Source organism: Carassius carassius, chromosome 29, assembly GCF_963082965.1.
Source record: "Carassius carassius chromosome 29, fCarCar2.1, whole genome shotgun sequence".
In the NCBI taxonomy this organism is placed as follows: Eukaryota; Metazoa; Chordata; class Actinopteri; order Cypriniformes; family Cyprinidae; genus Carassius; species Carassius carassius.
The window spans coordinates 1,803,576-1,875,664 of record NC_081783.1 but is presented as its reverse complement, the minus strand read 5'-3'; the positions used below and the strand labels follow the sequence as shown (position 1 = coordinate 1,875,664).

Sequence of the window (72,089 nt, the reverse complement as noted above, 5' to 3'; positions counted from 1 at the left end):
TTTAATTTTGGGGGGCAAATAAAGTGTTGCACAACAGAGGTTTACAGTTATTAAACAAGAAATAAAATTTGTGTGATTATTCCTTAAAACTAAAGTTTGAATAATTTTATAGTAGTAGTAAGATGTACCTTATATTACCGTACATTATTAATATATTTCTGTCACAATTTTTTCAAATTTAACCAAACTTTTACTTTGAATGTTTGCCGTGAAGAGTTTTGTATGTGTGTATATATGATATAATAATGATAGTTTTTCTAAAAAGAAATGTTTGTGGATTGACTCTCAGACTCGTGAAATGCTCAATTGATAATTAATTTGCTCTCAGAGCAGTTCTGGTCATGTTCAGTTCAGAACACGCAGTATCCATTTCTAAATAGTCTTTATGCACTTTAATATTCACAGACACTCCAAATCAGCATTTAATTTATGCGTACTGGCTTACTTTTGATTGATTAATTTAAAATTTGCCAAATTCCGTTACATTCCTCATTATACAGTAAATTCGATTATGACTGGATTCCACGATTCCGTCCCGTTTTCCACGTTGCCTGAAGGGACGCCCAAGGAGGATTCATTGCAAACATTAAGAAAAGACAGATCAAAACAACCACAACCAAGACCAAAGATCCCACCACTGTGTCAAAAAAAAACAAAAAAACACATACTACGCAGAAGCAGTTGGAATGACGCAGAATCCCATAAATCCCGCTGAGGCTCTTGAGAAAATACATAAGCCCCCTGGTGTTCACCGTACTATCAGACTTCAGCACAGACTCCGGCTACGGTTGTTTGTCCGTCTTAAACTGGCACTTACACTGTCAAACAGCTGAAGTACTCTATTTGAAGTTGTGTTACAGAGAAGCCGGGTAGGTTTACATGCAGAGCAATATTCAGACTGCTGGCCTGTTCTAACTGAACTGTTTGTCTATTACTGTTCCAGCCATTTCATTCCATTCACATTTGCATTTACATGGAAAGGACAAGATCCTGCACCATTACTGATGCTCTGTCAAAAACTTTGACTGCCGTATGACTATATCATATAGTCATGAATGAGACTGATATGTTAAAGGTGATGCATTGCAAAGGATTTGTCTAAATAATCTGTGGATTTATTGGTAAATCATTTACAATAAGATCAATGAAATGCATTTCAAAAATGGGATGAATTTACATTTCATGCAGACTATAAAGAATGTTTGCATGTTGATAGTATGCTGTACTAATAGTCAACAAGCCAAAACAGTCACTGATTAATTTCATTTAAAGCACCATGCCCTGCCATGACCATCAAAACACTGCTTGTGTACAAAATCACCTCCTTTAAATTGAAAGACACTGACACACATCAAATCTCCCGCTGTGATCAATGTTCCCTTTATTATGCACAATCCACAGGTTTATTTGTGAGGTGTTGCTGAAAGATTTTTGTTTATGACTTGCTGTTTATTACTAGCTCCCGGGCGTGTGTCGAAACACAGCAGTCAGATGAATGCTTCAATAAATAGTTGCAGCACAAAAGGTCTCAACCAACAGTATGATATTGTGAACTAGATGTTTCTTACAATATTTCTGATCTAATTATGAATTTTGAACAAGGGAGTGAAGAGCACTTTGTGAGTCCAAGAGCTCAAGTTACACTGCAGCGTATCATTCATTGGCTCATTTTGTTTGCACTTGAAGGTGAGATGTTAATTATGATGGTCAGAAGACAGAAATGTTTGTCATCACTCCCCCAGCTGTCGAATCAAAAACACCCACAAATGTGCATTAACTGTAAAAATGGAAATATTAAAAAGCTTTGCTAGATTTATGATGTTAATGACGGTGGAAATGCATCATCAGAGTCAGTGAAATAGTTACGAATTGCCACGAGAGGGTCTTGGTGAGGCTCTGAAAACATCAAATACAGATGCCAAAGATATCAACTACTAATAGAGAGACAATTGTGGTTGTGCTAACTGTTCTTTCGTGTCAAAGTCGTTTACACGTCAATTTTGTCTTCTGAAAATTGTTTAAATGGGCCGAGTTATCACAGTGCATGCAAACATGGCCGTCATATATGTCCGCCAGGAGAGCGCTCTATCTGTCAATCTCTCTATGCCAGAGTACCTGTCAACAATCACTCAAATAATGAGCCTCTGTTTGTCCCTCAGAGGACACCGTAGTCATCTAACCCTGGAGCCATCTCCTGAATTTCTTAACAGGACTGGTGGGGAAAGTGATCTAACCTTTTCTTCCAAGCAAATATCCCTCTACACACAGTGTTTCAGGCTGCAGGCCAATTTCCATTCCACTGCTCATCGACCATTTTAAATGACCTGCCACTAAGATTAATCCTAACCAGGGAACCTTACAGTTCTCAACTGTGCCGCCATCTGACTCCTTATATTATGTACTGTTTGGAGCTATTAAGGTTTAATATTGTAGGCAGATGATAATGTGAAGAATTGAACAATGTCAGCATGAAAGGTCAAAACCATCAAACTGACTGACGTTAGATGAATGGCAGAGAGGCCGCTTAACTGCGGGGTCTAGAGCATCTATAATTAAACATAAGAGCCGTTTGAATATGAGAGCAGAATCGAGGTGGCAGCATAGGTAGCCCACGTTTCAACCCATTCTGACTTTTAACACCCCTGTCTGCCAGAGCGAATGATATGCTAGCACTCTTAAATCTGAAAGCCGCCCCTGCTGCTTAAACACAAAAAATGTGTTCGGCCTGAAAGAGAAGAGGAATTATGAAAGCAAATGACTCACTTGGATCAAAGTCTGATAACTGTGCAATCAATTGGCTATCAGGCCATCACAGAGAAAGAAGAGCGTCTGACAACCAATGCGCTCCATTGATTATTGTGCGATGAGATACATGATGCCGTATTGATGCTAAATGTTCAAAGTTCATTGTAAATGCTCAATTATTAGTAGAGCTGCATAATATTTTCTTTGAGCAGTGAGTGATATGTCTGCAATGGCTAATTATCCTGTGCAAACAGTAAAAATTGTTATCCGCTCCATGAAAAATATGACAAGGGACATCAGTATTGATTCTGGTGATACTGGCTTTTTATCATAGATCTATATTATATGGATATGGAAAAATCACTAAGCCATCAATAGATTTTTACAGATTCTGCAGGCAGTGTCAGTAAGTCAAAGTTGCAGCCACAATGCTAGAGTTTGTTTGGTATGTTGGATTTTTTTAATTTATATTTTAATCTTTTTGGTCCATTTTAACTTCCATCGGGTATAACTTGCATTACTTGGAAAATAAACAAGATTTGAGGTATCGTTCATATTTGCAGCACACATGCCAGTTTGATAAGGGTTAAGGGTTTGCTCAAAGTCTACTTTTAACTAATTACTCATTTTCAGAGATATCACACTTCAGTGCCATGCATGGATTCAGCAGAGAAAATCTACCATTAATATTCAGTGTAATTTCCTGAAGTTTCAATATGGAACAACTTCTTCACCACCAATGACAGATAACTTCATATGCAATATTGTAACCAAATAAAAATAAATAAATAAATAAATAAATAACAACTCTAGAGAAGCCTATACTGTGCAAGTTCTATGCCGTTTGCAGCATTATTCTGTCACAATAAACGGTCTACACATTTGTCATGTAGATAAAATCAATAATAAAATGATAAAAGCGATTCATACCATGCTCTACCATCACTATCAATGCAATTTTGCTATCATACAACAGCTGTATCACCGTTTCCCTTTAGACTTCCCACATTAATGCTGCAACCAGCCAGAGATTCAATTCAGATTTCTCAAGTTCAGCCGCTCTGAATTCTAATCAGTAATGACACTTTAAGGCATATAGTTTGATAGTTTAGTGATGGCAAATAACTAATATCAGAACAACTATGGCATGCAAGGTTGTTAAGTGATGGTATACTGTTTTGTAAGCCATGTTTTCAACTTAAGTGAAGTGCAGTACTACAACACTTCTGATAAGAAAATGCATATGACTTGTGTTGCTTTTATGGTGGAAAACTACATTACCCATGTTGCTCTATAGAAAAGAAATGAACCAATCAGAGAGTCACAGCTAGCAAATTTGCCAAAAGATAAACAGGGGAACTTAATGGGAGTGGATGTTGCAGGAAATATTCACTCCCATGTCTCCCTACACTGTTCAAATAATAATAAAATAAATAAATAAATAAACAAATACTTTTTAAAATGTTATTTTGGGTTGTAAGCAGTAAGCACACTTGTCACCACATAAACACAGACATAAATGAGATTAAATGTACTCTGTGGTTCAGTTGTAGAGCATTGCGTTAGCAGTGCAAAAGGTTGTGGCTTCGATTCCCAGGGAACAAATGTTAGCCTGAATACATTTGATTCGGATCGGAACTTCGGATCGCGGAGCGCGAAACATTTGATTCGGATCGGAACTTTGGATCGCGGAGCGCGAATCATCTGATTCGGATCGGAACTTCGGATCCATGAATCATTTGATTCGGATCTGAACTTCGGATCGCGGAGCGCGAATAATTTGATTCGGATCGGAACTTCGGATCGCGGAGCGCGAATCATTTGATTCGGATTGGAACTTCGGATCGCGGAGCGCGAATCATTTGATTCGGATTGGAACTTCGGATCGCGGAGCGCGAATCATTTGATTCGGATCGGAACTTCGGATCGCGGAGCGAGAATCATTTGATTCGGATCGGAACTTCGGATCGCGGAGCGAGAATCATTTGATTCGGATCGGAACTTCGGATCGCGGAGCGCGAATAATTTGATTCGGATCGGAACTTCGGATCGCGGAGTGAGAATCATTTGATTCGGATCGGAACTTCGGATCGCGGAGCGAGAATCATTTGATTCGGATTGGAACTTCGGATCGCGGAGCGCGAATCATTTGATTCGGATCGGAACTTCGGATCCGTGAATCATTTGATTCGGATCTGAACTTCGGATCGAGGAGCGCGAATCATTTGATTCGGATCTGAACTTCGGATCGCGGAGCGCGAATCATTTGATTCGGATCTGAACTTCGGATCGCGGAGCGCGAATCATTTGATTCAGATCAGAACTTCGGATCGCGGAGCGCGAATCATTTGATTCGGATCGAAGCTTCGGATCGTGGAGCGCGTAGCTATCTCTAAAACACACACAACAAACACACTTTTTGTAATATCAAATACTATTATTAATTAAATACCACTATTATATAAAATATCTGTTCATATTTACTTAATAATAATAATATGTAATCAATAACAGTAGACATTATAAAAGTTGCTAATCAATTCAGTCAAGAGTACAAAGGCAGCGTTCTGATTAAATTAATAAATAAAATGTAAAGTTTTACCTTCAACCACAGCTATTTGCTCTGAAACAAACAATCAGAGCCAGCAGCAAATCTTTATTAACAAATCTTCTTTAAAGGCCAAACAACTATTTTCTTGTCAAACTATTTTTTTCTTTTTTTTTTAACTCCTACAACTACAACCAAAATTACATGACACTGGTCACAGTCATGGACTGGTTGTTTTATTTCATGGCTTATAATGCGTTAACAAAGACTTATAAAATATGTTTCCTTTAGGAAAATCTGGGGAAGAAATACTTTCAGAGCCAAGACAGCTTAAATAAAAATGGCAAGGCACTAATGCATGCTATAGCATATCGATTGGATATTTCTCTATAGGATATAGAAGCTTCTATAAATACTTTAGCTACAGAAAAAAATTAAAATTTGATCATGACCAATACTCAGTTTCTATAATCATAATGTGAAAAATCTTAACTAAGTATGATTTATGTATGTCTAAATTACACTTTTTCATTAATTATGTCTTTCATAAAAGTTTATGCAATTCACTTTATTAAGAATCATATTTCTCTGAGTGCAGATTATGCGTGTCATCAGTGAGAGAGAGACAGACTGTCGAGCATAACGGCTGCTGGAGAGAGGCTGATCTTTAGCTGTTGGCTACAATTCTACAGTTTGATTACGGCTTTGAACTGCATATTTCAGCTGAAGCCTATGAAGCTATGAAGTATAATGCTCTGAAAACCCGAACCATAAATGACCAATTGAGGTGTAAGTCAATGTCAATACTGATAATGGTATTATTCTTGTAACAACAAGGTCAGAATTAGCATATGTCAGTCATGGCTTTTGCTAATGGACATTGAGTTCCTAATTTACAAGCTCTCAGAGCAAGAATCGATCTTTACCTTGGCTAATCGCTGACAAATGGCCTGCTTTTCACTCACCTTGAGTGACAGTGGAATTACCTGCAGAACTGGAGCTGAGCCCTATATTCACAGGTTCACAGAATGAATATGTGGGGCTCGAAAAAGGGCTTGATTGATGGTCATAATGAAGGGAATCAGATATGGACTTAGGCTCACATAACTTTGGAAAATAACTATGGAGTTTGGAGAAAGGTTGGAAGAACAGAGCATAATAGTTGCATGGTCAAACTTCATAGTGATGAGCAATTCAATCACGTTACTAAACACCATTATACCTTTGTGTTTTTTGTTTTGATTCAAAGTTATGATGTGATTCAGAGCTGGCTGGTTCGGTTCAAGGTTTCAAATTTCGTACTGAAGAATTATCTATAAATTGAAAAAATAAATAGGAAAACTGCATTCAAAGCTAAGGCATAAAAAGCAGGTGAGTCACTTTAGGTAGGGGAGCTATATTGTTGAAATAAGTAAGGTGAGGATGATTTTAACACATATTTTCTTAATGTTTCTTAGAGATCAATCTTTTTTACTTGTTCTAGAGATTTACTTTGTTCTGTTTGCAGATGAATATTGAATGATTGATTGCCTAAACAGACAAATGGTGAAAGTAAAATGAAATGAAATAAAACACATACACATTACTCTTAAATCAGCAAATGATCAGCAATCAGGCTTACAGCTTTGGGTCCAGTCAGAAAAAGCCCTGATTTTTAAGATTACTGAAGTTTTCACACTGCCATATGAATGCATAATAATATGCTTCAAAATTAAAAATGTTAAGTATGTTGCAAAGCTATGGTTATGTGTCTTTGTTTCTCGGTTTAGTTTGTGAATTCATTTTCAAAGCTTTCATCTGTGAATCAATTTTCAAAACATGCAAATGCACTTGTTATGATGCATGCATGCATGCATCCTCTGATCCATACACAACATACACACAATTATATTATAGTACAATTATATTAGCAGCAACACAGAGACATCCTCCAAAAATTCAATCTGCTAAAATGCACAGGCTTTTCAATCAACTAAGGCTACAAATTTCAGGTTATTGAATACACATCATATCCTTTCTAAAGGAACAGAGTTAACATGCATACCGTATAGTATATGTTCCCACTTCACACAAGTAATTGCATTCAAAAAGTGCAATGAGGTTGTAAGTTTGGCACCCCTTTATATTTAAGGAAGAAATTAAAAGTTTAGTGGGTTAAAATGTATATAGCTCTTTTATCAATGACTGTTACAACAAATGTCAATAAAAGCAGTAACCTTTCACACCCGAGCAAACACCTCATTAGCTGACTAATAACGCAAAATATATGGATTTATAAATCCAAATGAGAAGAAAGCAGGTTATCGTGCTCACATTTCATTAGTTCGATCTGTTCTTATTAATCTAGACAAAAGTCTATAGAAAGCCGGTTCTTAACGCACAGCCAATAATGACAGAAACTAGCATTGTATCAGCTTTGTGTTTTGCGGAACTTTGATGTCAGTAAACAGAGAAGATGAAACAAACGCGCGTGCCGCACATCACCTACCGGCCAAGCTGAGATGAAGCAGGTAGAGTCCCATAAGATCCATTTCTGCGCGCTTCTCAAGAGAACTGGCTCGAAATGACTCGAAACTGTCTCTGTTATATTCTGAGGTTACCGACAGAGAAATGCCGTCCTGCACATATCAATTCAGCGTGTTATAAACTGGTCAAAAATGAGATGAACGTCCGCTGAACACACAGAGCAGTGTCAAACTGTCAATCAGGACGTCAGGGAGAGCTCAAAGCTGCTCCATTATCTCGTATTGACATTTGTTCCCTCCGAGGACAAGAACACGAGTGAATGAAGAGTCGGATTTCATTGAGTGAAGATCAAACTCTGAGCACAGACTGAAAGAGAGAGAGAGAGAGAGAGAGAGAGAGAGAGAGAGAGAGAGAGAGACTGGTTTGTACTCAGCTGTGTCTCAAAACCTAGTAAGCTGCCTACATAGTGTCCATACTGTGACCCTCAAAATGCTGTCTAGATAGGCAGTTCAGTATGATTTGAAAACACAGCCATAGGGTCAGAGAAGCTATCAGACTGTCTGCTACAAATCCTGCACTTTGATTCTGGCTTTGAACTGTGGATCTCAGAAGCCTGTGCTAAAATAGCTAAAAAAAAACTTCAAAGTTAATCTCCTTGCCTTTTATTTAGTAATACTGAATGAATCCCACGGCCGGACTGAAAGGACGATCACTATTGTGATGGAAGAAAAAGTTCCATTAACTGTACTTTTAAAGGAAACGGTTCACTTAAAATTAATATGTTTTGAAATTTAACCCAATCTGTAGATGAGCTTGTTTCTTCATCCAGTTTGGAGAAAGCATTGCATCAGTGTCTCATCAATGGATGCTCTGCAGCGAATGGGTGCCATCAGAATGAGTCCAAACAGCTGATAAAAACATCCCAGTAATCCACAGCACTCCAGTCCATCATGTAACATCTTGTGAAGCCAAAAGCTGTATTTCAGTAAGAAACAAATCAATCATTAAGACATTTTTTTTTACTTCAAACCATTGCTTTCAGCTAACATACAAATCTATAATATAACCATTTGCAATGGTTAGAATTTTAAAACACATTAGTGATGGATTTGCTTCTTACAAACACGAAGTTTTCGGTTTCTTAAGATGTTAACTGATGGACTGGAGTGGTGAGTATTATTTATTGTATTTTTTTATTGTATTATTTACATTTTCAGGGATCACGATCAGTCCATCAAAAACCTGTATCCATTGATCACAAATATAAATGCCTTGTGTGAGGGGAATGTCTTGTGGTTATAGCGCTGGTTTATATTAGCAATCAAAGAGTGTCTTGGAGAACTGCTAACCTTCTGACCAAGGCTGGGGTGCTACATCATAAGCCACGGCCTTCATTCTTAATGAATGCATATTAGTGCAAGCGTAAGCACTGTAGAGCTCATTAAAACTGGACGTTATGACTCATAATCACAATCATGTATTGCTTTTTTATCAGCCATGTCATTATGACATTCATTGTAGTTGTTATGTTAACAAACACGGAAATAGAATAACTATCAGGAGGAAACATGATTCGCTGTCACTGTTAAGAAACTCGAAATGGTTCTTCTGTTGCATCACTGCTGTGTGGAAGCTTTATTTTTAAGAGTGTGGTCAAAAGGCGTTGGCATAATCAATCCATCTCATTGACTGCAGTCTGTTCATTCATTTAAACTAGAGCTCTTTCAGGATCAGGCTGTTTGTATGCGTCAGGACATGGCTGATCGTAGACTTCAGGGTGTTTCTGACATGAGGGGAAGAGATGTGGTAAGAAAGCACTGACAGCATGGATAAATTATAAGAGGATTTCAAGGGAATAAACGTAAAAAGAAGTAAAACTGCCTGTGTGTTGCCGCTGGAGGGAAGAAAAGCAATAAAGTATCTGCAACTGACTTTGAAAATCAGAGTCATGATCAACAGGCAATCAAATTTTTATACTGAGAGTGTGATAGAAAAGCATGTACAGTTTCTAGACCACTGGGCTGAAGCTGTAAAATGAATGCAAAAAAATAAAAAATAAATTGGAATCACATATTTTAAACATTTGAAATGCCGTTTTTAAATATACTGTACTTGCCTCTTCATTTTTGCTGGTTTAAAGGAAAATGTAAACACACAAAAAGAGAAAATATTTTTAGCTTTATGCATTTTGTAACTATGTAGCTGAGAGTGGGGTAAACTGAGTCACAAACTGTGCATCACTTTTGTCATGTGACCTCATGTTTAAGTTGAAGAGTATGCGCATTTATTTTCAATAGAAATCTTTTGTAACATTTTAAACTAGCAATTTAATACATCATTGTTGAATAAAGGTGTTAATGGTATTATTTAGGCAACCAAATAATGCTGACCTTAAACCTAACTGCAAAAATTAATTGGCATGCAAATTCAGAAAAACTTGAAATGGGTACCAAGTTTCTTTGAGGAGAAAAATCCAAACTGAAACCCACAATTCAGAGAAAATGATCAAGGGTTTTTTCCCTTACGTTATGTATTGATGAAGCTAACTCAGCTTCACAAAATCTCAAAGAAGCAGCATCTCTCTGCAGCCTTGATGGTTTGAACATGAAATAATGTGCCTTAGTTCACACTCTCTAATCAAGGATCTTTTCAATAATAATAAAAAAGATATATTAAAAAAGAAAGAAAGCAAAAAAGAAGAAAAAACTTGTTTCACAACCTTAAAATATACTGAATATAAAACATTTTCTTTGCTTATGAGAATCTATAATAAGATGTAAGCAACCAGTCTGAGGTGGCACAGAAATCTTCATTATTTCAATATAAAAATGTGTTAGACTATAATGTACTGGACTGTTTTAGTGTCTAAAACACCACTGAGTACAATTCATGTCTACTTAACTCTAACTGAGATATTTGTGAATTAGATCAAGTAATACTGAGTGAATTTGTCCACTTTTGTATTATTCCTCACCTCCAGGTATTTTAATAAAGGGGCTCACTATAGCTTTATTGCTCATTCAGCTTTTCAAAACTCCCAAATGCTTGCTCTCCAACTTTGCATACTCCTGGATGAGGCATGAAGATAGTGATAAAAATGTGAAAAAGACCGAAAGTCAACAGTAGACATAAATGCCAGAATATAAAATGATTTATTTTATGCATTTAAATGGTTGCATTTTCACATATTTTCTAGTTTAAGTGCAAGGTGCTCACATTTATTTGTGCATTAAATTACAAATAAAAAATACATCCGCTAGTGCCTTATATTGTGATTTCGAATTGCAGAATATACAGTAGGCCTACAAGACATTCTTGTGTGCTGCGTATATGTGCACAGTTTGCAACTTTAATCGCCTTTTTGGTAATTTAGGTATGTATGCTCATAGTTTCATGTGTGGGTTATTTATGATGAAGTGATATAGAGCGTGATCCACATATTTGCGTAATTGTAATTCAAATTGATTATCATAGATGACTAAAAGATTGTTTTGCTTTTTTTAATGTTTTCTTATGAAGTTTGAAATGCTGAATATGAAAATTGCTTTACGTTTTGTGTATTATTAAAATTGCTCAAAAAAATGTTGACAACGAGCTAATCTGTTATTACTCATGCATAAAATTGACATGATACATGCATAATGCCTTTTAAAATAAACGTCTACAAAAAGGGAGTCATCAAAACTTCAGAAGTGAACGGTGAATGATTTTTATCTTTTATGACACACAATGTCCAGAAAGCACTAGAACATTTCAGAATATTACAGAAACTTCTAGAATGTTCCCATCTTTGCAAAAGCAAAATATCCTTTAAAAAATGCATAATTAGTACAAAACTTATCTGTATTAAACATATATTTTTAATAATTAATTATAAGTTTTAAAATGTACCTAACCTCAATAGTTACCAAATTATTGATGTTACATTAAAAACAATAGTACAATAATAATTAGCACCACATAATTACAGAAGAAGAATAAAAAAAAAAGTAAAACCAATTTTGGTTGCATTGTGTTATACATATATTATCTCTTGTGTCATATTTTCCCACTTGTCCGTGATGCACTTGGAAGTTGTAATTGTGATATTTCTGACTCGTCTTGATCTCTAAGCTATTCTTGCATCCCTTGACACTGATGTCATTTCACTGGATCATTTACACCCACACTGGGCCTCTCCCTCACAATATAATGCACAGTTTTGTCGAAAAACTTGCTGATAGTTTGAGACATATAGTGAGCATGATCAGCATGCACTTCTTGCCGTCAATTTTTTTTTCATACAAACGTGTTTCCACCCAAATTTATTTGTTACTCTTGTCATGCGCCAAAAACGAATTACATTTCATTTTAACATTCAGCACCATCGAGTTTGTAAAACCATCTTTGATCGTAAAAAAACTGAACAATTGTTTATCTTCAGCCTCCACTTTAGCTATAAAGCCTTGAGATTTATTTCTGAATTTTAAGAGTTTGAGCGGACTGAGATGTGCGAGAGGAAGGCATTAGACACCTGCCACATTCAGGATTGTTTCAATTCCAAGAGATTCCAAGCTGGGATTGCCATAGACTTAATCAAGCTCTCACTTCCCATCGCAGCAGATGGTGTGTGTCACACCGCAGCGTTAAGATGCATTGGTCTTGTGCGTCTTTAAATATAGTCTCCCTCACACACACATACAGGTCAACGGCACATTTTCATATGACATTTCATATCATTTATGCTTTAATATAGTGGATGAGATATTAAACTCAAACATAGTATGAGTATTAATTTATTTAGAGATCACAGAGGTGAGTTTTCAAATATTTTCACAACTTTGGTTTGAAAACCAAATTTGAAAAATTGAAACCCAGTTTAAAAAAACTGGCAATTTATGAAGAAATATTCCAAGTGTTTTTTTTTTGTTTTTTTTTAGTTAAACACAACATACAAAATAATCTTAAAAGACCGTTCCCGTATACACTGCCCTATTACAAGCCCAGATCTCCAACCCATAGTGCCACAAATAAGCCCTAAATAGAATGAAACAAGAAAGCATAGTAAGTTTGATTACATCTAATATTTCTGTCCTGTTATGCTTAAATAAGAAAGGAAGCTGCCCCAATATTTGCAATTCTTCATGTTTTTTCAAACAAAATGCTATTTTTTTCCAAAGGTATTAAAGATGACACTTCTTTAATCCACATAGAAGTAGAAGATGATTTAGAATCCTTTCATCTCAGAGTTATATATTTTATGGCCGCTAGCCTAACAAATCTCAAATTAACCCTTTGTTGACGAAGAAGTGTGGAGTGCCTTAAAACTGCAAGCCTAGGCTCTCTAGGCACATTAGTACCAGCAACTATTGCAATGATCTCAAAAACCTTTTTCCAATATACTTCCAAGTCAGGGCAGGACCATAGCATATATAAGAGATTCTCTCTATCTGCTTTACATCTAGGGTGCACCCTATGTACCACATTTATGACGGCTATTGATAGAGAAAGTCTGAGCTTCCTCACTTCCCAGTTTTGGTCTGAAGGTCACTGTGTAACATACTTTGTAAACAGGGACACAAATTTCACACATACCGTATGCCTGTTGATCATGACTTGAACTTTCGCAAACCTTTCTGGCCATTCAGAAAAATAAAAATACAAGTTTATCAGCGCTTTACTCAAAGTAGTACAATAAATGATTTTGGGTGAAAGCGATGTTTCTCGGCCGTAACTGGAAGCCCTCCATCTATCACTTAACTGATTAATTTATTTGAAACAAGACTTGTTCGAAATGTTTGCTTTAGGAATATTCGTTTTAATTGGTAATAACTGTATATTTCCTTTAATTAACCAACAAAAGGCAAATATTGAATGGTTTTGTCCGACGTGACATCATTTTGGTGGGAAAACAGCAGCAAAAACATCAATGAATTTGAAATTGTAAAACATTTTGTGGTCTTTCTCAAATGTTACGTCCTGTACGCTAATGATTATTGGAATACATTTTACTAGAAAATGCCATTTTAGTCTAATTATCTTAATTTTAATGTGTTACTTGTCATCATTTGACACATTTACTTCTTACTTTATTGCTGTTTTATTATGCTTATTTCTGCTTATTCTTATCAATTTATGAGTGACCATTTTTGTTGTTGTTGTTTTCAGTGTTTTATTAATTACAATGTGTTGTAATGTATGCGTTACTATGAAATTGACTTCTTAGCTTTTCTTGTTTTTGTTTATTTATTTATTTTTGACTATTTTTAACAATTAATGAGAAACTGATTTCATAAAAATCCCACACAAATTTTATTTCAGTTTAATTTATAAGTTACAACATGTTGTCCATATGTGCAACAATAGTGTATTAGTATGATTATATTCTATACGGTTTACAATCCTATAATAGATTACTGTATATTGTGACAACATCCCCAGTTCAAAATGTGTTCAATAACTTGTTTTAGTTTTAGTTTAGTTTTCTCCCAGTGCAGTAACAGTGGAAATGTTCAACTCTGTTTCACAGCGAAGAATGGAAGACGTGTGTCTATAAAGAAACTGACTATCAAAAACATGGATGTTTACCAAGAAAATACTACTTCAGTTATGTTTTACTTCAAATATCACATTTAATGGATTGCGTTACTTACTACAAGCAGTTTCTGAGTGAAAATGGTTTCTACATTTTTTTCAGTGCACCCTAAGAAATATTCACTGGAGTAAAAAGTGTGACAATTAGGTCTATGCCTGGAGGAGCCTCACATGTTGTTCCTCTTTCCTCTGACGACCGCTAAAGTTTCACCCATTATCACTCCTTTAATGAAAGATTAGTCATGTCTCAGGGAAATACCAGCTGTATCGGATTCCCTTCCCAGTGTCGGGTGCTAGATTCATAAAATCACTTGGTTTTATAACTGGGCCCTCGCTGTCTCTTTGGCTCTTTACATGGGGTGAAAAGGTTGCTTTCTCCCATTTATCACCAATCTCACCAACACCCCTGGTGGCCAAAAATAATCAGACGGCACCTGAGTCAACAGCCGCAGATTTTAGAGTCATAAGTTATCAGATGTGTTGGGAAAACAGCAGGGAAGGAGCGGCTCTGGCCCGTCTCATGTGGTCAAAATGCTGGGATGTTTCCTGAAACAGGACTGACCGCAGGACATCTCTTTGGGTTGTGTGGTGGTCGCTGTGGAGCCACTGACCTGACACGGTTCACAGCTGCGAGGGCCGAGGGGCGGCTGGGGGTTTCTACCAGTGCACTTAATTACTCAAATTAGGGGAAACCAGTTTGCAGGGCAAAAGGTCTGGAAGGTTGGGGGTTGAAAATAAAGCCTGGGGTGCAAAATAAACACTGAAACGATAACACAGAAACAGTCTGGTTTCTTGGCAAGTTAATTGAAATAGAAAAATCTGTTAGTATTCAAATACTGGCATGACTGCTGTGTGCTCGGTTGGGCTTCGTAGCCTTATTTTGATGCTTGTGCAGGGGATGAAATTAAAGAGAAAGTTCACCTAAAATGAAATCAAACGGTTCACAGTAGCCATTGGCTTCCAGTGTTTAAAAAAATACAATTCTACAGAAGTAAATGGCTTCTGTCAACTGTTTATTTAACCACATTCCTTAAAATATCAACAGAAGAACATGAGGGTGAGTAAATGATGACAAACTATTCATTTCATTTTGGGGCGATCTATTTTTTTAAGCCTTCTTGCACTTGTCCGAAAAAAAAAAAATCTTTAGCAATATTCCTATTTTTTTGTCTATTATAAAAATTATAAAGGAACATTTCGGCAAAATTCTGTTCGAATAATAAGGCACAGTACTGTTTGAAGATACTTTAAATATGAAACCAAACACCAGTAATTGGCGTCAAGTCTTAATGAGTGCATTATTGAGTCATTAATTCAAACGATTCATTCAAACAGCTGATTCATTCAAGAATGAACCAGGTGCCTGTCTTTATGAATTACTCACTGAATCATTGACTCACTCGATTCATTCAAAAATGCTGAATCCTTCAGTAACGAACCACCATTGTGCTTGTTTCTCAGAGACGCTTTGCGTGGAATAATTTTGGTGGGCCAAAAAGAGCAAAAACAGTTAAAACTGTGTCTTAAATGTAAGTCACTTAAAATTAACTACTTGTTTATTGAACTGCTGTTGTACAAAAATCAATGTCACATTTGCATTGTGCTGAGATTCGGGAAAACAGCACTTGTTTGGTGTAGCTTACCTGTATAGTTTTTTTTTTCTACTGAAATTTCAATAACCTTCAAGTCCAAAGATTTAATGCTAATTATCAATTTTTATGGTGTGTGCATATCAAAAGCTAATCGAATATTGACGTGTCAATTAGCTTATCATGCGAATTTCCCACTCAAGCTGAAAAAATTCTAAAGATTGAGGCGAATATTGCTTCACCCCATTCTTATCATTCGCGTCCCCCGGCACGAATTTGCATCCATTTGCATTTTTGCATTGACTTTGTATGTAATCTGCTTGCACAAATAATTACATTTGCACACTGTTGCTGCAGGCTGTTTTTAATCTAAGGGTTAAAGCAATCTCTCCACCAAAAATTGTGCTATAGTTTTGGGGTAGTTTTAAATAGCCATAGGGCTGGTTTTGTTTCATAGACTTGGCAACCTTGTTGCGCTCATTTGTTTTTATTTTTCCGTGAATCTCCCTCACACACAGTCTGTCAAGGGCACGACCTTAGTTAATGTCCAGTCACCTTTTTTACACTAAATGTAATAAAATCAGATTGGTTATGCACAAAAATTACCGTTGGCCCATAGGTTTTTAGAAGTCTTGGGTTATTTTTTTATTATTGACATTTGCTAAAAAAATTAAGTAAATTTTCAATGGCCAATAAGTTCCATAATTTTCTAGAAGTTTTGGGTTATTTTTTATTATTGAAAATTTGATAAGACAACTTGTCAGACAAGTAAAATTCTCTCTCCCTCTTGTTTTGTTACATTTTTGCTCACCATTTTTATATTATTATTATAGAATTGACAAAATATGTTACAATGATGTTGGTTTAAGAATAAAATTGGCATTTTATAATGAGTCTTCCATCATGAAGTTTGACCAAACGATCAGTTTGCCAGTTCCTTGAACCTTCTGTGTGCGAAATATCCTCATGAACATCTTTTAAAGGTTTACTACCATGCAATGTATCATCAAAAATTCAGCAGAACCTGCGTGGACATCTTCATGGATACGCACCATAGGGGTTTTACTTTACCTTGAAGCCAGCGAGTGCATCATAGCTGAATAATGCATTATTCTCAGCATTTCACAGGCTCCAATATGTGTTTTATCATTCCAAATGCGTATATTTAGTCTTCCGTGACCGGCGCCATTAAATATCAAGGTGGCCATTAAAATGTCTGTGTGGCTACAGAGATAGATGGGCAGCCATGAACGGATGTGAGTTTAAGTGAAACCTCTTAAGCGCAGGAGGAATAAGCACCATCCTCAAAATGTGTTAATGGTGTTTTCGTTCTCAAGAACAAATAGATGTTAAAAAAGCAAGAATGACAGCATGCACAGGTGAGTCAATATCAGAGAAACGACAGAGGCTGGACGGAGGGCGTACGGTGCGTGTCAAGTTTGTGTTACCTTGTCCTCCAGAAAGCTCATTGTTAAGCTATTCACACTTCTGGCTTTGAGGCATTATAAATAATGAGCAACATTTGCTTGTGGTGTCTTTGCTGCACCCCATCAATAAGTATCTGTTAAAAGTATCAGAAGTGCACAACTGTATTTAAGAACAAATGTGAATCTTGTATCATCCTGCGAAGCGAATGGATACCGTTTGCAATGAATGAAGAGTCTTTCAAGTCTCATGTGACTAAAGTAAACATCAAAGTGATGAAAGCTAACACAGCGTTATTAAATGGAACCAATCTAGGTGCGAGTTCATCCGTCAAACCTTAATTAACCAACAGCGGCTGCGTTTGCTTTTTGGGGGTTGGTTCAGAGTGTAAAGCACTGCACTTGGGTCACGGCCAAACCACAAAACCAACAAAACTGATGGGAGCAGCTCCAGCGGAAGAGACGGGATCTGAAACCTTCAGACAACCTCTGAGACAGAAACCACCTTTCACCTTTAATATCTCTCATAATCTAATTATTCACTCTCAATGGAATAATGATAGTAAATTACCCTGAAAAGGAAGCATATTGTGTCCTAATGAAACAATATATGAATTTTCAGCATCATTCCTCCAGTCTTCAGTGTCACATGATCTTCAGAAATCATTCTTATATGCTTATTTGCTGCTCAAGAAACTAAATCTTTATCAATGTTGAAAACAGTTAATATTTTAATGGAAACCATAATTGTTTCAGAATTCTTTGAGGAACAGAAAGTTTTGTAGTCTTCTGCGGTCTTGGATTTGAAGCTTACCTCTCTAGGAACTAATTGATTAGCTCACGTTTCATCAATACAAATCTGAAACATAATGAGTGTAACACCATCCCTCAAGCCATATCTTATTCTCTTTGTATGCGATGAACTTCTAAGTGTCATTGACATGTGGTCAAGTGTCTGATGTACCAAGAGCAGCTTTGATCTATTATGCCAAAGTATTCATAGTAAAGATAAAGGACTCTGACAAAACCTAGCAAAGAGATGGAAAACCAGTTCCTCTGTGCTAGTGTTAAACGTTTCAGGGCTGGATTCCTGTAAACCACAGAGCGCTCTTTGATTCAGCTGAGTCATTGAAGAACTGTTTGTCCAGCTTTGTCCAAAGCAACACAGCAGTATGAGGCTTACAAATGTCTTATTATTTCCCTGTAAAACATGACCGCCAGAGCTCCCACAGATGGGAATGGATTGAAGAGATTCACATCTGGTCCCTGAACCCGGTGGGCTTTGACCCCATTGACTTACCCATATAGAGAACGAGAGATGTTATATTGAAGGGATGATTCTTTTATGTAAGGGATAGTTCATCCAATTTGTTGTTTTCTAAACCTGTCTATAATTGTATTTCTTTTCAAGCTTTTAAAGGAATCACTCTTTTTTACAGGTATTGACAAAATAATTAACAATATTGACCAAAAATTAAATCTCAATGTATTTTGGAAGTTTTTATTTTTATGAACCGTAATTAGCAATATTTTGAGCTGAGTGTGTTTTTTTCACCTGTGATGGATAAATAAATATGACACTGTCTTAATGAGTGATTTAATGAATCATTCGTTCAAACGATTCATTCAAAATAGATTAATTGTGGGACAAAAACAACCAGTGTTGATCTGAGATGCATGAATTTGATCTGGATTTTTTTCTTTAGCAACCCAACTTTGGGTCAAATATGGACTAGCCCAACCAGGTTAGTTAAATTATTATTTGGGTTAAATTATTTTATTACATTTTTAACCCCAAAAGTTGGGTTAAACCATATTTGACCCAAAGTTGGGTTGAAAAAACCCTAAATTTTTACAGTGTATACTACCAGACAAACGTTTTTGAACAGTAATATTTTTAATGTTTCTTTTTAAGAAAGTCTCTTCTGTTCACCAAGCCTGCATTTATTTGATCCAAAATACAGTAAAAGCAGTAATATTGTGAAATATTTTTACTATTTAAAATAACTGCTTTCTATTTGAATATATTGTAAAATGTAATTTATTCCTGTGATCAGAGCTGAATTTTCAGCATCATTACTCCAGCCTTCAGTGTCACATGATCAATGCTGATATTAATAATAAACTTTTTTGAGCAGCAATTCAGAATATTAGAATGGTTTCTGAAGGATGTTGAAAAATTTGCTCTGAAATCACATGCATGCAAATGCATTTTAACATATTCAAATAGAAATCAGTTATTTTAAATAGTAAAAATATATATATATATTTTTTTTTTTTTTTTTTTTTGCTGTACTTTGGAACAAATAAATGCAGGCTTGGTGAGCAGAAGAGACTTCTTTAAAAAACATTAAAAGCCTAACCGTTCAAAAACTTTTGACTGGTAGTGTATGACATGGCTATGTTTATGATGCTTTTTATGGAGTTTTGCATCCTTTTTTCTTTTCTTTTTTAAATTGCATCAATGCATGGAACATCAACTAGTACAATTCTTCAAAATTTCCCATTTTGTGTTGTGCAGAAGACAGAAAGACACTCATGGATTGGGGGAAAAAAAACATGAGGAAATGATAAGAGATTTTAATTTAGCTGGACTGTAGAACAACAGGTTTCTCTTTTTAGCGGCACAAAAACAAATCAGATGGTAAATTCAGAGCTTATTGATTCTTCCAGCCCTCCTATTAAATGCCTTTTCAAGAAATCCTATGCATCTGCATTTGTAAATGCACTCTGGAGGTCTCGGGTATTACATTAATTGGTAATTCATTAAAATAGCTGTGCTCATGAAATGCTCAATTAAACACGCAATCATGCACTGTTTAACATCCGTGTTTCAGATCTAGTCCATCCATTTGGGGCTGAAGCCATTTAAATTAGCTTGCATTTTGTTTTTCACTTTACTAGCCAGTCGTTTCTCCAAAGAGAGCCCTGCTTGTAGCCCTTCTAATTGATTAGGTCAGAGGTCTGAGGGACAGTGGCTATGGGAGGAATGAATTTCCTGTTTCCTGCATCTATAATTCAGAGCTTTCCTGAGTGTGTGCATCGCTGGAGCTGGAGAAGGGGCACAAGCTGTGCAAAGCACAACTCTGCCAACACTTACCACAGAGCCGTGGCTTTGAAGGTCTGCTGGATCTTCAGTACCTCGTCTCACAGTACCCCGAGACCCAGACGTACACTCAGACAGACGCCCCACAACTTCAGGCTTTGTGTGTTTGCTCCGGGACAGGTCGGCGGTCAGCTTGAAAGGAAAACAAAACCCTCTGGAACATTTCCTGAGACTCGGCTGGTGAGGATGGAAATATTAACCAATGGCGCCATTGCAGATTGTTTCTGATACACAGCGTGTGATGCATGGACCCACAATCACAAAATAATGAAAACACAGTCATCGTTTACTCCCTCATGCTGTTGAAACGCATATTTTGCAAAATGTTTCTGCAAATTTTTTCCATTTAGTGGAAGTGAATGACTGTCACATGCCAAAAAATGCCCGTAAACAGTCGTATTGTATTGGATTGCATTATATGTTATGCCCTCACAATAAAACAGAGCTTCTATTACATGTTATTGGGAGAAGTAGACAGACGACTGATATTTATATACATTTTATGCAAGTAGTCTGTTATACTGTTATAAAAGATCTCATTTATTCCGTGAGATCTTTAAAAGTAATGATTTTTGGTCATATTAATATCAACAACTGCACCAAATTACACATTTATGCTCAGTTTCCGCCTGAAAAAAAGATGTGTCTTTACTATATTTTAGCTTTATGAGCCATGAAAAAGATGATGTATCAAATATCCAAAAAATAACACATATGAAATGTTATTTCTTTATTTATTTGTTTGTCTAAAGGTTCAATACATTTAAATAGTTTTTTTTTTTCAGACTATTATTTCATGCCAGGCTTTAAAACATTTTTAATACTGAAATATTTCCCCTAAATCTCATTTGCAATCATACAACTTCTAATTTTGGCATCTAAATATGTGCAACATCAATTTTGAAAAAAAAAAAAGCCGAATGGCATTGGTTTCTGATTTTTTTAACTGAAAAAGACGTGCATTTTTAAAAAGCATACATGTAAATAAGAACTGAGAGCTACAAAGTAAGGATTTTCAGCATATAATGACTCAAATTTTACAAATTTAGTTTTATCCTTGTGGAAAACTGTTGTATGCTTCAGAAGACTTCTAGGGCATGGGTCATTGGACCACTTGTATTTATTTATTTATTTTTGCAACCTGACAATCCTCAGTCAACTTTTACCTTCAACGTATATAAAAGAGCAGCATGAACATTCTGCTAAACGTCTCTTTTTGAGTTCCACAGAAGAAAGTCAGTCATGCGGGCTTGGTAATGAGCATCAAAAGTGACTTGAGATGTATCTAAAGCAGCGTGGACCCTCAGTGTCAGCCGTACACGCAGGCCACACATGTGCAATTTAAGTTTCTCAATCTCAAACGTCCATATGGCCCTCAAGTTGACCGTTTGGTTGGGGGAAAGTGACCCATTTGTCCCTGAGGGGTCATTCACTCAGCAGAACACAACCAGTCAATACATCCTCAGTCCGGCCAACCTGCAGCTGCTCGTGAAGCAAGGGGAGGGTATTTTATATCTTCTCTCTGAGGAGAGAGGAAGTCACTCACAAAGTGAAGGAAATGTCAGTGTCGCTGGGGTCGCAGTAAAAAGCAGCATTTCCAACAGCCCTGAGCGACGAAAACCCACAAAGTGTCCAAGAACTTATTCCGAATTAAACAGAATCATCTGTCACTTAAGCTGCATTATCCAGTGTCACACTAAACAGGTTTATGTGAAATAAACGCTGGATGTTTCCTGAGGTATTTGCCTGTTCACGCAGAGCTGTGTGGGATTGCATGTGTGACTCTCTGTGACCACAGACAGCAGCTTTAATCATGACTCCTGCTCGCGTCCTGAGAGATCTGAGCATCCCGAAAGATCGTGCAATTCATTTTCTGAGACGTTTTGAATGATAAGTGTACATCTAAACTAAATCTAAACTGTGAAGTCTGAACACAGATGCCCTGCTGTGCAAGACTGAGTCAGATCTAACGTGTCTAGGAAAGATTTTGTTTTAGTGTTTTGTTTAAACCCTAATCAAGGGTTATTATTATTACTAACTTATTATTAGGTGTAATATATATATTTATTTCGTAAATACACAAAACTTTTTTTTCTGTTTCAGTAAGTTTAATTTAACTTTAACTAAAATCCTCATATGGCTTAGTGCGATTATAAAATTGCAAAGGCTGCTATATTTAATTTAATTAAGTAAATATATGCACTCTTACACGTGAGCAGCTCATGATTTGTCAGTGTTTGCAGCAGCTCGGTTCATAGTAAATGCTGCTCCTCACAAACTTATCTCTATCTTATTGCTTCTTAAAGGCATTTTTTTTTTTTTTTTTTTTTTTTACAGTGAAATATTGCAATTTATTATTTTGTCATTTTTTATTTAATTTTTAATAAGAAGAATATTTATTTATTTGTATATTTATTTATTTATATATATATATATATTTATTTATTTATTTCCAAACTGCATAATTTATGCAGCATATTTTATCATAAATATCAAACTTTTTACCCCCCCCCTCCTTACTTTACATTTAAGTGCAACGACACAAGTATGTAGACATAAAGATGATTTTAATCAAATGCTTATTTTTAATATAAAGTGGGTCCCATAAATACATTAGAATACAAAAATCTAATTTAAACCTGAAACAAAAAAGTTTCATCAACAAAACTCTTTCTTGACATTTGTTTACACTGTAATTTATAGCTCATCATAGGAAATGATGCAAAGTTTAAGATAAATAGCATTGGGGGGGGGGGGGGGGGGTACTATTACTGATATTAAATTACAAGGTTACAAGCATCCCCGGTCTAATAAATAATGCAAAGAAATTTAATTTGAGCATCAGTCTTGCTCACACTGTTTATATATTTATGAACGTAAACTCAAACCAATGTTGATAGCTTATTTTAATTGCTGCGTAGAATTGAGAGACTCCTGATAAACACTGGACGTCTTTTCATAATCTAGAGTACGCTGGACATTACATGCACACCAGAATGCAACTTTCCATTTAATTCGATCCACACGACCCCTAGAGATATGATCTTGATTATTAGAATGCAATTTCAAACAGTGATTCCCTTTTCCCAAAGGTCTCGCCGCATAATTGTTGGCTTGATTGCATGTGATTGTTTTTAAGTAAGAAATGAAGACAATGGAAATGTCACTCACCACATGCGTGTGTGTATATGAGCCTGAAAGGCTTTGACGTGTGAGCTGACAGCTCTCTCTTGTGTGTTTAATACAGAAATCATGTCTGACAGGCCTTTATTGTGGACCAGAGCCTCGAGTGAGTCGGTAACCGAATGCATACATCTATAGGTTTGTGGCGTGACAGTCCAAATATCAATCGTCTCATTTGTTTAACAATCCTGAAGAACTCACTGTGCAATCTGTAGCAAAAGAAAACTTCCATGCAGATTTTTCAGCGTTTTCTCAACATTGCAAGATTATTTAACAGATTAATTGTTATTTGACTTATTGATTTGCATTATTTAACCATGTATCTCTGTGTCTTTGGAAGGCGTTTGTCTTATGAATGCATTAAAATTCATATGATTTCTCATTCACACATTCCCAAACTTTTTATTATATTTTTTACATCACCACATTTTTATGTCATTGTTGAACCCCTCATGTTCTGACTTTGTATTAAACCTCAAATTTATGATCTATTTATGCAAATGAATTAATCCGCATTAATGAATAATAATTTACAATTAGCATTAGCCTCTATAGAAATACAAGTGAACAATGCCTTTACAGCATTTACTCATTTGGGCTAATGTTAATTTCTACATAAATATATACAGTAGTACTTTCCCCCAATTGTTTAATCACAGTCAATTAAGAATGAATTGTTTTATATTGCAAGCCTTCCAAAAGAATTTCAATATGCACTAATTTGCAAACATTTCCTGAACAGAAATCTAAAAATGTATCTTATTAATTTTTTTGACATATTAAAGGTGTTTACAAATGGGATTTTTGGTCATATATGAACGATGTCTATATGTCTTCTGATGCACAACCTGAGGCTGACGTGAACACAGTTTACTAACCACTCAAGTTCTTTACTCTGCAATCAATATCAGGTCCAAACAGTACTCACAGATATTGACTGCAGCAACTACTCCTAAAACACAGCTCTGGCTTTGTCCATAAACGGCTCCCACATCAATCAATATCCAGCGTTAACCAGAGCAACACGTTTTACAGAGGAAGGCTGCTAATGAATGTGCCTTTAGGAAGATGAAGCTTCTAAAAATCTCTAAAACCTTTTCATTTATTAAAAAAAATTATAGTCTTTTATCGGCTGTGCTTTTCATTAAGCTCTATCCACAGGATGTCACTGAGCACAATGCATCCTTAATTAAGGTGACTTTACAAGAAAGTGTCAGCACATTTGGTTGAAGTGAGCTCAGATCATATAGCGGAAACTAAGCACAGCATACAAAGATATCCATTTAAAAGAGAAACACTGCTTTTGTGTTATTGTGTGGCTGGCCTTTAATCTCCTGCCTGTTTCAAAAGAGCTCTTTTCAACCTTAATGAGATCAAACAGGCTCAGATATACATACTATATATATATACTGCACTCAAAACATGACTTTCCATAGACTGCAGGCCAGATTTACTCAAACAGGGCACAATCCTTAAAGGGCTGATGGGAGTGGAAATTTATTCTGATTATCAAATATTGCAAGAACACAACTTCAGCTGGATCATTTCCATAATGACCAGCATTATCTACTGCAATATGCTTTTTCAATGCACTTTTTTTAAAACCTCAGTAAATTCTGGAATTAGTTTTTAATTTCCAAAATAGGTTTGTGCTGGTGCAAGCCATTAGTAAAAGTGGCCCCAAAAGTCAAGTAATATTTATATTAATTAGTGAAATATACTTAAAATTGTAACCAAAAATGGCATGTAACATACTTGGACCAGTAAAGAACAATCTAACAATACTAAAGCTAACACGCATTCAAAACAGCTTGGCATCACGGGAAACCTCAAATTTTCTTTATTCTAGTTTACAAATATGACTTTCAGGATTATTTTGGAATAGTTCACCCAAAACATTAAAATTGCATTCCATCACTTTCTCCTCTGAATGGGTGCCGTCAGAATGAGAGTCCAAACAGCTGATACAAACATCACAAAGTAATCCACTCCAGTATATTAATGAATGTCTTTTGAAGCCAAAAGGATGCTGTGTGTTTGTTTAACCCTTCCTCCAGTAAAAAAGACCATTCTCTGTTGTCTCTTACATCAAAATACAGCCACATATTTCTTTAGAGCTGTGCAGATTTCTCTCCTGATTCAGACCAGACCCCTTTTTCTCAGGAGGAAGCGTTATTATGGACTCATATTTTTTTATGAATGATTCAATGTTCCATTTTTACAAATCTGACGAAGGAACAAACTTTTTTTCAAAAATTTTTTGACGAACTACTCCTTCAAGCTAAACATCAGCTTATTTGTCGTCAGTCAAGAGTGACAGCCGCTCATGCCATTTCCATCGGTTTCCATTCATGTCCTCTGAACAGGAAGTCAAAATCACCGAAATGACTGCTTCATGAATGACCTTTTGTGTGACATAAATCCCAGTAAATGCCTCGCCCGAGGACAAGAAGGGAGTTATACAGTATCTTATCTCTGTGGAATATCTCACCAACCTACTAAACAGACTCCCAGAATCAGTTAAACATAATTGTTCAGTGTTCCTCCTTTTACATCGGCCGACTTCAAAATGCCAAGCAAGAAAAAAAAAGACTAGCTTCATTTAACAAGGAACCTGTTGTGATGAATTAGAAACTCAGATAAGACGATGGACCACTGAATGACCAGTGCCTTTTCACACTTCACGAGTCTCGCTGGGACAGCTATGTGTGGATGAAATCATCTGTGCATGCACACTCCAGTTCTTCTGGAAAACACGGCTTTGTTTTGATTGTCTGAGATTCAAAATTGGATAGGGTTGGACAACTTCTGCAAATGTCAACATATTCCAAAGGTCTCAAGCCACTGTTGAGAGAACAGAATAATGAATGAGAGGGAAAGCAACAATCCATTTACTGTGCTAAAATAAATCCTCGCTGTGCACCAAAATGCTGCAATCGGAACACAATTGCGTCCTAACCTCCAAGGATCTCTATTCAGACGTAGAGAAAAAGAGAACAGTGTGATGCCTTTATTCATTAGAGTCTGAATTTGCTTGAATTAATAAAACATTTTGCATTAAAAAAGCACTTGGAGAAAGGGCTTGCGATCTCCCAGCTGGGACTTTTTTGACAAGCGTCCACCATTGTAAGAACATTTCAAGAATGGTTTGTTGAACCTTCAAGAAAATTAAGCCATTCAGAACAAACCTGAAACAGCTTCTCAATCGTGAGACATTCATGGCCCAATTCTGCGGTGCTAGTCTCTGTGTTTATGTCAGAGGAGTCTGGGTAGTTGTGCAAATGAGCTTTCCATCAGCTCCACGGGACAGGAGCAGTCAGTCACTCTGCTTTACAGTCTCCCTCCTGGGCTCATGGCTTTCACAGAGCTAACAGATTTGGACAGCTCGCTGCTGATGGTTTCCATGTGCTTCATACTTCATCTTGAGAAACGGTTCTGAGCAAAGCAGCTTGCCGATTAGTTTTTTCATTGTGCAGCGTCTGCATAAACATGTACATATGTAAAAATGCAACTACAGTAATGCTAAGTAAGCTCATCTAACCAAGTGGCGAGACACAGAGGTTAAAGACAAATGTCTGATCTTAAAGCAAATAAATATTAGTGTTTAAAGGCTTTTTGAGCTGGCAAGGCAGACTCTAACTATCTACACACACACACACTGTGCATACATACACATATCTCTTCCATAAATTAAAGCATCATGCAGGTCTTAAATCAGAGCAGAATTAAATCGTAAAGTCACTGCATTTAATGATGAATGCACTGCTACAAAAAATTTTCCTCCGTTTTTTGGGTTGTTTTCTATTACAAATATCTATTCTATTACAAACTTCATTAAATCAAGACACATTTATGTGAGATGCAAAGTGAAGATATGCAGTTTGACAAAACCGATCAAATTTAAGTGAGTGTACGCATAAAAAACAAAAACAAACATCTAAATGCGTGTTATCCCTTTGGATAGAAGTAGATTGTTCAATATACACTTACCATTCAAAGGTTTTATTTAAAAAAAAAAAAAAATTGAAATAAAATAAAAAGTTGTAGTAGAGAGCTATGCGTCTATTTTGAATAAATGCTGCTCTTTTAACTTTAAAATGTTTCCAACATTTTCCACATAATCAGTTTATTAGAATGATTTCTGAAGATCACTGAAGCCTGGAGTAATGATGCTGAAAATTCAGCTTTGGTCACAAAAATAAATTACAACTTAATGTATATCAAAATGAAAAACTGATATTTTAAATTGTTATAATATTTCACAATATTACTGTGATTTATGTATTTTTAATTAAATAAATGCAGCCTTGATGATCTTAAAACACTTTTACTACTTTAACTAGTATACTAATGAAAATTACAAGAAAAAATTAAAAGCACAAAAATTGAGAGATTGAGAACACAACATAATTCTAAATCTACTGAATCCATAATCTGGGGATATGTGCAGAACAGACATAAATTTCATATTTCACAAAAGTTGCACCTCCAGATTAAAAAAAACTGCGCATTGGCAAAATTTTACCAAAGGTTTTATAGGATATATAATAAAAATGAAAAAACACAAACATAAATAGTAATCTTCCTTGAAATAAATAAATAAATATATCATCCTATAGCTGCCTTCACAATCTACACTGACTGTGTTGGATCTTTCAGCTGAAAAAAGTCCATTCTTAAAACCAAAACACTATTATAACAAGATTTTCTAATTCAAAGGACTGCTTTCAAAAAACAGTACTTTCCGTTACTTTTTTATAAATGCTAAAACTCATGGCATCCACACAACTCTTACTCCTTTACAAGAATCTCTTGAGGACCGGACTCTATGAAACTGCTGATAAAGGCCAAAGCTCTGCATATTTTTCCCCCGTTGTTATTATTCAAGGAAATGTGAGCACACGGATTTGTGTTAATGCACTGAAGTGTAACAAATGTGTGCAAATAAGAGCATGCAGCACTCAAGTTAATTACGCACTAAAAAGGGAGCACTCATTAACATTATCCTGAAGTGTAAATAAAGTATATTCATTAGTTACGGACTTTGCAAATATAGCTTGGGTCTGTTGGAAATGCAGAAGATTTGACTCATGTGACGTAAAATGTTATTTCAGTCATGAATTGGAAATCCTTTTCACAATGTAAATTCAGTCCTTCTGCTCCAGGATGATTCCGAATAAAAACTTCTTTCTTTCTGTAGTCAGAATTGTGTTTTATTTGAGTGCAGCCCTCCTCCTCGACATCTATATCAGCCGGTGTCCTCCAGGGATCTGTCCTCTGACCCTTCTCGTTCTGGAGCTCCACTTGTTCTGTGGCATTTCTCACAGTGGGCCATTCTGCAAGAGTATTTCAAAGCAGACTTGGACATGCTCCTGCGGGGCCGCTGGCCTGAGCTTTCGGGCCCCAGCTGGCTCTGTGCTGCCAGCTGCATCCAGTAGTTATTCCTCAAAGACACAACCCCAGGTGTCCTTCCCTTCTGCCCTATAATTCCCGTCTCTTTCATCCTCGCAGGATGTCCAACTTGTATTATGGGCTCATTCGATAAAACAACATCCAGAGGAGCAGAGGCAGATACAGGTTCAACACAGACACACAAACAGATTGTTTGCAGATGCAGCCGGCTTTCACAATCTGCGAAAAGAAACTTTTTTAGAGCTATCTGGCTCGAAGCACATGAAATTAAGAAATGAAGCACATGCAAACCATCTCAAATCTTCCCAAATAGGGATAAATTGCTAATTAAAAGGAAAAATAAAACAAACCTATTCATGTGCTAAGGGAAATGTGCAGCAAAAAAAAAAATCACAGTTTGCTAATGTGGTCGGAGTGTTTTAGCACATTACTAACTGATTGCTATGCCGTTCTGATTGTTAGCATGTTGCTGTGTGTTTACTAATCTGACATGAGTGTTTTTAAGATGTTATTAGGCCGATATGATTGCTAAGATGTTCTGAGGGTTTTTAGGACATTATGAAATGCCTTCTATTATGACCTGATTGTTAAGCATGTTGTTATGTGTATGCTAATGTGTTATAAGTGATTTAGGCTAAAATATTCTGAATGTTAGCATTTAGCTACACGATTACAAAAATGTTCAAATAGTTTTCATCAGATTACTGCATGATTGCTAAGTCATTGTGAATATTTTAGCATCTTTCTACATGGTGTTCAAATAGTTTTCATCAGATTACTGCATGGTTACCTAGTCGTTTTGAGTCTTTTAGCATCTTTCTACACCATTTTAAGGTGTTTTTATCAGGTTACTGCAGGATTGCTTAGTTGTTCTGCATGTTTTATCATCTTACAACATGGTTTCTAAGTTTTTCAAAGTATTTTCTTCAGATAAATGCATGTTTGCAAAGGTGACAGATATTCTGTATTTAAATCTGATGTTTTTTCAGTCATTTGTTATTTTACGTTTTTTTTATTTTCTCAGCCACTCTACTGTCCATCAGGTGTAAATCATAAGTCAGAATGCATAATTCATAAATGTAATATGAATGTATAATTCATGTGCAAAACACAAATGCGTGGAGTTACACGCCAAAGTTCACTAAAGTTAGGGGCTTGTTCAAACCCAAGTATGAGCAGCAGTAATAGAGATGCTCTCCTCACAGCAAGTGCCATTAAAACACAGCAGCAGTTTAGTTGCGATCTTCAAATCCAGAAGACTCCCTATCTGTCATTATGTTTAGTTTTGCTCGGAGAACATTCCCGTTTCTGCTTTATTTAGAGACTGCTCCACTAAATGTTTAATTATTTTGGCAGATGTGTCTGATGAGGAAGACACATAGAAATTGTCAATAACATCATCCGTGAAGAGAAGAGAGCGAGAAGTGTGAGAGCTGCGAGATGAATTTCATAAACAGAGGATGAGAGTATTAAAAACTGGAGGATTATGACAAGAGGTATAAAATGGGATTGCCTGGATTTCCATACTTTCTGCAACACGGCAGATCGTCCTCACTCTACATCAAACAGAGAATTGTGGGGTAAAATTCATCAGCTTGGCAACTAGGACTGCAGTGCTTACTCACGACAGATCTGCCATCGGTGAGATTAGCAAAGCACTCGAGTCTGCTGCACAATTGATACAACAGCGATGACAAACAGCAGGTGAAATGGTCGCGGGATTCAGATATGATTGGATAATAGCAATGCTAATGCTACCTGATTACACCTACAGTAATAACACACAAGTCTTTACCAACAGGTGACGCCAATTGGCTACTTCAACTCTTTTGCTGACATTGATGCATTTTTTCAGTTTTAGTCCTCATGCATCAAAGAAACGAGTGTGCAGACATCTTAAGAAGTTTGTCTTTGAGTTTCTCTTTAGAATGTTGATGAGTTATTTACTTACTGAAATTTATGTGCATTATAATGTCATAAATGTCAGTAGACCTGTACGTTTTAAAAAGAGCATAGAGATGATTTTGGCAATGGTGGGGACTACAACTTAAAAAACAATTGATCAAAAACATTGCTAGGAATAATTTAGTAGTTGCTGGATGTGACATGCCATAGCATCTCTACTAAATGATATGCCCTTGCTATAACAAACGATGTCCTACTTTGGTAACCATAGTGCTCTACTTAAATACGAAGAGGTCAAGCAACAGATTTATAGTGTTAGTTTACCAAAAGTGTAAATGACTTTGTTCTTTCAGACGAATATAATTGGAGTTACATTAAAATCTGTCCTGGCTAATTCTCTTTAACAGTCCAAAACACGTTAAATAAAGCACGCACATCCGTAATAAACGTGCCTCACACGGCTCCAGGCATGGAATAAAAGCCTCCTGTAGCGATTCCATGTGTGTTTTATAAGACAAATATCCATATTTCGAAAGTAATAAACACCTTTCTCTCACTTCTGCTGATGGTAGCATGCTATGTGGAAGCTCTTCCGGCGGATGTCTCTTAGATGAAGAAAGCTCTTCAGGTTTGGAACGACATGATGCTGAGTAATTAATGACAGATTGTGTGTGTGTGTGTGTGTGTGTGTGTGTGTGTGTGTGTGTGTGTGTGTGTGTGTGTGTGTGTGTGTGTGTGTGTGTGTGTGAACTTAGCCTTTAAATATCCGGAGTAAAACAAGCCATTGCATATACATTTTCTCTGAATCCGCTCCTTTTATAAAAATGCGATTTTCTCTACTCTTTTATTAACTTACCCACATTGAAGGGTTGGTAAACAAAAAAAAACAAAAACAAAACAAAACAATGCATTACACAAGAATAACATATTTTTGTGTTACATATATATTGCATGTACACATATTCACACAACAAAATATTCTGGGAGCCATGAAGTGGGGAAAGAGTTCAAGTCAACATGAAGCGGCGTTTCAAAACGTGCTGTATTTCCAAGCGAAACAGAATATTCAACAAGAGGCTTGATTGATTGAATTGGTCAAGAATTGATTGGCTCGTGAGCAGTGGGCGTTAGATGTTAGAAGATGTGAGTTTGATTCAGTCCAGCTCTGTGTCCCACTCTCCTCATCTGTTGCTGTAGTAAACTCTCCAGCCTACACACTGACCGCTGCCTGCATCATCTCAGCCATTTAGGACGGATTTCAGACTGCAAGCGACAGCCAGCTAGAGCCTGTATCAGCCAGACCACGACACTGACTACTGCCTTCACTCTTCCAGTCGTTTAAGATGGATTTCAAAAGGCTATACATCAATGCAGGACTGCCAGCTGCAGCTTATAACACTGCCTGCATCACTTTAATAACACCGAGTCATTGAATACATGGCTAGTATTTTATGATATGCATGATTTTGCATATGCCTTAAGTCAAAAGTTTGAAATAATTTTGTGTTTTAATGTTTTTGGAATAAATCTCTCATGCTTACAAAGGTTGCATTTATTAGAGTAAAAACAGGAATAGTGTGAAAATCTTTTGCAGTTTATTTGTTTCCAATATTTTAAAATGTAAATTATTTCTGTGATGCTCCGCTGTATTTTCAGCATCATTCCTCCAGTCTTCAGTGTCACATGATCTTCAGAAATCAGAATAATATGCTGAATTTGTGCTCTGTCATTAATAATATTTATTGAAAACAGTGATATATTATTAGAATTTAAAAGAACTTCAGTCTTTGAATAGTTAACAAAACAAGAAACATTTCTGATTATTATCAACATTGAAAACAGTTGTGCTGCTTAATATCTTTGTGTAAATCATAATAAATGATTATGTCATGATTAAAAAGTTCAAAATAGCATTTATTTGAAACAAAAAAAATCTTTACTATCACTTTTGATCACTTGAATGCATCCTTACATAAAATTATAACAAGTATTATTATTATTTTTTAATATTATTTACCCCAAACATTTAAATACTATAGTATTGCGGTTTCCACAAAAATATGAAGCAGCACAACTGTTATCAAAAATGATTACAATCAGAAATGTTTCATTTTGACATTTTATTTAAAGCTGTTTTGAGACATTATGAATTGTGAAAAAAGTGCAACAAATAAAAACCACAGATGCACACTTTTTGAAATCTCGTTATTCTCGCTAATGCATATAACTACTGTTATTATTGCTGTAACCTTTATTAAACTTACGTTAACTATTGCCAAGATTTCAGAAAGGCTACAGCAATAACCTAAAACAATGTCAAACTAGTTATTTAGTATAAATTGATTTATTATTTCTCTGCCCATCTGATCTAAGTGAAGTCAACTGAAAAGAAAAACTGTTTGCATGCATAAGATTATAAAGAGAAGTTCTGTGTATAGAATAAGTAAACGGTTGGTTTTGATTAATGGTTGATTTACAGTCACTTCGAAGTAACATGAACATTTCTCTTGATCTGATGAGTGTACAGTTTCTTCAAGATGTGATAAAACAAAGAATTCATAAGGTTATTGTTTACTGTAATCCATTAGTGCACACACAGATCGTGTTTCATGCTTGGTTTGGAGCTTCTTGCTTTATGAAGCACATCATGGGGTCAAGATGGAAACCAGTGTCCTATTGAACATAATTCTTGCATCCTCTGGGACATGCACTTCTGACAGGAACACACAAATAAGTAATTCTCCCTGAAAATGATGGGGTTTGTCATTTAAAAAGCATCAACTCAGACTATCACATCACTACTCACTCAAGCTCATTTCTTTAGCTTATATGTGACCCTGGAGCACAAAACAGTCATCAGTAGCACAGGTATATTTGAAGCAATAGCCAAAAATACATTGTATGGGTCAAAATTAATGATTTTTCTTTTATACCAAAAATCCTTAGGATATTAAGTAAGGATTGTGTTCCATGAAGATATTTTGTAAAGTTCCTACTGTAAATATATCAAAATTTAATTTTTGATTAGTAATATGCATTGCTAAGAATTCATTTGAACAACTTTAAAGATGATTTTCTCAATATTTAGATTTTTTTAGTCCCTCAGATTCCAGATTTTCAAATAGTTGCATCTCAGACAAATATTGTCCTCCGAACAAACCAGAGACATCAGTAGACATACAACAGTTTTGTGAAAGGAAAACTAGCCAAGTAATAAGCAGTTACTGTTCCTCTCTGTCTAAATGCTTTAAAGGTTGTTCTTTTGCTCTTTCGGGAACAAGAACTGTAAAGATTCTTCAAAAAATAAAATAAACACATGAACAGTGCTGGGTAGATCACTTATAAACTGTAATCGGTTACTGATTCCAAATTACAAAAAAAAAAAAAAGTTAGCTATCAACGTAATCAATCTTAGGTAATATAATTAGACTACTTTTGATTACTTCTTACCTACCTCACTAATAATTAATACCATATTGATTAAAAAAACTATACCCAGTGAAAGAAAATGCTCCTTTCTTTGTTATTAACAACATAATGCAATGTTTAAAGGTCCCTTTTTTCTAGGGCTGTGAATCTTTGGCAAGGCAGCGATTCGATTACAATTGATAGGTTTTCGATTCGATTCAATAACGATTTTTGCAAATTTAGAACGATTAAATTCGATTCGATTCACAATTAAATTCGATTTGATTCGAGTGCATTCACAGGATTATTTAAATGCTTCTACTAAATTATTTAAATGCTTAGTCAGGGGGCAAATTACAGTAGCATTTATGGTTAGAGAACCATAGGTTAAAAAAAAAAAAAACTTTTGTTCATTGTTAAATGCTAGTTTAATGATGCGACATGGCATACGTAAAAATGTATGTAAACCAAGTTTTTAAAAAAGAGCTTAAAGAGTATTATGTATAAGCTAACATTTTGTCACACCAGGGGCGTAGCCATAATTTCAGGAGTGACAGAAATGTCAAATACAATCATTTTATGTATGTAGCCTATATAATCTAATATAATATAATATTATCTGTACTGTAATAAATGTCAATTAGCACTGCATCATTCATAAACTGTTTGTGTTTTTTTTTAGTTTCATCAGTTCATTCTGCTTTTATTCAGTTTATCTGCAGATAAAGCCTTGCACGTCTATGAGAGCGAGATCGCTTCTCTTTCAGTGTGAAAACGTCTTCATCTCTATTTAACTTTTCCTCTCCATCAGCGAATGATTCTGAGAGAAAACGTGCCAGATGTCTGTTTGCTAATGAAACAAACGCTACTTTCATGCATCTGATTATCAGATAAATCTCGCGCTCTTATTTCAAGGTCGTTGTTAATGCTGTGGTTAATTTTAAAAGTTTCCTTCGTATATTCGGTTCATCCGCATTGTTTAAAAACATTTATCATTCAGTGGAACTGTGCGTATGATTTAGACACTTACATTTCTGCTCCGTCCATGCAATAAATACAGCTGTCGACGGCTCCGGTAACTCCGTCGGTAAGATGCAGAGAGCCATTGACAAACTACAGAAAAGTAAAACTACTTCACGTTAGCATTACTGGCCACGAGTCCTATAGATCACACGTCAGCTGCGTCAGAGACGAACGGAGCGCGAGCGCAATCCTGTGACAGTCTCAGGCGGTAAACAGTGGAGCGCGTGAAGGACAGATAAGAGGCACGATTCACGAACACTGCGTGTAGTAATTTAATGTGTATACATTTTGAAAGCATTGAATCGCTATAGAAATCGCGATTCATTCGATTCTTAGCATTTTGAATCGATTACTGTCCGAGATCTGCGATTCACGATTCAAAAATCATGTTTCAAGATCGATGCATATGAATCGACAGGGTTTGTAATCGATGCATCGAGAAAACGAGTGAATCGTTACACCCCTACGTTTTTCGTGCTTTTTTGAAGCTTTGATTGTGTTTACAGTGTGCACGTGTTCATGTTTCGCGTGTAATTAAACAGTATTTTTCACACAATTCACCTATCTGTATACCGCTGTTTTCACTGTCATAAAAACGAGCTGATGTCTTCCTTGTTCTATAAAGTCCCTCCTTCAGAAATACGTAACGAGTTCTGATTGGGCCAGCGGTTCCTGTGTTGTGATTCGACACCAGCTGAGCGCATGTTACCCTCCTAGAAACGCGATTGGACGAGTTTTGAGAAGCAAGTGGGCAGGAGCACGTGCTGGAGATGTACTTATAATCACAGGAGCGTATTTACTGACGAGATGCACATTAAAATCGTATTCGATTTATTTGCACAGCCCTAACATCTAGTTAACAAAGCTAAACAGCCTTGCCCTTTGTGTAATAAGTTACAGAAACTGTTAAACGCACCAACTTAAATAATAAAATACACTTACCGGTTGTGGTCCATAAACAACACCTTCTCCAGACAAAGAAGGAACTGCTCCATCTTTCAAGAATAATCTTTGTGCGAATCCGGCATTAAACTGATTGAGATTAAGGAAGCTGTCCTCAGCTAAAAAGCTGCACATAGTTTTACATGTGGATTATAATTTTCGTGTAGTCCACACGGGTCGTTTGTTGTAGGCGAATTCTGTTAAATAAAATATTTAGCTTGGCATTGAACTTTGAGCTTTAGAATTTTACAGATATTATTTATACTCTAACAACAATATTACACACTAGTTTAAAACATGGGATCACGAAGAACGGGACCTTTAATGCACTTCACGTCAAAGTTTTCCAAACTGGGGTTCATGAAGAAACAAGTTTAAGGAAAAGCTAATGGTTAATTAAATAAAAGTGATTTTAAAACAACAACATCAAACTAAAACACTAACTAACATGTACTAACTTGCCTTCAAATCTCAGGGGGACTTGTTTAATTAGAGTATTTTAACCCCTTAACAGTCTTCCCCCTTTTTGAAAATTCACCAGAAAGTGATCTATTCAACTTTGTGTTCCACAAATTGTGTTCCAAATATGAAGTTGACATAAAAAAAGACATTTTGTAATATGACACCTCCGCTAAGGTGGAAGAGACCACTAAAAGATTTTGAAATACCATATGTATAGTAACACAATGTCTGATTCCAAAATAGGTTCCACATGATACATTTTGAGATTTTAAGCTTTCAAATGGTATATAGCTTATGATGATTACTAAAACGTGAGATATTGGAAAAGGCAATGAAATAAAGGCTTTTTGTGATAACTCCTGTTCTGATGTAGATTTGTCATAGACTCTTGTTGCACTCTTGTCATAAATTAATTAAAATTAATAATAAATTAATTTTAATGCACTTACATAATTTGTAACAAAATAAAATGGTTAAACATATATTCAAGAGTCTACTTAGACCTTTCCAATGATATATAGTGTGTCATTACTATATTAGGATTTAATTGTACTATAGTGAAGTAAAGTGTATATATAGTTCATAATCGAATTAAAAGTCCTTAATTTTTTGGAATCTGATCATGTTATCCAGATTACATGTAATCATTTACTACCCAGCACTGAAAGAAAATATATGAAACAAATATGAGGGTTTGGATGCTGTATATGAAATAAATATGAATCTTTCAGACTCGAGTGTTCGGTCCATTAGGGCTTCCAATCTACTCTTATTCCCTAACAAGCGAAGATAAATAATATCCATCAGATCCCACCGAGAGGTGTCCGACTCTGATCTCGACTTCACATCCAAGCAGCACATTGGTTCTTTTCAAGGTGAAGTCAGGGTTTTCACAGGAATAAGGTGAATATAGATTAAGTGGGGTTTCCGAGCAGACCCTCATCGCTCGTCATCACAGCTGCTGTGATTGACAGGTCAGTGATCAATAGTAGAGCAGAGGCCCCTGTGGTTCTCCAGACCCAGAGCTGCTGCCAGCGAACAAGGCCATTGATCCTCTCCGGAGCGAGACTCTCACTGAATGCTTAACCAAGGGATTGCACTCGTTTACCTCAAGATCTTGTGCCGGCTGTGACAACTCCGGTCTGGCTGGCAGACGTCCAGGTAGCTGATAAAGATCTCCTGCAGAGAGGACAATCAGCAATTCTGCGGTTACATGATGAACTGGGGGAATTAAGTTATAATCAAAGAAATAATCAGAAAAATTGCTTTCTGTTTTATAAACTGGCTAGAATCATGACCGCAATCTGTGGGTGTTACAGCCTTCTTAATGTCTGTCAGTGGTATTCCAACGCAAACTATAACATTTTTCTCAAAGTAAACAATTCATTTTTCCACTAGCACACCATTACCTTTCTGGAGCCTTTCATTCAGACACGATCACTGTATAGAAACACACTTGTGTACTAAAGTTCATGGTTTGCAAGATTTCTTTCTAAAAAGAAGTCCCTTACGCATTTAAAAACATTTGTGTAATTTTACTACAATTCAAAATTTCTGTGTTTAAGTGTAATTTATTTCTGTGATGCATTGCTGTATTTTCAGCATCATTCCTCCAGTCTTCAGTGTCACATGATCTTCAGAAATCATTCTGATATGAGGAATTATTGGAAACATTTTCCGATTGTTATCAATGTTGGAAACAGTAGCACAGCTTCATGTCTTTGTGAAAAAAGTGATACATTTGAATTTTTCGGAATTCCGGAAGTTCAAAAGAACAGCATTTATTTGAACATTGAAATAGAATTCTTATGTAGCGTTGTAACAAATGTCTTTCCTGACACTTTAATGCATTCTCACTAAATAAAAGCATCACCTTATTGAACTTTTAAACTGTGTTTTTGCATTTGTGTTCCCTAGAAAAAAACGCACCGCTTTTATTCTATGGCATTACAACTTTAGCTCAAGTGGTAGAGCATTGCACTTGGGGGTTCGAATCCCTGGGAACACATGTTAGGATAAAAATATTAGCCTGAATGCAATGTGAGTCGCTTTGGATAAAAGCGTCTGCTAAGTGCATAAATTTAATTTAATTTTCATTTAATTCTACTTCCTTGCAATTCCACATCCTGTTTGCTACCTCACCTCCAAACTAATTTCAGGAAGCTTTCTCAATTCACTTCTCATTAACACACGACACAAAACATAATAGTACATGGTCACCATGTAACAAATCTAGCATTAGCCAACCTTACAAAAATGCATAACGCTCTCTTTGTCTGAGCTGAAATCTATTATTACCAATTCCTGATAAGTTGTCATCCACTGGCTAATATGATTCAGATAAACAAACCTCTGTAATAAGTCTGTGTGATGTGAACAGTAGCAAAGGCCTTTTCAATCTATCTGACAAGCTGCCAGAACAGCTCCCATCTCCAGCCTCTCGACCGTGATTCCTACTGACAATCAAACACTCAAGGCTTTCGAACGCATTACGAGGCTCAGCTTAGCATCTATTATCGAACATGCTCATCTGACCTCTCTGGGGCTGATGTCGCTGAGAGCGCTGAGGTGGAGGAGGAAGTTATTGTCAGGAAAAGACGCCTCTGCATTGGGAACGCAGCTGTGGTTACCTGTGAACACAGGAAACACTCATAATCTTCACCTCTCTATTTGTGGAGCACGAAGACAGGCCTCATTTGTAAAGCTGACCTGATTTCCACGACTCGGAGTCAACTTGCATGTAAAAATTAAAACAATACGAATGAAGACTGTTCTCACAAGAGCGAGAGTCATATTTTACACGGATCGATGGCCGTCTGAGTGGTAAAATGTGTGTTTCTGTCTCGAGGAAGCAGATGTCAAATGCAGAGATGGATTCAATTGGCGCAGGTATACAGATCAATGTGTGAGGGGACGAGATCTACAAGAAAAATGACCTTTGTCGATGTCCTTGTAAAGCTGGTCGATGAAAGCGTCCAGTTGCTCCCTCTGCTGGCTGGGAAGCTCAAGTGCGTCACATGCATGAACCCACTGACTCTGAGAACTAAGAAGAGAGAGTAACAATATACAAGTGCTGTGACAAGTCTGTTAGTCTAGCACAGTACACACAGTGAATAGAATAGAACAGAAAGGGTAAGTGCTAGTATTAATTGGTCCACCCGCTGGTTTTATTAATGAGTTTTCATTTACACTCTTATTACACTCTCTTCAGGTGCCACATGGGTGAAAAGTAATGATGTATTACAAATATTTCAACCAGTATCTAATCAGTTTTAACAGGTGTTGTTAACTCCCCCTGGTGTCAGTTACAGGCATCAAACCTTGTCAATAGATTTCATAACTTAATAAAATAGCCTTTAAATATTTGGGTTCAGTAAGATTTTTTTGGGTAACATTTTACAATAAGTTCCCATTAGTTCATGCATTAACTAACAATGACCAATACATGCATCACTGAATTGATTAGTCTTACATTAGTTAATAAAAAATACCACTGTATATGTTAGTCCATGTCAGCTCGGGTCCATTAAATAATATAAAATATGCAAAAAAAGATACAAATTTTGACTTTAATAATGTATTAGTAAATGCAAAAGTTAAGTAAAATGAATACATGCTTTATAAGTTTTTTTTTTATTGTTAGTTCATTTTAACTCAATGTCAACAGATGGAATTTTATTGTACCATGATACCATTATTCTTAAAGAAATTATACTTTTAATTATAAAAGCATGCATTAAACTGATTAAAAGCGAGAGCAAAGACACTTATTTAGGAGAAATAAAATAAAAAATTAAATAAAAAAAAAGTTTTCACTTTTTTATATATATATATATATATATACACAAAATAGGAAACGGTTCGTGAGCAGCAAATCATAATTTATGCAATATTAGTATTTTTCAATATTAATATTAGAATTTGCTTTAACAGTAATGCATGTTCATTCAACTTTCATATGACCTTTTTTGTTTAATAATGAAATCATTGAAGACAAACTGTCAGTGATACAGAGAGCCAGACCTGACTGAGGCCATCCTCGTACAGCGCTGTAGCAAAGAGATTACACAGCAAGCCCAGCCGGCCCTGAAATAAACACAACACTGTATTTTGGGCCACTTTTAAGATGGGAATCAATATTCTGCACAGTAGAAATCATTAATTTGTCACTACTGCATTTACCTGAAACTTCTCTCCCAACAATTTATGAACTATTTCCTCCTCTTCTTTAGCTGTACGGCTACAAAACTGAGAGAACAGCCTCTGCAAGCGTCCCTTACCTTGAGCCTGGAACAACAAGAAAACAAGCTTCCATTTTTAATGTTAACAATCCTCTTAGACACTTATCTAGACTAATACTAAACAGAACATCACCTGCTTGAAGGTGGCCACCATCCTTGCCATTATCATGATACTGGAAGTCTCCGGAGGGTAATGCACACTCCTGGATAATATGCAAACATGTTGAGTTGAACTCAAAAGCGGACTTATTTACTTCAAGGCCTTTGCACTTGCAGCCTTCAAAGCACAACAAACAATTACTGACCAGAAACCACATGAAGAACAAACATCACGATTATCAGTGTTATCACGGTGTATTAAAATGTGCTGCTGAAATCATTTTCATTTTAACTTCATGAGGACAAATAACAAACACAAATAGCAACCCTAGGTCCTTTTCGTTTGCATAACAAACAAATAAAATAACATTAAAAAATATTAATTCTACTAATACATACTACACGATCGAATAAGGTTTTGTAAAAAAAAAAAAACCTTTTTAAGCCTTTAAATAATTTCAAAGAGAAATATTAATCGAAATAAACAATTATTGGCATTCTATCTGCTTCATCATGAACAATTCTAAAGTGGCTGCCTTATTATCTGAAGTGTTGAGACTTTTAGAAAGCACTTTCCACCTACAGGTTAAGATTTACAACTAAAATTTGGTCCAATTTTCACAACAAACAGTAGACAGACAGAATTAAGACTGTAATTCCAGTGTCTGACAGCAGGTGGCGCTTATGGAAGAGCAGAAATAGAGCGAATTCCACGGTAACCTAACCTCTGTAAACAAAGCAGCCTGTGCTTATAAACCCTACTTTCAGTTCCCCCTTCATGCATTAATAAATAATTAATTTATAATTATATATATATATAATTTTTTTCAGTACTCTGCCTTCTTTCATATTTTCACACAAAACTAAACCTACCATGTTGCATCTGCGTGAGACTCTTACTAACTGTCTATTTATCTTGAGTTTTTCAGATTGCGATAATTAAGTACGGTTTTAATGATCAATATTGGTGCTGGGCAATGATTAGTTGCATGCAAAATAAACATTTTATATATATATATATATATATATATATATATAAAATACGTGTGTGCACTATAATGTGTGACACACATGCAGTATATATTTTGAAAATATTTACATTTATATATTTTATATTATATATAAACAATCATAAAATGTTTACTTTATATCCTAATGATGTTTGGCATAAAAATGCAATGTTTTATTGTTGGCTATTGCTACAAATATACCCCAGAAACTTAAGACTGCTTTTGTGCTCCAGAGTCACATATATTATGCATTTTGGGTATGATTCATTGCGATTAATCATCGCCCACCACTAATACTAGCCATTGGGACTTTTTATCGTGGTTTATCATCGAAGCGGCAACTGTGTCATCCCTGGTTCTGCATTAAATCCCAGTCCCTTTGAGGTTTTCTAGTCTTTGTAAACACACACACACACACACTCAACACTACAGTACATCACCTGACGAGAACACACACCTCTTCAGAAGAACACATCAGAGCCTTAAGAACATCCTTGTGGTTTTTTAAATGTTTCACAATGAAAATTTAACAATGTGAGTGGTCAGTTATGGTCAGATAAAGCAAAAAGTTGTAACCCTATAAAGCCTACAATGTTATATGTGACCCCGAAGCACAAAACAAGTCATAAGTCATCAATTTTTTAAGTTTATGTGTACCTGACAGTGAGGACAGGCCTTTTTTCTTTGCAAGCTGTGATGCAAGCAAAATAGAAATATTTTCTAACAGCATTAATGTTTACAATCACTTTTTTATCAATTTAACACATCCTTGCTGAGAAAAGTCTTTCTTTCAAAAATGTATAAATAAATGTTGTTGTTTTTAACTTAGATTCATCAAAGAATCCTGAAAAAAGTATCACAGGTTCCAAAATTATATTATATATATATATATATATATATATATATATATATATATATATATATATATATATATATATATATATAATGAAGCAGCATAACTGTTTCCAACATTGAATATAAATCAGTATATCAGAATGATTTCTGAAGATCATGTGACACTGAAGACTTGAGTAATGATGCTGAAAATACAGCTGTGCATCACAGAAATAAATTACATTTCAAATTATATCAGAGAAAACTGTTATTTTAAATTCCAATAATATTTCATAATATTACTTTTTTTTCTTCATATTTTTGAACACATAAATGCATCTTTGGAGACTCTTCTTTTAAAAAAAAAATAATAATAATAAATATTTTAGTAAATAAAATATTATGAGACGTCTTTTATCACAAAGATATGCTCAAGAAGATCTGTATGAATGATAAGCATCTGTGCAGTCACCTCTGCATTTGTACAAAACATTCCACAAGAACTGAGAGGAGACCAGAGGCTGTTCAATAAACACGGTGTCACCCTTTCTGAAGGCTTTTTTCGCGAATAATCCTCTGCCCTGAGGAGAGATAATTCGATTACTATAAAATAATATTTTAACATCTGCTGTCTGAAGCGTGAGATGGGAGAAACTTATTTAAAACTACATGTCCTTAAACATGTCTCCACTTTAGATAGCATGCATGTGATTATTTGTTAGTTAAATCGTCTACATTTCAGTTGTTTACATTTCAGTTGTTTAGCAGGTTCTGGCATGAGATGAGAATAAACCGGCTGATCTGGGAGAGGTGACCTCGACGCAGTTATTGGCTTTAACAGGATCCACGCAGCGAGAAAACATGTAATTTACGGGCGCCGCCATGTTGGATATTTACATATCAACCTCTTGGATTGACCAATAGTGTGCGTGGGATTTAATCTGCCAACGCTCGACTGCGAAAGAAAAACATTTATTCTGGGATTAAATATAGGTGCGGTATGCTATAAACGTAAATGCTACGATGAGAATGGTTATTCAGGAACTGTTTGGTAAAAAACATAATTTTGTAATCGGAAGGCGGGGCAACTAGTGACGTCAGATCCGTGATTGAATCGTTCTTCTGAGTCGGATCTTTTGACTCGTGCAGAATTGTTACAAATTCAACATCGCGAAAATGTGTTAATAACTTGAATATGACAGTTATAATCAAACATACGAATGCGTTTCGCTTTATTAAAACTTTATTTAGGTTCTACGTTATTTTAGGCCTGAACTGGAATGTAAAAAGGTTACAATAAACATCCTTATAAATTCAACGTCAATGTGATTGTACTGTTTTAGAGCATTTCGAGATTACATAAAAGATGTGTCCGCTAAATGGGCATTCGTAGAATAATATAGCGTAATATTTTAACACTGTAAACACATAAGTGTGTTTTTCACGTTTTTTCCATTATTGTAAGATTTAGGTTTAGACATTAATTTAAACACAATCGAATAGGTAGAAAATCTAATTTATTGTTATCTTCTGGTCAAAACTTTAAATACATTTCTGCTAACTCCCTGTGGCCTATTTCATCTTCACAAATGTTCAGTTACTGATTGTAACGTATGTACCATTTCTTTTTTTATTTTTATTATTGATCAAAAATATTTTATGAATCTCTCTGCTCATCACTTAATACGAAAGTTGCTAAAACAATTGTACTGATGGAAAATAATAATGGTTCTATAGGCTAAATATTTTTTACAAACAAACATTTTTAACAAAAAAAAGTTATTTGAAAGGAATTGTTCGAAAGAACCGACTCGCAAAAAAGAGTCAGTTTACGTCACTGTTTGTAACCAATCAACGGTCAGCGTCGTCTCGATAGCCAATCAGCGCTCAGACCACTCTCTTAAATTCTCTCCAGCGGGCCGTCGTGTGTTTTGATCGATAACAGTGAAAAAAGTCCCAAGGAGTTTAAACAGTGCGCCTAACTGTCTCTAAACTGTCTTTTAGTTTTAACGTGGACTTGACAGTTCGTGTTGGAAATGTTGCTAGCGGAAGTGAAAAGGCTGAAAGTGGCCGAGTTGCGTGCGATGTTAACCGCGCGAGGGCTGGACTCCAGAGGCCTGAAGGCCGAGCTGGTGGTCAGACTGATCTCTGCGATCGAAGCCGGTGTTGAGCCCATCACAAGTGGAGCTGAGGGGGGTGAAACGACGAGTATAGAGCCGCAGAAGTCTCACTCAGAGCAGTGCGTTAGGACGCGGTCTCCAGTGTGCATTGATCCTCCTAAAGAGAGCATGACTGCTTACACTGACCAAAGCACACAGACTGACCCTCTTCAGCTGTGCTCATGCACTGCACCAACAGCCATCTCTGGAGAGGAGAGACAGCAGCATCCAGCCGCCTTGGCAACCGTTGCTACAGAAGATGCAGAGTCAGGATGCTCATCATCAGTCTTGGCCACTTCAGAGCCAGAAACCGCACACGAGCAGTGTAAGACAGTCCTTAGAGCACAGTTAATATGATCATGCACTAAAATGAAAGTAAGATGGTTATCTGATGACTGCTCTCTCCGGTCAGATGGAGCCGAGACCGTGGAATCCACGGCAGACGAGATCAGGGAGTTCAAGAGAGGCAGAGATTATTACGAGTTCAAAGAGGACGTGCATTACAACAGGTATTGATTATCAGTCTGTAGAAACCAATGCAAGAGAAACGTAATTAAAACGGCTTGATTTCATTTCCAGAACACTTAGATTTTTTATTGTATTTATTTTTTTAAAGGAAATCGTTTATGCTCACCAAGAGTGCATTTCATCGTAAAATTCCGAAATATTTTTACAATTTAAAGGAACTTGTTTCTATTTGCATATATTTTTAAATATAATTTATTCATGTGATGCAAAGCTGTCTTTCCAGCATCAGAGTCACATGATCTTCAGAAATCATTGTACCGTAAAATGCTGATTCGCTGCTCGAAAGAAAAAATCCGATTATTCAGATTTCTTGTCTTTTTTTTTTATCAGTTTGATATAATCTTACATGCAAGTAGGGATGGGACGATAACCGGTTTTATTGATAACCGTGATAAAATGTGCTGAAGGTTAGTAATATCGTTTAAAAATGAATTATCATTAAAACCGTGTTTGATTATCGCGGTTTTAATAACTCACTATTAAATCATGTCCAGCCAGCAACAATTCAATTCAATTCAAGTTTATTTGTATAGCGCTTTTTACAATACAAATCGTTACAAAGCAACTTTACAGAAAATTATGTTTCTACAATATTTAGTAGTAGCTAGTAGTTTGTGCACGTTTGACAGGATTTTAGAAAAATAAAAATAATAATAATAATACAAGATGTAGTCAGCTAGATGATGAACTATCAATATTATTAATTAATAGTAATTATAGGATGCAGTCACACATGTAGCAATAATTGTTAGTTCTGTTTGTTGATTCAAGGTTAGCATCATCTGGGGTCCTCTGAGGGTCAGCATCATCTCTTCTCAGGTGTTCTGGATCCAGACTGGAGCTTGTGTAAATCCTAGTTACCACGGGATGTAAATCCCGTGGCAAAACATAGAAACAAAATAGAGACATCATTAGCATAGCTGCTGATCCAACAAAGTAAAATTAGTTTAACCCAAGCTAAAGAATAAAAATGCAGATGCAACTACACTCACAATTTAAGAGATACATTATTCGAATGCTTGGCGAAAGAGATGCGTTTTTAATCTAGATTTAAACAGAGAGAGTGTGTCTGAACCCCGAACATTATCAGGAAGGCTATTCCAGAGTTCGGGAGCCAAATGTGAAAAAGCTCTACCTCCTTTAGTGGACTTTGCTATCCTAGGAACTACCAAAAGTCCAGCGTTTTGTGACCTTAGGGTGCGTGATGGGTTGTAGCGTGGTAGAAGGCTAGTTAGGTACGCAGGAGCTAAACCATTTAGGGCCTTATAGGTAAGTAATGATCATTTGTAACTGATACGGAACTTAATAGGTAGCCAGTGCAGAGACTGTAAAATTGGGGTAATATGATCATATTTTCTTGACCTGGTAAGTTCTCTAGCTGCTGTATTTTGGACGACCTGTAGCTTGTTTATTGACGAAGCAGGACAACCACCTAGAAGTGCATTACAATAGTCCAGTCTAGAGGTCATGAATGCATGAACTAGCTTTTCTGCATCAGAAACAGATAACATGTTTCGTAGCTTGGCAATGTTTCTAAGATGGAAGAATGCGGTTTTTGTAACATTGGAAATATGATTTTCAAAAGACAAATTGCTGTCCAATATAACACCCAGATTTCTGACTGTAGAGGAAGTAACAGTACATCCGTCTAGTTGCAGATTGTAATCTACAAGATTCTGTGTGGTGTTTTTTGGTCCAATAATTAATATCTCTGTCTTATCCGAATTTAATTGGAGAAAATTATTTGTCATCCAATCTTTTACATATTTAACACACTCTGTTAGCTTAGATAATTGGGAAGTTTCATCTGGTCTCGTTGAGATATATAGCTGAGTATCATCAGCATAACAGTGGAAGCTAATTCCGTATTTTCTAATAATATTACCAAGGGGCAACATGTATATTGAAAATAGAAGGGGACCTAGGACGGATCCTTGTGGCACTCCATATTTTACTGATGATAAATGAGATGACACCCCATTTAAGTAAACAAAATGGTAGCGATCGGACAGGTAGGATATAAACCATCTTAGAGCCTGCCCTTGAATACCTGTATAGTTTTGTAATCGATCTATGAGTATGTCATGATCTATGGTGTCGAACGCAGCACTAAGATCAAGTAAGACTAGAAATGAGATGCAGCCTTGATCTGACGCAAGAAGCAGGTCATTTGTAATTTTAACAAGTGCAGTTTCTGTGCTATGGTGGGGCCTAAAACCTGACTGAAATTCTTCATACAGATCATTTTTATGCAGGAAGGTGCTCAATTGAGCAGACACAACTTTTTCTAAAATTTTAGACATAAATGGAAGATTTGAAATAGGCCTATAATTTGCCAGTACACTAGGATCTAGTTTTGGTTTCTTAATAAGAGGCTTGATAACCGTCAGCTTGAATGGTTTTGGGACGTGACCTAAAGATAACGACGAGTTAATGATATTGAGAAGCGGTTCTTCGGCTACAGGTAACAGCTCTTTTAGTAATTTAGTGGGTACAGGATCTAATAAACATGTTGTTGGTTTAGATACAGTGATAAGTTTATTTAGCTCTTTCTGTCCTATATTTGTAAAGCACTGCAGTTTATCTTTGGGTGCGATGGATGAAACTGAAGTGTTAGACGCTGTAGAATCTACATTCGCTATTGTATTTCTAATGTTATCTATTTTATCAGTGAAGAAATTCATGAAGTCATTACTATTAAACGCTGGTGGAATATTTGAATCAGGTGGCGTCTGGTAATTTGTTAATTTAGCCACTGTGCTAAATAAAAACCTTGGATTGATTTGGTTATTTTCTATGAGTTTGTGTATATGCTCTGCCCTAGCAGTTTTTAGAGCCTGTCTATAGCTGGACATACTGTTTTTCCATGCAATTTTAAAAACTTCCAAGTTAGTTTTTCTCCATTTGCGTTCAAGACTACGAGTTACTTTCTTGAGAGAGTGAGTATTACTGTTATACCATGGCACAGTACGTTTTTCTCTAACCTTTTTCAATTTGATGGGGGCAACAGCTTCTAATGTATTAGAGAAAATAGTGCCCATGTTGTCAGTAATTTCGTCTAATTCATGTGTATTTTTGGGTACAAATAGCAGTTGAGATAGATCAGGCAGGTTATTTGCGAATCTGTCTTTGGTGGCTGGAACAATAGTTCTGCCCAGACGATAACGCTGAGACATATAGTTAATATCAGTTATACGCAGCATGCACGATACAAGGAAATGGTCTGTAATATCATCACATTGGGGTACAATATCTATAGCAGTAAGATCGATTCCATGCGATATAATTAGATCTAGTGTATGATTAAAACGATGAGTGGGCCCAGTGACATTTTGCTTGACTCCAAAGGAGTTTATTAGGTCAGTAAACGCAAGTCCTAATGTATCATTTGCATTATCAACGTGAATATTAAAATCTCCCATGATTAGCGCCTTATCAACTGTAACTAGAAGGTCTGAGAGGAAATCTGCAAATTCTTTTAGGAATTCTGTATACGGCCCTGGTGGTCTATACACAGTAGCCAGAGCAAGAGATACATTAGATTTCTTTTACATGTCTGACAGTGTAACATTTAGCAGAAGTATTTCAAAAGAGTTAAACCTGTATCCTGTTTTCTGGGTAACATTGAGAATATCACTATATATTGTTGCAACACCTCCTCCACGACCAGTCTGACGGGGCTCATGCTTATAACAGTAGTTCGGTGGAGTAGACTCATTTAGACCAAAATAATCATTTGGTTTTAGCCAGGTTTCAGTCAAGCAGAGTACATCAAAACTATTTTCTGTGATCATTTCATTTACAATAACTGCTTTGGGTGTGAGTGATCTAATATTTATGAGCCCAAACTTTAAAAATTGTTTTTGTTCATTTACTTTACATTTTTCTGGTTTAATTACGATAAGATTTTTTCTAGATCCTACATTATATTTTGACCTCACTATTCGAGGAACAGACACAGTCTTGATAGTTTTTACAGCACAAGTACTTTTATCATTTAAGCGGGTGGAACAAAAGTCATCATAATAGTTATTAGAGAATTGTCTTACTAGTCACATGGAGCGAAGTGTCCTGGAGATGTTGTCAGAGAGCAGCTCCGCTCCGATTCTGCTGGGGTGTAATCCATCAGCGCGAAACAGCCTAGGACGCTCCCAGAAAAGATTCCAGTTATTAACAAATAGCAGTTTCTGTTCTTTACACCATGACAACAACCATTCATTTAAAGCAAAAAGTCTACTGAACCTTTCGTGTCCTCGTCGATACGTGGGCAGTGGTCCTGACACGGCGATCGTCGCCGCGGGCGACGCAACAGTCTGACGCAAGCGCAGCGCACAATGTTTTTTTTTGTTTTTTTTCGAGAAGGAATGGCGAAAGTCAGTGACTTTTCTTTGCTTCTACACTTTTCATTGTAAGGAAGGAAATGCCACAGAATTTAATCTTTCTTTAAATTAAGTGCATAGAGTTGCTTGTTTTATTAGTTGTTTGTTGATTATTAAATATAAAACTTGCTGAAATGTTTTCAGTGTGAGCATCAACTATTTTTGAACACTTTCATCTCGTTTCAACAAAACCGTGATAATATTGATAATCGTGATAATTTTAGTCACTATAATCGTGATATTAAATTTTCATACCGTCCCATCCCTACATGCAAGTCTATTTGATAAACAAGTTCGGTTAAACGAAAGCTAATGTGTAATCCAGATTGTTACTAACTACAATCCTATCATGTAATTTGTAATCAGCTACAATCTCTAAGTACTGTTTGTATCATCTTATATATCTAAATTCAATGCGTCCTTGCTGAATGAATAAATCCTACAGAGTCAGACCCTAAACAGATCTTACGAAACCCATTTCAGTCTTTTTCTCCCTGATTTGTTTCTCCTCAGAGCTAAAACACCAGAGCTGCTGCCGGAGCCTGAGGAAGAAGCAAACATAGATTTGGAAGATGTTCGACTGGATTCCTGTAAGTTCAGAACGACCCTGATACATCCTCAGATGCTGAATGAGTCGGTGTCTTCAGAAGCACTGTGTTTGTGTTTCACAGATAGCTGTGACCTGCACTTCGAGGTGGACTCTGATGGAAGCAGCGGTCAGCCGCTCTTCTGGGAGACGTTCCCTCTGCTTTGGTCGGGATGCAGGATGACCCATGGATTCCGTCAAGGGAAGGTCGGATTCGAAGCCAAGGTGTGAACTTGAGTTTTGAATCTGGTAAATGTTTTGTACTAATTAAAAAGTGAATTATTGTTTCTGTTTTGAAATTCTTCCAGTTTGTGAAGCGGCTGTTAGCTCCTGCTTTGGACACAAGCTGTGACCCGGATCTACATGTGCTCAGAGTGGGCTGGTCTGTGGACAACACAAGCCTTCAGCTCGGTGAAAATAAAACATATTACAGATCCGACTGGTTTTGAGGATTATAAAGATGATTGAAAAAAAAAAAAAAAAAATTGGCTAATTATTATTCTTTTTTTGTTTTGTAAAAATAATTTTATCAACGTTATTATCAAACTAAAAAACAGAACTGTTTTTTTTTCTTGCTCTGGTTTTCTCAGGCGAGGTGGAGCTGTCGTATGGTTATGATGGACGGGGGAGGATCATAACTGGAGGAAAGGAAGAGGTTTTCGGCGAGCCTTTCACAGAAGGAGACGTCATCGGTTGCTATGCAGTACGTTTTAAAACTAATTATACAGAAGCGGGTTTAAGCAACCATACTAATGCTTAAAATGCTTAAAGGAATAGTTTATGCATCCCATTTAGTTTGTGTCTTCATCAGATTTGGAGAAATGTAGCATTGCATCAGTGTCTCATCAATGGATGCTCTGCAGTGAATGGGTGCCGTCAGAATGAGAGTCCAAACAGCTGATAAAGACATCACAATAATCCACAGCACTCCAGTCCATCAGTTAACATCTGGAGAAGTGAAAACGGGTTTATATGAAACCAATCAATCATAAACGCATTCTAACTATACTTTCACTTCTTATCAAAATACAAGTCCATAATCCATAATAACGCTTCCTCTAGTGATAAAGTCCATCTCCTGTTGTCTTTCACATCAAAATCAACCCACATATTTGTTTAGAGCTGTTTTGGCTTGTAAACAGTGCTTGGTTTGTGCAGATTTCTCTCCTGATTCAGACCAGTTCAGTTTTTTACTGGATGAAGCAACTCTCATGTTTTAACCAGGAAGCAACAGTTTAAAACGTCTTAATGATGGACTTGTTTCAGTTTTTGTCTTTATAACACGTTAACTGATGGACAGGAGTGCTGTTGGTTATTGTGATGTTTTTAATCAGCTGTTTGGACTCTCATTCTGACGGCACCCATTCACTGCAGAGCATCCACTGGTGAGCAATGTTTTGCATTATTGATGGAGTAACAAACTCATCTAAATCTCGAATGGCCTGACGATGAGGATTTCTTTGGGTGAACTATTTCTCTAATTCAATTCAGGTTTTTTTCGCCTTCACATCTGTTCCTTATCCAGTTCATCAGCGAGACAGGAGAGGCGACGCTTTCGTTTCACAAGAATGGACGATCTCTTGGCGTGGCGTTTCGCCTGAAATCTTCCACTCTTGGAGGTCAGGACCTCTTTCCTCATGTGCTTTGCAAAAACTGTTCGGTTGCTGTAAATCTCGACCCAGAGGCTCCATGGCATCCTTTTCCCGTTGGTTTCTGCACGCTGCTCACACTTCCTCCCGGTCAAAGGACCCGATTGCTTCTGCCGACAGCATCTAAAAGTGAATGCGAGGTAGGAAAGCAGTGCACCCCTAACAGAAATAAACATCAGATGAATGTTGTTACTGTGAGCGGTCTCTCACGATCGTCTTCTGCATCTCTCAGGTGTTGATGATGGTTGGTTTGCCGGGTTCTGGTAAAACCCACTGGGCTCAGGCTCACATGCTCCAGAACCCAAAGAAACGGTACAATCTTCTGAGTACAGACTCCATCTTGAACTGCATGAGGGTGAGAAAATCTGTCAGGACAATTCTAATGCCACGAAATGATTAAAAAGCTTAATTGCTACCCAAGCGTTTCCTGTGTTACTCACTGAGCGTGGATCTATTTTCTGTGTTGTCCTGTCCTGTAGGAGCCTCCTGGAGCCAATCACAGAGAGCTGATGCTGCAGCAGGCCACTCAATGCGTCAGTCAGCTGATCCGAAGAGCTGCAGCCCGGAGGAGGAACTACATCCTCGATCAGGTAGTGAGGGACACTTGAACCGAAGCATCAGAGCTTGTTTCCAGAATAAATGGACTTGCCAGAGGAAGCCTTGATTCGAGGCTTGTATTGTTAATAGAAATCATGTGACCAAATGCAGCCTCACTTTGTCCAATCACTGGAGAGATTCACTTTGCATGTTGGAATTTTCAAACCACTAGATCTTAACCAGTATGTTTTCATTCAGACTTATTCAGTTAAATTTTTAGTACCCAGTCAAACAAGTAATATGAATAATATATATATTTTTTTATTTCAGGAAAAGTTTTAATTTGCTGTATGCTATTCATAGGTCTAAGTTTTTCTTCTACTACATCATATTTGTACTGGTATTAAATGCCAGTTTTCACATTAGGTTAATCGGAGTCGTGCATTAATTTGAGTGCTGACTGATATTATGGGAGTGGCTGATAAAGCCAGCACAAATACTAGAAATCGTGAAGCATGTAAAAAAATAAATGAAATAAAAACAGTGCACATTTAATTTTTCTGCCATATGATGCCATTATGTTGCAGTCTTGCCGCTAGCCAATCGCCGCATTGCAAATCATAGTTTCGAGTATTGATGCATCTGCCCCTTTCGTGGAACTCGAGAACGCGCAGTAATCTTAGACAACTTAATAACGATATTTTAATAAAATCCGCAAATTTGTTGGATCAGATCAAATCAAATCATCTTGGATGTATTAAGAGAGGTACAAAAAGCGGACCCCAGTGCTTCGCTGCTTTGTTGACCGCTGTTACAAGTAAAACGGTTATTTCTGTTGTTCTGAAAGCGCCACCTGCTGGCAGAGAATGAATGTGCATTTTCAATGAGCCTGCTGCTTATTAGTTCAGACCAATGCGAAAATCGACCCATGTTTTTATCCACGCAGAGCTGTAAATGTGAACTGGTGTATCAATAAGATGATAATGCATTAAAAAAATTGAAACCGTAAAATGTATTTATGTAATTTAATTAATATAATAATTGATAATATTTGTTTAAATTAGTACGATACATTTTTTATTAAAAATGGTTTAAAGGCTGAAAAGTTTTTTTTTATCAAACGTCCTATTTTTGTGCAAACTTGCATCTTAACTGTAAATCATGCTTTTTACAGTTAAATATGTTACTAAAGACAATGCCTTATTCCGCTCATATGCTATTATTTGTATTTGTTCACATCTTTCAAAACCCTTACATTTGAGCTTAACAGAAATCCTGTACAGAAAATGCATGCTCTCATTTTCTCACTTTCGTCTTCAAGGCCAACATTTATCAATCTGCCCGGCGACACAAGATGCTGTGTTTCCATGGTTACCAGCGAAGAGCGGTGGTGGTTCTTCCACCTGATGAGGTGTGGAGGAGACGTCTTGTTCAGTGGCAAGAGCAGGAGGGCACGGACCTTCAGGAAACGTCTCTTCTCAAAGCCAAAGGTTAGACTTAAATGACCCGATGGTGAGTGTCAAGACACATTACAGCTGCACACTCGTGAAACAGTTGTGCTCCTCTCTCCTCCTGTTTCCAGTGAGCTTCACGCTGCCAGAGCAGGGAGAGCATCTGGATCAGGTGATGTTTGTGGAGCTCAGCTCTGATGAGGCCCTGAAGCTCTTAATGCATTATAAAGAGGAAGCTCGCCGCCTCCTTCCCACACCTCCCAAACGCAAAAAACACAGACAAAGAAGTCAAAACCGTCCCATTCATCAGTGTGGTAAGAAGAGGAAGAATGTTGCATCATTCAGACCTTGATCCTAGAGCATGATATTGAATTTTCAAGTCATGAACATGTGCCTTTTTATTTTCCAAGGATGGAGAGGAGGTCCATTTGGCTCTCACTATACATCCCAGAAAGCACAGGTAAGCTTGTTGATGTGTGAAGTTACATGATTAGATATATTCAAAATAAAATCTCTAGGAACCAATGATGGACAGTAACAAAGTATTTTTATCAGTATCTGTAGTTCATTTGACTACATATACAAAGTATCAAACTTTCCACTTCCCTACATTTCTTAAATACATGTTGTTCCTCGTTACTTTGAACTGATTGCGATAGACGTGAAAATGCAATGGCGGTGTACGATTCTTGAACAAGCGGATTCTTTATAATGAACCTGTTAAATCAGTTCGCAAGTTGCACTGAATGATTCATTTGTGAATTGGAATGATCGGACTGCAACTGTTCTCAAGTTAACAACTCGCCGATTCAAACGATCCAATCAGAGCGAGTCTCCAGTTAACAACTCACTGATTCAAATGATCCAATGAGAGCAAGTCTCAAGTCAACAACTCACCGATTCAAACGATCCAATCAGAGCTAGTCTCCAGTCAGCAACTCGCCAATTCAAACGATCCAATCAGAGCGAGTCTCCAGTCAACAACTCGCCGATTCAAACGATCCAATCAGAGCGAGTCTCCAGTCAACAACTCGCCGATTCAAACGATCCAATCAGAGCGAGTCTCCAGTCAACAACTCGCCGATTCAAACGATCCAATCAGAGCGAGTCTCCAGTCAACAACTCACTGATTCAAACGAACCAATCAGAGCAAGTCTCAAGTCAACAACTCGTCGATTCAAACAATCCAATCAGAGCGAGTTTCCAGTCAACAACTCGCCGATTCAAACAATCCAATCAGAGCGAGTTTCCAGTCAACAACTCGCCGATTCAAACGATCCAATCAGAGCGAGTCTCCAGTCAACTACTCACTGATTCAAACGATCCAATCAGAGCAAGTCTCCAGTCAACAACTCACCGATTCAAACGATCCAATCAGAGCAAGTCTCCAGTCAACAACTCGCCGATTCAAACGATCCAATCAGAGCGAGTGCGGGTCTCCAGTTAACAACTCGCCGATTCAAACGATCCAATCAGAGTGAGTCTCCAATCAACAACTCACTGATTCAAACGATCCAATCAGAGCAAGTCTCCAGTCAACAACTCGCCGATTCAAACAATCCAATCAGAGCGAGTCTCCAGTTAACAACTCGCTGATTCAAACGATCCAATCAGAGCGAGTCTCCAGTTAACAACTCACTGATTCAAACGAACCAATCAGAGCAAGTCTCAAGTCAACAACTCGCCGATTCAAACTATCCAATCAGAGCGAGTCTCCAGTTAACAACTCGCTGATTCAAACGATCCAATCAGAGCGAGTCTCCAGTCAACAACTCGCTGATTCAAACGATCCAATCAGAGCGAGTCTCCAGTCAACAACTCGCCGATTCAAACGATCCAATCAGAGCGAGTCTCCAGTTAACAACTCGCTGATTCAAACGATCCAATCAGAGCGAGTCTCCAGTCAACAACTCGCCGATTCAAACAATCCAATCAGAGCGAGTCTCCAGTCAACTACTCACTGATTCAAACGAACCAATCAGAGCGAGTCTCCAGTCAACTACTCACTGATTCAAACGATCCAATCAGAGCAAGTCTCCAGTCAACAACTCACCGATTCAAACAATCCAATCAGAGCGAGTCTCCAGTCAACAACTTGCCGATTCAAACAATCCAATCAGAGCGAGTCTCCAGTCAACAACTCGCCGATTCAAACAATCCAATCAGAGCGAGTCTCCAGTTAACAACTCACTGATTCAAACGAACCAATCAGAGCGAGTCTCCAGTCAACTACTCACTGATTCAAACGATCCAATCAGAGCAAGTCTCCAGTCAACAACTCACCGATTCAAACGATCCAATCAGAGCAAGTCTCCAGTTAACAACTCACTGATTCAAACGATCCAATCAGAGCGAGTGCGGGTCTCCAGTTAACAACTCGCCGATTCAAACGATCCAATCAGAGTGAGTCTCCAATCAACAACTCACCGATTCAAACGATCCAATCAGAGCGAATCTGCAGTTAACAATTTAGTGAATACACAAGTCTGATTCAAAATAAGTTGCTAATGCTGAATTTTAGTATTAATAATTCTAAATGAAAATCATATTTGGGTCACGACTGTCAATAAAAGCGCAAGCTTTTTAAGTCCACTTTTTGAAGGAGCGGACTCTTGACTTACGATTAAAAACACAATTGGGTTGGTTTTTGTTTCGCAGACCTGGCAACCCTTCAATAGGTACTCTAGTAAAATTTTAAAAGATTACTTAATACTTTAACTAGAGTAATATTTTATTAGGGTATTTATACTTTAACTCAGGAACTATATGTGTGTGTGTGTGTATATGTATGTATGTATGTATATATATATATATATATATATATTTGATGGATTGTACTCTTAGGGTCGCCATCCATCTGCCTCAGGTCGCTCTTACGGATGCAGCAGTGATCCTCAGCGATACAGGAATTATTACAGACCATACACTGGCCAGGTAAGAAAATCGTATGGGTGTCATTTGAAAAATAGAATTGGGAAAAAATGCATATACTTAATAGATATGTCTTCTTGCAGTGGAACTTGTCCGAGCAAAACCAGAGTTGTTATGGCGGAGTGTATCATGGCTGTTCGAGTTAGTTCTGATAAACCCAGAACATTGACGCAGCAGGAAACATCCCAATCAGAGCATGCTTTGCTTTGATTAGCTGTGCTTCATCTTTACAAAAATAATTGGTTCTGTCTGGCTGTAATTTCATTAGCATTGCTTATAATGAGGAGCCAGCCTGAGTCCCAGAATGCAGTTTGTTTTCTAACAGGTAGCTGCTCATGCATCGACGGCTGTTTATATTCATGTGTTAGAATTACCAAGGACTGTTCAAATGTATTTTTAGGGATCTTCTGAATTTTATACAGTTTTATTCTGCTTTCTAAACACTGAACCATGTTTGATTTCATCAACAGCAGTGTGCTGTAAAGAAGACTTTTTTTAATATTTCCACTTGAGCTTCTTAGAAAAGACTTTCATCGAGAATCCCACACTAACATTCACCAAATTAAAAGGTCTTAAGTCATTTTTTTTATCTTTATTGATTCAATATACAAAGTTGTTTCTTTAAAATTCTGTCACCAAGAATACATTTCAAATTAAATTCTGTCACAAAAAAAAAACCATTTCTATAGAAAATGATGCAGGATACACTTCACATGTATTCAGTACAAGATCTTCTGTATATATATATATTATGAAAATATTAAAACTTTTAACGGCCACCATTATACAAAAAACTACGGTTTTGTAATGTATGTTTTTGCAACCTTTCAAACAAGTAAAAATAAACTGTTGGTCCTGATAGATCATAAAATAGATGAAAAAAAGTTAACCAGAAATTAAAATGTGTTCACTCTCAGGACATCCAAGATCAGGATGAGTTTGTTTCTTCATCAGGTTTGGAGAAATGTAGCATTGCATCAGTGTTTCATCAGTGAATGCTCTGCAGGGAATGGGTGCCGTCAGAATGAGAGTCCAAACAGCTGATAAAAACATCACAGTAATCCACAAGCACTCCAGTTCTTCAGTTAACGTCTTTAAAAGCCAAAAGATACATGTTTGTAAGAAACAAATAATCCATCTGGTCTGAATCAGGAGAGAAATCTGCACAGATCAAGCTCTTTACAAGCCAAAACAAATATGTGTGTGGATTTTGATGTGAGAGACAACAGAAGATTAACTTTTTCACTGAAGTAAGCATTATTATGGATCATGGTCTCATAATTTAGTGCCTTAATAATGGATCTGTTTCTAACAAACGCACTGCTTTTGTCTTCTCCAGATGTTTACTGATTGTCTGTAGTGGGGTAGATTACTGTGATGTTTTTATCAGCTCTCATTCAGACGGCACCCATTCACTGCTGAGAGATTGATGCAATGCTACATTTCTACAAATCTGATGGCTCATCAATATCTTGGATGATCCAAGAGTAGGCACATTTTCATCAAATGTTCATTCATATGCCAGTGAACTGTTTCTTTAAATGGTACAATTACTCATGTTTACATGACCTTCTTGTGCAATTATTCAGAGGTGTTTGAGTATCTGATTAAATTCAGCAATCAGGCATCACCCTCTGATACAGCAGCACTGCACCTTTCGCCGAAGGACACATCTCTGACCACATGAGGGAGCGCTCGTCTAACTGGAACACTTTCTGTAGAATAGAGTTGAGAAAATAGAAATGCATTGAGGAAATTCCTGTTTATGTACTTGTACTCTATTTTTGTAACACTTGCATCCCATAAGCATTTTGCATATGTAAAGAGAACGTGAATATGATATGGTGGATTAGTCTGTATTTATATAAACGCTTACCGCTCGACTCAGAAACAGTATTTCAGTGGACTCATGGGCCTCTGGACCTCCACTTCTATATAAGTCTCTCACTTCCTCTGTTGTCAAAGTGCATCTTCACAGAGTAAAGAACACATAAATGACTGGTTCTTTCAGCTAAGAGCTCTTCAGATCATATGAACGATTTTTACCGGACATAAAACTCTGCACTGGGTCGTCCTGCACTCGTGTGGTTCAGCGCAATTCCCATAAACACCGGTCTGCTCAGAGAACTGATGGGAACGTTCACCTGTGATGAGAGTAGGAGTGACAACAAAGAGAAAGAGATGATGAGACGACAAAGCAGCATCGATGATAGCATCGTCTATCGAATGTGAATCCACAGATGCACACCTCATCACTGATCTCTGCACACACCGAGGAGAAGATCTCTGAAACAACGGCTCTCTCCTTGTGCTGCAGGAGGTCAGCACATATGGCCTCCTCGCTGACCCCTGGACACAACATCTACACACACACACGCTAATGCATTTTATTTGGAAGATAGATATTGAAATGTGTCTGAAATAAGTCTCTTCTCCTCAACAAGGCTGTATTTATTTGATCAAAAATTGTGAAATATTATTACAATTTAGAAAAAAAAAATTCTCTGTGATTTTTTGTTAAACTGTAATTTATTTCTGTGATCAAAGTTGTATTTTCAGCATCATTACTCCAGTCTTCAGTGTCACATGATCTTGAAATCATTCTAATAAATGATTTACAGCTCAATAAACTTTTCTGATTATTAGCAATGTTGAAAATCCCAATAATTTTGTGGGTAAAAAAAACTGATTATTGTTTGATGAATAGAAAGTAAAAAAATGAAGCATTTATTTGAATCTGTTTTTTTGTTGTTGTAAGATTACTAACAATTTAATGCAACAGATGGATTCTAAAACAGTCCACAATAACAATTCACAGTCTTTAGTTCAAAGTCATGCAGAACCATTCAGTTAAAAAGCACGTAGTGATGTGAAATTGAGCTTTTCGAAACTCTGAGTCAGTTAAACGATAGTGTCGCAAAATGACTTGCTGTTTCGAAGCGGTCCAATCGGATCGCGAGTCATTTGATTCAGATCGGGACTTCGCGAATCGCAATTTAGATCAGAACCTCGGAGCAGGTTAAGAGTCCTGACCATAGACTGTATAAGGTCCTGACTGCTGATATGTAATGATGCTTCCCAAATCATTATTAAAATCGGGACTTGGACTGGGTTCGGAAATCTCTTGATTGAGATCAGAAGCATACCGTGAAACATTTAATTGAGACTTCAGAGTGCGGTTTACAAATCATTTGATTCAGTTCAGGGCTTCAGAGCGGGTTTGCAAATCTTTTTTTTTTTACTCATGCAACATGTGTTTACTACGACGGCGTTTCAGTGCCACACTGAAAAAAAATCTAAGATTACGAGATTAAAGTCAAAATGTTTCAAGAACAAAGTCTTAATGGCCTACTAAGAGCATAAAGTCGAAATATTATGAGAGTAAAGTCGAAATATTACGAGAATAAAGTCGTAATACTACGAGAATAGAGTCGTAATACTACGAGAATAGACAAAATATTTAGAGAATAAAATCGTAATACTACGAGAATAAAGTGGTAATACTACGAGAATAGTCGAAATATTTAGCGTATAAAGTTGAAATACTACGAGATTAAAGTTGAAATATTACAAGATTAAAGTCGAAATATTACGAGAATACATTTTCACATATTTTGAATTTTCACAAAGAAACTTGTTTCACATAAATACAGCGATCTGATCATTAAAGAGCTTGAAAAACACATTGTTGTAAGACACATTGTGTTTCACCATAAAACTGATTTTGAAAGCGGAGACATTAAAAGTAGGTCTATCAAAAGCACAAATCTTATTACTATTGGGTGTCTGGCGCACTACAAATAACGAATGCAATGAAAGATATGAAATATTATTTCCAAGCATACTGTCCCCGCGAGTATGACACATTGTTCTCCCAGTGCTCTCAATCCGGGACATTTACATGCGCAATAAAGGTCTACTCTCAAAATAATCTAACTTTAATTTCTACTATTTAAATCTTCAAACATTTTGACTTTACTCTCGAAGCATTTCGACTTTACTCTCGTAGCATTTCGACTTTACTCTCGTAGCATTTCGACTTTACTCTCGTAGCATTTCGACTTTACTCTCGTAGTATTTCGACTTTACTCTCGTAGCATTTCGACTTTACTCTCGTAGCATTTCGACTTTACTCTCGTAGCATTTCGACTTTACTCTCATAGCATTTCGACTTTACTCTCGTAGCATTTCGACTTTATTCTTGTAGTATTTCGACTTTACTCTCGAAGTATTTCGACTTTACTCTCGTAGCATTTCGACTTTACTCTCGTAGCATTTCGACTTTACTCTCGTAGCATTTCGACTTTATTCTTGTAGTATTTCGACTTTACTCTCGAAGTATTTCGACTTTACTCTCGAAGTATTTCGACTTTATTCTTGTAGTATTTCGACTTTACTTTCGAAGTATTTCGACTTTACTCTCGAAGTATTTCGACTTTATTCTTGTAGTATTTCGACTTTACTCTCGAAGTATTTCGACTTTACTCTCTAAGTATTTCGACTTTACTCTCGAAGTATTTCGACTTTAATCATGTAATATTAGACTTTTCCCACTGGTATTGGAATCGGGCAATTTACGGAATCAAGCCATGAAAAGTCATTATCAGTGGATCACTAATTCAAATAGAAAATTGATTTTGTTTGGTGACAGTATTTCTGTTTTTTGAGCAGAGAGTACATTTACGAAAGGACACCTGATGGTGGCAGTAATGAGCAGCTCTCGGTGATCTGACCTTTGGCTCAGGATGACCTCCAGGTATATCTAACAGGCCTGCAGCCTCTGCCACTTTCTGACTTCTCCTCAGAAGGACGATGTCTCCGTCAGCCGTGGCCACGACAGCACCGACCCCCAGCGGCTGAGCGAGGAAGGCCTGTGGATCTGCGCATTCGTTCTGTCCGTGACTCTGCAGCCTCCCTGCCTCTCGTGACCAGTTGGTCCCGAGATAGTCTTTATAACAGGTCAGGCCTAACTGTAAAGTGAGCACACACGATTGCTCCTCTTTGACCAATATGTCTGAGGATTGATCAGCACTTTCTAATTGGTCTCCTTCACCACGTTGTTGTGAGTGTGTTGCCATCGGTCCTTTCTCCACGACGGAGAGCACTGCTGAATGCAATCTGAATTTAGATCCATTGAAGAGCCACGGCTGTTTGGCTACGCGGTCACTCCATAGAGCTTCAATGTGCTGCTCGATTTCAGGAAAACTCTGCCGATTGAACCTAGAGTGGGATTTTGTAGCATCAAAAATGTATATGTATAGATTAGTAAAGATTTATCGCATACAAAATAAAAGTTTTTGTTTACATTATATGTGTGTGTGTATTTATTATGTATATATTTAAGAAAAATTTTGTATATATTAAATATATTTATAAATAAATTATATTAATATACATGTAAATATTTTCAAAATATATACTGTGTGTGTTTGTTTATATATGCAAATAAACACAGTACACACAGATTTATTATGTAAATAAAAATGATTAATCTTGATTAATCTAGGTTTGTAATTCTATTAATCCCAATTATTAACTAAATAAAAAATAGTGTTTACACAATACATGAATGCGTACTGTGCATATTTAGTATGAATATATAAATACACATGCATGCATATCTAATTTTACATTTGTATATATAAAACTTTTATAAATGTTAAAACATTTTTAAAAATTAATGCTGTCAAATGATTAATCGCACACAGAGTAAAAGTTTTTGTTTGCATAACGTGTGTTTACTGTTTACATTTTACATGTGTTTACATTTATTATATATATATATATATATACAAAAACATGCATGTATATATTAATGTGTTATATTATATAGATGTAAATATAATAGAAATATATAAATGTATATACATGTAAGTTTTTTCTAAATATATACTGTATGTGTGTGTATTTATATATGTACACATAATTAACAAACATAGTACACAAACACATAGTATAAACAAACATTTTGTATGCAATTAATCGCGATTAATCGTTTGACAGCACTGATAAAAACATATATACATATAAATGCATGCGTGTTTATATATAAATAAATACACACAGTACACACACAGATTTAATGTAAACACAAACTTTTATTTTGGATGCAATTAATCGTTTGACAGCACTAGCTGGTCATTATTAATCCATTACAATTCTATTTTGTGACAGTTTAGTATTTAAAAGTACAAGTATTTTGTATTAATCTGGTGGATATTTATACTGTACCTGTCTGAAATTTCTACGTGAATCTGATGTTCTCCAAGAGCCTGTAATGGATCACAGCACAGCATGAAAGACACCTCGGGATCCATGACAAAACCCTTTTAAACCTCTCCAAAATGGACTTTCAGCATCGGTGTCTTCTTAATAACTACCTAGATATGATTTTAGAACAGTGTACACTTATTATTAAAACGGTTAAATTAGCCTTACAAACTGTCAACAACAAAAAAAACAGCGAAGCAAGTTAAACAGAAAGATTACGTTAAATTGATAAGAAACGCTACATGTAAATGCACGCTTGACACTGTTACTTATTCGGTTGTTTACAGCTACTAAACAAAACTTACTTCCTTACTTGAACCAAATACCGTCGGACTCTTAACTCATCAACTTCCGGTAGCGCTGCATTTTAAAATAAAAGTCTGCAACCAGAGCGTTTCAATAGAAATAACAAAAACGACAAGGTTTCAATAGAAATAACAAATAAACGTACTGTAATGGGATTAAATAAAGCACACGATACACGCTATATTTTCTTAATCCCTTAAAACATAATTTGTATTTTTAAGGAGAAACTCACCTGAGAGTCCAGAATATTTAAAGTTTTCCAAGTTAAGTGCCACTGGCTTGTGTTGTACATATAATTTATCATTTTGTCTTGGCATGAGACAAGCAGCTTCGCCTAATGGGTTTTAGGAGATTATTTAAACAGATTATATGAATAAACAAACTGGAATTCTTTCGATGTTACTCAAATATGATTTCATTCTACATCAATAGTATTTACATACTTTTCTACATAAGGGCTACGTCACACAAGTAAGGAGTGAAATGCCTGTTTAGCAGACTTATAAAAAAAAAAATAAACCTTTACCATTTGTGTCCAGTGCTCCATCAATATTTAATAAACAAAATCAGTTCTTCATTCACCATACACTTTGAAAGCTGAGAAAAAATATATTTACTAAACTTCAGTCCTGTTATAGTTTACTATAAAGAAATGTTCTTAACCCAGCATTACAATTAAGACCATAGATGTTAGCTTTTCTCTAAACTACAGTGACAAGTCAGCAATGTTTGATTTCAAAATAATAATAATAAAGTTTGTTTGCTGAATTTGTTTTTATTTTACATTTTCATTTGGGATTTTCTCTTTCTTTTGTGAAACCAAAGCCAGCCGGACTTATTTACACAGACATAAATTATATAAATAGTTCTGTGACACACATTTTCTCATCTTTTACACACAATATCAAGTTGCCCACAATTAAGGCAACTTATTTTCTGGACATCAAGAAGAGAGAGGTTGCCCACGAGACAACCGTCAGCAATTCCCAGGTTTTAAAATACAATGTAAAAGTGTTCTGATAAGACAATAGAACTACACTTTTTTTATATATATATTCTGTCCAGAACTAGAAGATTTAAAATTCTGTCATTCATATTTAAGGAATAGAAAGTGCGAGACAAGACCACCAACTGAAATAACCCAACTTAAAATAACACAACCGCTCATTAAAGAAGAAAGATATCATTTAAGCCAATTAAATACCCCCATTTTTATATAACTATTATACAGAAGAAGAAAAAATGTGTCTAAGAAAACACCAAAATGATTCAATTGCATAACAGATTTGAATAATCTAAGAATTATTAATGAATCAGATAACAGGGTAATGTTATTGCCGCAAATTATCCAAATCATGTGGTCATTAATCATCTTCATTATAAGGATGGCCAGGTCAGTGTTTTCAAAGCAATGCATCACAACAACAACAACAAAATCCCAAAAAGCTGAATGAATCTTATCGACATGTGCATTTGGTAGCAATCATCTCCTCGTACTCCTTGTAAGCGATGGAGCCATCATTCTCAATGGTCAATACACTTAACGGATTATATTCTGAAGGCACACATGAAGGTCTAGGCACAGAGGAGTCCAGCTTCTCGTAAATGATATTCTGAACCATCGTGTGCACCGGAGACCCGTAAATATATCCCATAGCCCTCGGACAAGACCCCTTACAGTACCTCGGGTTGTATTTGTGAGGTGCTATGATCCAATAATCCAGTTTGAGCTGATTGAAGCTCACTTTGAAATCGTGCAAGTCACAGGCATCTGTGGAAAAGTCGTACATTGGGACTAGTGTAGGCATGCTGGTTTCCGGCGAGTTGGTGGTTTTTAACGTGCCTCGTCTCTTTCGTGAAACTGAATCCCACCATGTAGACTTTCCATCCCATTGGTTTGATGTCAGGTCTACCATCCGCCCTCCTGAAGCTCTTCTCTGGTACGCAACCTCGCTGGTGTCATTGAGGTACAGAAGAAGAGACGGAGATCTGTGAGTTAACTCCACCGGGCTCTTATGAACCCGGCCTCCGGGACTAGGGATCATGTCTTCAACACATGTCAGGTTTATGAGCAGATGGATGTCTTTCTTATGGGCTTGGATGAGAGGATGGAGGAAGGAGGTCACGTCGAGCTCCACCCAGCGGCGGCGGACTCTTCTGTCAGTGTGGACGCGGAAGCTGAGAAGAGGGACCGACTGCTGCGTGCCGAAGTGAGGAGAACACATCTGATCCTTCAAGGGCTTCTGCTCTTTCACGTCGAGATAGCAGAGCGATGTGAAGGGATCGACGTGGTTGTGGTCGAAAGAGTAAAGCAGGACCGACTTCAGCAGCTGCTCCTGAGACCTCACTCGAGTCAGACTGTAGGAGATATCCTGCATGAAGAACTCTGCCGAGATAACACATAGCACCATTGAGGAACACATCCTATACTGTGTGTTTTTAGTGCTTGAGATTGTTCGACTGCAGTTTGTTTGGAATGAAATTCCGTCATTGTGCGTCAACTCAACCGGGGACCGGTTCCATAAAACAGGTTTAGCAAATATGCCAGGCTTATTTCAGTTAGTCTGACTTATTCTGAACAATTTAGCCTGTGTCTGACCAGCTGGCAGCTGCCAAGTCCTACTTTTCCAATACAAATAAGACCAATCTATATATTTTCATAACTGAATAAAAAAAGTTATGACCGGTCTTGCAAATAAAAATAATAATAGACAATTAGTCAAACTAAACCGGGCTTATTTGGTAAACTTGTTTTATGAAACAGACCCCTGAAATGCCCTGTTAAACATTTACTACTTCTGATTAAATAAATACATAAATGAAAGCCAAAATATTAAGAATCATGGATGCATATCCACTGTTTTGTAGAGAAGAGTCAAAATGACCATTTTGGCCTGAGATTTGGAGCCAAATTACAGGATGGGAAAAATTACTTTAGAAAGATAACGGCACCGTCATTTTAATTATACACAGAGATAGGTCTAAAGGTAAAATCTGTTTACGTTCGCAATCTTCGTTGCATTGTACACCACAGGTGATCAATCAAAAATGGGGAAAACACTTTCTATTCATTCTCCGAAGTTACATGCCTGTAACTCAAGAAATAATAAAGATATATCAATAGCATTTTAAATTATGGTTTTCTTTTGTAATCTTCATTTTTAAGACCTTGTATCATTCGATATAATGCAACAAAGATTGGTAAAGTCAACAGATTTTACTAATAGACCACTGATCTGAACGTATAAAAAAAATATAATTATGCTGCCATCTTTCCATCTGTAATTTGGCTCTGAATCTCCACTGAATACGTTGATCCAAACCCACAAGAGTTTCACTCATTCTCAATAAATTAACGACTGTTATGGGTCTAAAGGAACCGATTAATGGTATGTAAAGCTCTCAGGTTGAGATCACAGTAATCAGAAGGACGTATACCTCGGTTCTGCTCGAGACACTCCTCTCGAGGCGTGATCAAGCGGGCAGTGTTGTACAGGTGAGAGGCCTCGGGACTCCTGTCCGGTTTGGATGATAGTTTATACAGTCTCTTCATGTAGCGCACATATCTGGAGTCCGGTTTGGCTCGTGGTGTGACGGCTCCCCATGGATTCTGCTCTGATAGAGCCTTCAGCAAAGGGCTCAGGATATTACCATGGTGCACGGACAAGTCGGGTTCAAAAGACTCGTTTTCCAAGTTGTAGCATGAAGTAAGCGACAGGCCGATAATCGCGAGAACTGTAAAGAAACAACGCGCGCCACGTTTAAAAAGCGGCGTCGCCATAATAAGACTCCAGTCTCCGGCCAAACCGCGCTTCCGTCCCTTACCTGACAGACAGGTGTGCGCAATCAGACCCACTCGGGGTTTTTTGGCAGAAATGCCAGAGTAGGTATCCTAAAAATGTTTATATAGGTGGTAGGATTTAACCGATTTTGATTTTACACGTCTCAAACAACGCAACACTTCTTTTAGAACCGGGTCTGTGTAATTACATTTGAAGAGATGGTTTGGAAATGTATCTCCAAAAGAGTGAAAATGGTTAATAAAAGAAATATGGCTAATGACTTTAAGAGAGTTTGGTCTGCGTCAGTTGGACAACTGACTTAACTTATAAAGATTGATAATAAAACATATTTATAGTAGCTATTTTCCCTTTACTGTTGTGCAAAACATTTATTTTAGGGTACACTCTTAGAAGAAAAGGTTCTATATAGAACCTTAAAAGCTAGGTTCTATCAGGCGCTACGTATTTGCAACCCCTAAAAGGTTCTATATAGAACCCTTTTTAAGGGTTCAATCAAAAGAACCCTTTAGGGTTCTTTGTAACCAGGAAAAAGGTTTTATATGGAACCTTTTAGGGGTTCATTCATGATTATTTCTTTTGGCCTTTCCGGATTAAATATTTCATATAATTGACAAACATCAAGACCCTAAAATGTAAAAATGTAATTCACATAAGAAGACACCCATGAATAATGAAAAAAAGCTCACCCAAGGTGCATAGAACTCATTTATTTATATTAACAAAAATAATTACTATTACTGAGAGAATGCTACTGTAATTTCAAATATTCAAGGCTTTAAATGTAGAAATCAACATTAAAACACCAACCATTTAAAAAATCTCATAAATAATGAAAATAGAGTTTCACCTACATCTACATATTACAAAATAAGTCCATTATAAAATTACATTCATCTATCACTAATAAATAATGCAAATATTTCCCATCAGGGTTAGAACAACATCAAGTACCTCAAAACTACAAATCCATATTAATATATCTCACAATGGAAATATACAGATATAGAAGTACTTCAAATCTACAAATTCATATTAATATCACTCATAAAGAATGTGAATACATAGAGTAAAATTCAGATCAACATTTCAGAACATCAAGTACTTCAAATCTACAAATTTACATTAATATCACTCATAAAGAATTGTAATTACAGATTCAAATTCAGATCAGCATTTCAGAATAACATCAAACGCCTCATATTTACAAATTTACATGAGCACTATTCACGAAATGTGAAAAATGTGAAGTGACATTCAGCCAAGCATGGTGACCCATACTCAGAATTTGTGCTCTGCATTTAACCCATCCGAAATGCACACACACAGAGCAGTGAACACACACACACACACACTGTGAGCACACACCCGGAGCAGTGGGCAGCCATTTATGCTGTGGCGCCCGGGGAGCAGTTGGGGGTTCGATGCCTTGCTCAAGGGCACCTAAGTCGTGGTATTGAAGGTGGAGAGAGAACTGTACATGCACTCCCCCCACCCACAATTCCTGCTGGCCCGGGACTCGAACTCACAACCTTTCGATTGGGAGTCCGACTCTCTAACCATTAGGCCACGACTTCCCATAATATATCAAAGTATTATGATAATTGATTATACATTTTGAGCATGGGACAGTGGCTTCTGGAGAGTTTAAACAGGTATTGCTCAACAAAATTCATCATGTGAGTGATGTGCGTGGGATATTCCACACTGAATATGAAAGAAGTAGCAAAGATGCACTCCATTGCCTCCATCACATCCATTTCTGCGCTCACAATGTTGACACCCTCCATATTGATGTTGGCTCTTTTTGCACGGAGGGGGTTTGAAGCTTCATGAAAAACTATAGTCGGAGTTGGTTTTACTGATTCCTGCAAGTTGGAAAAACATATAAATTATTTGTGAAATAACTTAGAATGTTGCATACTTTCTTCCAAACAATTAGGGATGTGACTGACCATTTTTTACCACAGTGGAAAGGGCCGATTCACTGGCTAGGTTGCACACGCAACTCACAAACAATCATGACCACAGAAACTTCAAGATCAATGCAATATTCATTCATAAAATAGCTTGGATAGCATACTGAAAAACTAAAAAGCAACAATGTATCCGTTTTTGATTTAACTAAACTTGCAGCTTGATTATTGAAGAGACACTACACAAACATTATTCACACATGCAGTTTCTCACTTTCTCTCTGTTGTTAATTTAAATAAATATGCTATTCGTTCAAGCTACATCATTTCTGTATCTGATTTAAAGCATGCAGAATGCTAGATCTAAAGGCCGGTTGCTAAAAAAATGCATCAGTGATTTTTTTGCCTCCACGTCTTTCATTTAAATTGTGCAAATGTTTTTGTGAGAAACTGAGCAGCCCTCTCTAAATTTCAACATCTTTGTATTTCTCCTGATATTACAAAACAACTGTTAATAAGAGTAAAACAGTCTTCATTAGAACATTATTCTACAAGAGCAAGACATTTTTATTTAATTTTGTTATCACATTCACAGAGCTACATGCAATCAAGTGATCGTGGCAGTCAATTCTTTAAAATGATGGCATCTCAAATATCTGCTCATCACAATGAACGTCATACGGTTTGGAACTCAAGTTCAGATCTTTTTCTGAACCAATGCTACGGAGGTTGTAAAAAAAAAAAAAAAAAAAAAAAGATTAAATGCAAAATGTCTCAGTTCACATTACTTTAATCTCCGAGTGCAAGTGTTTTGTTTGCATGTATGTCATTGCAGCAGCACATTAAACTTTAATTGTAATTAAACTGACTGGAACTACCTGTGAATCAAAGTATTTTAATGCACACCTTTTAGCCAATCAGAATCAAATATTCAGACAAACCATGGTATAATTAGATTTATTAGAGTAACCATTCAACAAACCAAGCAACTAATGGTTGTGTTAAGGAAAAAAGAACACTTTGTGTTTGTGTCAATTTGCTGAAGTAAACAGTAGTGTTCTTGTTGCTCAATTGGGAGAGCATTGTGCTATCAAGCGCAAGGTTGGGGGTTCGATTCACCAGGAACACATGATAGGCAATAAATTGATAGCCTGAATGCACTGTAAGTCGGTTTGGATAAAAGCATCTGCTAAAAGCATTAATTTAATTTAAATTGAATTTAAACTGTTCAGAACTTGAAGAGCAGTCTCTAGATTAAGATGAAGGTTCTTCCCAAACCGCATCTTCACTTCATGCAGCAGCTACCAAAAAAAAAAAAAAAAAAAAAAATTCATTTAAACAATTTTGATTTTATTCAACAAAAAAAAGAAAATGCAGTAGAAATACTAAACTCAAAAGGGAACACTAAAAAACAAATACTCACAAGTTGTGGAACCCAAAGAAATGGGACCATGTCCATGACCTCTCATGTTGATTTTGTCATTAAATCAACTCTTTTAAAAAGAGCGCATCTCATTAGATTTGTGATATGTTGGTGTAGTCAAGTTGTCTTTTACGTAGTTCAGCATTTATCACAGTAATGTGCTCCTGAAAACTTAATTGATCTTCTCCAATATTTTCCAGGTTTAATATAATCTGAAAAAAGTAGTAAATAACAAAATTCCTTTTGTATATCGACAATCTCCTAGCATTACTGGTCAATAAATAACCAAGCAATTTTAAGACATTTTAGTGAAGGATAAAACAGACAAACCTCCTGGGACTGGGTGGAAACCGGATTATCAGTACACAGGAGTACTGGAAAGTTTGCAGTCTTGCATCTTTTTGTTTGCTGAAATGAGCAAAAGACAGTTCATATAAGGAAAACTATTTAGAAGTAACATAGCACAAATAACTGAAAATCAAGTATCAATAGAATTAAAGCATTCAATCACCCCAAAAAAAAAAAAAAATTCTGTCACCATTTTCTTGTTTACCTTTGTTGTTCCAATCCCACATGACTTTTATTCATGGATGTCAAGAATAATAAAAAAAACTTGATTTGGCCGCATGTCTCATACTGCAGATTGTATGGCTGTTCTGTAGGGCTGTTCTTCATTACCATTTGAGTGTGCGGTCAAAAACTAGCTTAGAGCACTATCTGCAGTTAAAAACTAAGCTTAGGATCAGAAAGCACAAAATTTAATAGTTTGCAACAAGTACAACCAAACTTACCGAAGTAAGGCAACTTGTGACCCTGTCGCGGTTCAGGCTCTTTCGTGTTTTAGTGTAAATCAGCTGTAGAAACATTGACAACTTAATTACTAATGGGTTTAAAGCTTATAAAAAGTAAATTACTTAAAAAAAAATTATATATTTCTCTGACTTGTTGATGTGCCGGTCCAGTTATCAACTCAGTGGCTGCGGCGTCTTCGCTTCTCTGCTATCTACTGTGGAGATACTGGCGGTTTCCTTTTTGTTTGTGTGGGTGTCGTGTTGGTGTAGATAATAAACACAGCATAGCACAACACCAATATAGAAAAACTACCAGTCGTGCAACACACAAATCACTGCAATTCGTGAATATACACAAGCTATACATTTATATCTAAATTATGACTATGGCAG

The 72,089-nt window shown here is 36.5% G+C and overlaps 5 protein-coding genes across 6 annotated transcripts in view; 1 reads left to right on the top strand and 4 right to left on the bottom strand.

Annotated features, from left to right (window-relative positions):
- The window catches only part of LOC132109385 (GDNF family receptor alpha-4-like), a 51,705-nt gene extending 43,690 nt beyond the window's left edge, over positions 1-8,015 (bottom strand). The window contains exon 1 of the mRNA XM_059515405.1: positions 7,782-8,015. Within this exon, the coding sequence (XP_059371388.1) occupies positions 7,782-7,824 (43 nt within the window). The 5' untranslated portion in view covers positions 7,825-8,015. The remainder of the gene's footprint in view (positions 1-7,781) is intronic.
- Positions 8,016-33,341: 25,326 nt separating this feature from the next.
- Positions 33,342-43,854, bottom strand: LOC132110040 (histone-lysine N-trimethyltransferase SMYD5-like). The gene is made up of 9 exons (XM_059516624.1): positions 43,786-43,854; positions 41,282-41,304; positions 41,161-41,230; positions 40,969-41,073; positions 40,798-40,872; positions 39,687-39,870; positions 39,322-39,416; positions 37,895-37,965; positions 33,342-33,695 (listed from the first exon to the last, which is right to left on the bottom strand). Exons 1-9 carry the CDS (start codon positions 43,852-43,854, stop codon positions 33,605-33,607), a joined length of 783 nt encoding a protein of 260 aa, XP_059372607.1. The 3' UTR covers positions 33,342-33,604.
- Positions 43,855-44,975: 1,121 nt separating this feature from the next.
- On the top strand, positions 44,976-59,362 carry si:ch211-107m4.1 (heterogeneous nuclear ribonucleoprotein U-like protein 2). Its single transcript, XM_059515419.1, has 14 exons — positions 44,976-45,454; positions 45,542-45,638; positions 50,550-50,626; positions 50,708-50,847; positions 50,931-51,033; positions 51,213-51,325; positions 52,148-52,411; positions 52,504-52,626; positions 52,751-52,861; positions 54,130-54,298; positions 54,391-54,573; positions 54,670-54,719; positions 57,104-57,193; positions 57,274-59,362. The coding sequence occupies exons 1-14, from the start codon at positions 45,007-45,009 to the stop codon at positions 57,334-57,336; spliced, it is 2,031 nt and encodes a 676-aa protein (XP_059371402.1). The 5' UTR covers positions 44,976-45,006; the 3' UTR covers positions 57,337-59,362.
- Positions 58,766-63,839, bottom strand: nudt22 (nudix (nucleoside diphosphate linked moiety X)-type motif 22). Of its 2 annotated transcripts, XM_059515421.1 has the most exons (7): positions 63,766-63,839; positions 63,422-63,570; positions 61,924-62,410; positions 59,439-59,552; positions 59,237-59,334; positions 59,067-59,160; positions 58,766-58,905 (listed from the first exon to the last, which is right to left on the bottom strand). In XM_059515421.1, exons 2-7 carry the CDS (start codon positions 63,505-63,507, stop codon positions 58,804-58,806), a joined length of 981 nt encoding a protein of 326 aa, XP_059371404.1. In that variant the 5' UTR covers positions 63,508-63,570; positions 63,766-63,839; the 3' UTR covers positions 58,766-58,803. The 2 variants fall into 2 exon arrangements, with proteins under 2 accessions (XP_059371404.1, XP_059371403.1); XM_059515420.1 differs by lacking the exon at positions 63,766-63,839 and having other exon boundaries at positions 63,422-63,759.
- A 682-nt stretch (positions 63,840-64,521) lies between these two features.
- LOC132109384 (growth/differentiation factor 9-like) lies at positions 64,522-67,641 on the bottom strand. Its single transcript, XM_059515404.1, has 2 exons — positions 67,205-67,641; positions 64,522-66,152 (listed from the first exon to the last, which is right to left on the bottom strand). The coding sequence occupies exons 1-2, from the start codon at positions 67,545-67,547 to the stop codon at positions 65,224-65,226; spliced, it is 1,272 nt and encodes a 423-aa protein (XP_059371387.1). The 5' UTR covers positions 67,548-67,641; the 3' UTR covers positions 64,522-65,223.
- Between the last annotated feature and the right edge of the window lie 4,448 nt (positions 67,642-72,089).

Coding starts and splice junctions, on each gene's coding strand:
- nudt22 (XM_059515421.1), bottom strand. CDS start 63,507: ATGGATCCCGAGGTGTCTTTCATGCTGTGCTGTGATCCATTACAGGCT. Junction 59,553..61,923: donor GAGGTCATCCTGAGCCAAAG/GTCAGATCACCG, acceptor GTGTGTGTGTAG/ATGTTGTGTCCAGGGGTCAG. Junction 59,161..59,236: donor AGTGCAGAGTTTTATGTCCG/GTAAAAATCGTT, acceptor TACTCTGTGAAG/ATGCACTTTGACAACAGAGG.
- si:ch211-107m4.1 (XM_059515419.1), top strand. CDS start 45,007: ATGTTGCTAGCGGAAGTGAAAAGGCTGAAAGTGGCCGAGTTGCGTGCG. Junction 51,326..52,147: donor ACGTCATCGGTTGCTATGCA/GTACGTTTTAAA, acceptor TTCCTTATCCAG/TTCATCAGCGAGACAGGAGA. Junction 54,720..57,103: donor ATACATCCCAGAAAGCACAG/GTAAGCTTGTTG, acceptor TTGTACTCTTAG/GGTCGCCATCCATCTGCCTC.
- LOC132109384 (XM_059515404.1), bottom strand. CDS start 67,547: ATGGCGACGCCGCTTTTTAAACGTGGCGCGCGTTGTTTCTTTACAGTT. Junction 66,153..67,204: donor GTGTCTCGAGCAGAACCGAG/GTATACGTCCTT, acceptor TTATCTCGGCAG/AGTTCTTCATGCAGGATATC.
- LOC132110040 (XM_059516624.1), bottom strand. CDS start 43,854: ATGGCGGCGCCCGTAAATTACATGTTTTCTCGCTGCGTGGATCCTGTT. Junction 41,074..41,160: donor TGGTGGCCACCTTCAAGCAG/GTGATGTTCTGT, acceptor TTGTTGTTCCAG/GCTCAAGGTAAGGGACGCTT. Junction 40,873..40,968: donor TGTTGGGAGAGAAGTTTCAG/GTAAATGCAGTA, acceptor TGTTTATTTCAG/GGCCGGCTGGGCTTGCTGTG.